The following is a 72089-nucleotide window of genomic DNA, read 5'->3' on the forward strand; positions in this document are numbered from 1 at the left end:
TCAGTGATGCAATTGTCAAATTCCAGTTCAGACAAAAACCTCGATTTTATTGCAGCTTGTATGCAAGACCGAATGTGCACAATGCCCACAATCTGCATTGACTGATTCCACACAGCCAGCCAGAGTAGTGCGGTAGGGTTAGAGGCGGGGGGAGCAAATGATTGCAGAGAGTTCCCATCCAATATGCATTGTACCACCCTATCTGTAACACTACTGAAACCTAACACTGTTTTTAACACGTAGGCTTTACGCTCCAACGCCAGTGGACTGAAGTAGTCACTTATTGGCACGTGTTTACACGACAAACCTTACTGGCTGTGTTAGGTGGTGCCTGTGTAAAGAAGATCCTCAGGTTCCATTTTCTAGACGATTTATTTAACAGTAACGTATTCACGAGGCGAGAGTACGACTAACACGTTCACAAGGCTATGAATATCTGCAGCCCTGGGGTGGTTCCCACTATATGAATCTCTAACAATCCTCCTTGATGGTTCCCACCATGTAGGTCTCAAACAGTAGAGCCCCGATGTCGTCCACCTGCAGCCGTACTTCAATGATCACGTTGAATTTGATGATGCAGTGAACAGAGATGATGGCAGCAATGATTAACGGTAAAGATCCACCGAACTCAATCCACCAAACCGAGCGCCACCAACCAACTTGTGCCAATGAAGTGCGCACACTACCCCCCCAGGTGCCTATTAAATGTTGAGTCCCACTCGGGGAAGATCTGAACGGGTGCTAATGACGTTTTGAGTGGCTGAGGACTTTGCCCTTCACGTGTATCAGTGACATGTGGGGAGCGGCGGTGTACCGGTTAGCGGCGCTACGAACCCGGTGAACCCAGGGTTCGATTCCCGCTCGCGGCCACCGACGGCGGTGACGGTTATCTGAACGGAACCTGGTCCTCCCCCTGGGTGGACTCGGCCTAAAATGAGTGCGATGCGTAAACGTCACAGAGCCTCGCTCCCCCTTACTGTATATACCCGCGCCCTGGTAACTTCCAGCGCTTTCCCCCGGTAGATTCTTCCAGCACTTTCCCCCGGTAGACTCTTCCAGCACTCTCCTCTGGTAGATTCTTCCAGCACTTTCACCCGGTAGACTCTTCCAGCACTTTCCCCTGGTAGACTCTTCCAGCACTTTCCCCCGGTAGACTCTTCCAGCACTTTCCCCTGGTAGATTCTTCCAGCACTTTCACCCGGTAGACTCTTCCAGCACTTTCCCCTGGTAGATTCTTCCAGCACTTTCCCCTGGTAGATTCTTCCAGCACTTTCACCCGGTAGACTCTTCCAGCACTTTCCCCTGGTAGACTCTTCCAGCACTTTCCCCCGGTAGACTCTTCCAGCACTTTCCCCTGGTAGATTCTTCCAGCACTTTCACCCGGTAGCACTTTCCCCTGTAGATTCTTCCAGCACTTTCACCCGGTGAGACTCTTCCAGCACTTCCCCTGGTAGATTCTTCCAGCACTTTCCCCCGGGAGATTCTTCCAGCACTTTCCCCTGGTAGATTCTTCCAGCACTTTCCCCCGGGCAGATTCTCCAGCACTTTCCCTCCCGGTAGATTCTCCCAACACTTTCCCCCTGGTAGAGTCTTCCGCACTCTCCTCTGGTAGATTCTTCCCAGCACTTCCCCCGGTAGATTCTTCCAGCACTTTCCCCCGGTAGATTCTTCCAGCACTTTCCCTCGTAGACCTCTCCAGCCACTTTCCCCTGGTAGGAATTCCTCCAGCATTTACCCCCGGTAGATATCTTCCAACACTTTCCCCTGGTAGATTCTTCCATCACTCTCCTCTGGTAGATTCTTCCAGCACTTTCCCCCCGGTAGATTCTTCCAGCACTTTCCCACCGGTAGATTCTTCCAGCACTTTCCCCCGGTAGATTCTTCCAAACATTTCCCCCGGTAGATTCTTCCAGCACTTTCCCCGTTAGATTCTTCACAGCACTTTTCCCCGGTAGATTCTTCCAGCACTTTCCCCGGTAGATTCTTCCAACACTTTCCCCCGGTAGATTCTTCCAGCACTTTCCCCCGGTAGATTCTTCCAACACTCTCCTCCGGTAGATTCTTCCAGCACTCTCCTCCGGTAGATTCTTCCAGCACTTTCCCCCGGTAGATTCTTCCAACACTCTCCTCCGGTAGATTCTTCCAGCACTCTCCTCCGGTAGATTCTTCCAGCACTTTCCCCCGGTAGATTCTTCCAGCACTTTCCCCCGGTAGATTCTTCCAGCACTCTCCTCCGGTAGATTCTTCCAGCACTCTCCCCCGGTAGATTCTTCCAGCACTTTCCCCCGGTAGATTCTTCCAGCACTCTCCTCCGGTAGATTCTTCCAGCACTCTCCCCCGGTAGATTCTTCCAGCACTTTCCCCCAGTAGATTCTTCCAGCACTCTCCCCCGGTAGATTCTTCCAGCACTCTCCTCCGGTAGATTCTTCCAGCACTTTCCCCGGTAGATTCTTCCAAGACTCTCCCCCGGTAGATTCTTCCAGCACTTTCCCCCGGTAGATTCTTCCAACACTTTCCCCCGGTAGATTCTTCCAGCACTCTCCCCCGGTAGATTCTTCCAGCACTTTCCCCCGGTAGATTCTTCCAACACTTTCCCCCGGTAGATTCTTCCAGCACTTTCCCCCGGTAGATTCTTCCAGCACTTTCCCCCGGTAGATTCTTCCAGCACTCTCCTCCGGTAGATTCTTCCAACACTTTCCCCCGGTAGATTCTTCCAGCACTCTCCCCCGGTAGATTCTTCCAGCACTTTCCCCCGGTAGATTCTTCCAGCACTTTCCCCCGGTAGATTCTTCCAGCACTTTCCCCCGGTAGATTCTTCCAGCACTTTCCCCCGGTAGATTCTTCCAGCACTTTCCCCCGGTAGATTCTTCCAGCACTCTCCCCCGGTAGATTCTTCCAGCACTTTCCCCCGGTAGATTCTTCCAGCACTTTCCCCCGGTAGATTCTTCCAACACTTTCCCCCGGTAGATTCTTCCAGCACTCTCCTCCGGTAGATTCTTCCAGCACTTTCACCCGGTAGTTTCTTCCAGCACTTTCCCCGGTAGATTCTTCCATCACTTTCCCCTGGTAGATTCTTCCAGCACTTTCCCCGGTAGATTCTTCCAGCTGGTAGCATCTACCAGTCATCTCAAAAGTCAGCCAACCCATGGCACCACCTGCTATTGAATATAGTGTTGCACACTCAAATGAAGGACGTGGGCAGGTACTCCAAATCGAGGGCAAGCACATTTATTTATTGTACTTAATATTCATCTTGTGAAGAACCGCACCGTCACTCTGTAAAATGCAACAACGCGCGTTACACGCAGCAATTCGTCCGAGACGCCATTAACCATGTCGCTGGTTTACCCGTGCGGTTATTCATTAACCCTACCTCTTAAACCCAATTCTACTACTTATAAACCATCCTTGTCTTTGACAATCACATTTGCACATCACTATTCGACTATTACTTTAATCCTAAGCTGTATGTCTATCTATACCATCCACTTATATCGGTATATTACACCCATTATATGTACTGTATGTGTACTGTATGTGTACAGTATACGTACTGTATCTCACCCGTGTACAGCTTACTACTTTACATGTGTTCTATTCTCAATAGCATTGCAAGTAGTCATACTCTGGGTACATGGGCATGATTATAGACTAAACAGTATTAGAATTAGAGAATTACAATCACAGTAACTAATTACAGTGCGTCATCCCTTTACAATGCACAGTGCTAAAACGCCTCTAATTGCATATATTACAAACGAACAATTCAAAGCCAAGCTTAAAGTCTAGAACAAGTCTAGAACATGTATATAGCGATCAAAAACAACCTTTGGGTCTTTTACCTGTAAAATGCAACAACGCGCGTTACACGCAGCAATTCTTCCGAGTCGCCATTAACCATGTGGCTGGTTTACACGTGCGGTTATTCATTAACCCGGCCAGCCACCTATAGGCCCAACTCAGTCATTACATGCTGCTGTACACACATGCATTGATGCACTGCACAGCACATCAGGACCTTCACAGAACCACACTTTACTCCCTTGCTGCACAAGGACATACTTAAAAGAGTGATCCATTCCTAATGTGCCACAATAGGAATTGTATATGTTGTGGATTCACTCTTCAACACACTGGTGGGCTGAAGTAGGAAATATTTGGCGTTTTGTTTACATGACAAATCCCTTGCTGATTGGCCGTGTCGGGTGGTGGAGGGTTTTGACACAGTTCTACTAACGCGATCTAACCTAAAAACATCTTTTGCCAGTCCCACGTCGGCAAACCGCTCTACTCAAGGTTCACTCGCAAGCTCACCAAGTTCTCACAGATAGTCGAGGCCAGGTGTCCTGGGTTCTCTGCGATTCCTAGTTCAAAATGCCGTGCCTCTCCCCTCTCCTGCCCCCTCTGCCCCATGGGAGGGTTAAATTGGCGGTCAATTCGGATCCGGCAACCGCTACATTCACGCATACAAGCAAAAATCCCCCATGTAGCCTTGAGACAGACTGTTGGGGCATGTGGACCTATGCAGGTCGGCACGTCGTCCTCATTTTAGGCCGAGTCGACCCAGGGGGAGGCCCAGGCCTCGTTCAGATAACCGTCACCGCCGCCGGTGGCCGCGAACAGGGATCGAACCCTGGGTTCACCGGGTTCGTAGCGCCGCTAACCGGTACACCGCCGCTCCCCACATGTCACTGATACACGTGAAGGGCAAAGTCCTCAGCCACTCCAAACGTCATTAGCACCCGTTCAGATCTTCCCCGAGTGGGACTCAACATTTAATAGGCGCCTTGGGGGTGGTGTACGCACGTCATCGGCACAAGGTGGTTGGTGGCATCGGTTTGGTAGATTGAGTTTGGTGGATCTTCACGGTTAATCATTGCTGTCATCATCTGTTCACTGCATCATCAAATTCAACGTTATCATTTATTTTCATCATCAGCAGCAGCAACATCCGTTTGTAAGGCAGTACCTAGCCCCATCTTTGGCTGAGTGCTACAATATCATGCCTCGGTGGAGGGCTGGGTAACACATGAGCTTGGGAGGGCAGGGTAACACACGTGCGTTCACGGGTGAGATGGACGGCACCTGATTGCAATTCCGTTAACACTGCCCGATTCCCCCTTGGCACTCCTCCAGCTCTCGATTGGATACTGGATTGTGCGTGGAATTTGGCATCACACCCATTCTGTGCATCAAATCTAACCAAAACAACTATTGGACATAAATTTGGCATGTTCGCGTTTTTGGAATTGAACTTCCACATATTTAATATAGGAATGAAACATAGCACATGGATTTCTTTTTTGCAGCCAATATTCTTTTCACGATTGATATCTGTAATTATCAGGCCATATTTCTGTCATAAGACGCTCCAAACCCGACAGAACCAAACAAATGAAATTTCACGTGTCATAATAAAAGGCAGGACTTTATTTGGATTGCATTGCTTTTCCGAAAGATGCTTGATGTAGTTTGAAGGTATACACCGTATATTGTTGCTAAATTTAGTTGTGAGACTAAAATAATAATTGGAGTGTTAAAAGCTTGTATACTAGATTGCTTACATTTGTTTGGCTATGTCGGGTGATGAAGGACCTTTAACATAAAAAAATTGTGATCGATCAGTTACATGACCTAACCCAAATATAATTTATAAGTCATAAATAGAACTGGTGAAAACGTGTATTGTTGGTCTTTTGAACATTGTGCATTGAGATTCAACACTGATTCAACCCCATCACATTAGTATGCAAAGCATTAGGCGGCATTTCAGATATGTGTCATGTAAAAAAGTTTGTGTTCTAAATTGGAGATATTTAGGCTATTAAAAAAATGTCACTAGAAAGAACTTTGATTTTGTTCTTTCTCTTAACATCTTGCTCTGAGACACGCAGATGAATCGTGCCTGACAAAGACGTCAGTGGTAAAGGAGGGCACACAGGACAAGGTGGAAAAAGTCGACAGGCGAAATTTCCCCCTTTGAATACCCAATGCTGCTGGAAAGATTGCTTTGACAAGTAGTGCTTATTTTGCAAAAGTGCCACATGTGGAAGTTTAAAACTACAATCTTGATTTGAAGCTTTCGTGACTGCAGGAATTCATACTCTTTGGTTCTTTCGGTAAAGTCACGTAGGTATGAAATAAAATAAATCACGACGTTTTGGGCGCAACACAAGCGTCCGTCATCAGGTGGTAAAATTTAGAATTATAATTAAAATTGTATTAAAAATACATATATATATTTCTACATAGCAATTTGTATGTTTCAAATGAGCGGTGACAAATGTGTAATCTATCACTCATCTGGCATGCACTTTCATACGTATTCACACATTGCTCTGGCTTTAAGTACTGTAATCATATTCGCTGAATAGTTTAATGTGTGGATTCAGTAGTATTTATATTACATTTCTAAAGCATATCTACGACTGTGAGCCAACGTGCGATTATTCATAATGTGTGATTATTCATAATGTGTGATTATACACAGTGCTAGATTATATTAGCTGGGCACTGGGCCGAACCTGTGGCGGATGCATGCCGTGCACACTTGCACTGTGTGTGTATGTGAAAGTTCACGTACATGTGAGAAATGGTGACAAAGTGGTTCGCACGGACTTCTTTGAACTCGGCGACCTGAGATCTATTTCTGACCATGGCTAACGTGAGCGAGGAGTGATATCTGAACCTGTCGTTGGCCACTCCTCGGTGAGTGGCGGCAAAGGTGGCCCAACGTGGATGGTACTGGCCACGCCATCTCTTCGTGTACTATGCCACCCTGAGTAGGTGCTCGCTAAAGAGCACGTGCCCATACGTCTATAAGGCTAAAAGGGGAATATTAATGTTTGCTATGCATGCGTTTAGTTTAGTGTATACGGTATGTTTCTGGTGCACAGAATATATTGTATAGAAAGTGATTTGCAAGCTCAATATTATGACTTTCGCAGGTACATTATTGAACATTTGGGCCAGTAAAAATGAGTGCAATACTGTCCAACATATATCTTTATTCACCTACCTCTATACATGAAGGATAACATGCATATAATCAATGGCTACGGAAAGCTGAGGGTCACAAGCATAATAATTGCGTTGGTTTTGACGAATTTGGCAAGTGGGCAAAGGTCAACTGAAAAGGTCAGAGAGAGGGAAAATTTTAATTCTGTGGATGCACCATGAAAATGGGTCATCTCATAAGAACACAGCCCTTGCATGGATATGTAAATCTATGACGATGAAAAGTGTGAGCAGAGGCGAGGCATGATGAGCACGCCAGAGATGTATGCACAGTCTGGAAGGTGCTAGAGGACCGAGTAGTCAATGCTATCAAAGGCAGCCGTGAGGTCTGTGAGAATAACGAGGTGGATAACGTCGCGATCAAAGGAGAAAAGGAGGTCAGTTTCAGTGGAATCACCAGGGCTAAAACAATTTGACCCGATCATGTAGGCCTCGGGAGAGGTGAGAGAAAATGACCCTTTCAGGGATAGTTTTTTTTTCTTCCAATGAAAGGAAGGTTTAACATGGGGTTGAAATCATTTGGTCCGCTGACGGATTTTCTTTGTGCTGAGATAACTGCAGTGGCAATTTTGAGGGCAAAAAAAAACAAAATCACAAGCTATGGAGGCATTGACCGCGGGTGTGATGTGGGAGACGAGATTTGGCGGGCAATGTTCATGGAACGATTCTTCCCGCTCTGGAGTCGATGAATAAAAAAATGTATGGTCGTGCTTTTATTCAAGAACCGATATATTAATGTTTGCATTGTTTTAAATGTAATGACTCTATAGTGGTTACAGGGATTACGTGAATCAATTGCATCCAACATATGTGAATTGGTTTTAACTATAAAACAAGATGTCAAAGTGGTCTTACCAAAGGACTACTGGACTGCACGTGGCGGGAGAGGTGGGACTGCGGTTTGCGCATTGCTCTACGAACCCAGTGACCCGATTTTGCTTGCTTGCTACGGCTGACATGAGTAGCGCGTGATATCTGAGATGGTCCAAGAACCACCCCACACACACACTGACTAGGGTGGTGAAGTATGGTCAATAAAGTGCTGGGAGGCCTTCACCGAGCAGTGTATTTACAAAGGGCTGAATGATGATTATTATGCGTACCGCACATAATCTTTATTCACCATGAGGGAAGGCGTAACATGTTTTGTTTTTGGGGTCATGCGAGCTTTTGGTCAGCCATGTTCATCAGACGTGGCTTGCACGTGGTGCACGAAGCAGTCAACACGGATGTCAATGGATGATGATTACTGTAGAATACCTGGGTATCTGCTGGTGAGCGCACCAACTTTCTTAGATCACGCAGTTTGGCACCTAGCGCCAACGACTGCAATTAAGCACAACTGCTGAATTTTAATTCTTCTGGACGGGAAAGAAATCGAGGAATGAACTACATGTTTGCTCTAATTAGCAACACAAGTGTGCAACAATGGAGATCGACGAGTGGCTCAGGGGAGGATGTTAATGGCTCGGTGAGAACACAAAGACCCTGGATTCAAATCTGGGGTTCAGCCCCCGGCAGTGGATCAATAGAACAGTGCTGGCAAGTGTCGTGAGTTGGTGGTCTCTGTCCATTGAAATGTGGCTACACAATAAGCCATGATGAAAGAAAATAATATCACTTTGTGATGCTGCACATGTCAATAACACCATGGCCTTAAAAAGTATGTAATCGATAACATTTCAGGCAATGGCTCTTCTTCATATTACGCAGAGAACCCAGACTGCAGATAAGAGTCAGAGACTGCACTTTACACTTCAGGATATAAATGAAATTACATTTTTTAAACGGTTTCCTGATAAACGCTTTTTGAACAGATATGTGAATAGTTACCTATTAGTAGCTGTTACATTTTGCGTTATTAAACATACTGTTATGACTTTTTTTAAATCAATATAGTATTACTCTTTGGTTCTTTCGGTAAAGTCACGTAAAAATAAAATAAATTAAATAATAGAATACGACGTTTAGATTGCAACACAAGCAGTGGTCATCAGGTAGAACTAAATTTGAGAGAGAGAACACGGAGACACACAGACAAACACACAAGCAGAGAGAGACAACACAGACACACAACATAGACACACACACACTAAAATTGACCAGACTTGCTGGGTCTTTCTCTCCCCCTGCCGCCGCGGGGTGGAGCAGACCCACCTCTCTCTCTGCCCCCTCTGTCTCTCTATTTAAGGCCACGACACGAGACATTGTGTCTCTGTGTGTCTGTCGTGTCTTTCTCTGTGTGTCTCTGTGTTGTCTCTCTGCTTGTATGTCTGTCTGTGTGTCTCCGTGTCTGTTTTGTCTCTCTCTCAAACTTGGTTATACCTGATGACGACTGCTTGTGTTGCAATCGAAACGTCGTATTCTATTATTTAATTTATTTTCTTTATACGTGACTTTACCCAAAGAACCAAAGAGTAATCCTCTACTTACGAACATTCGACTTTCAGAGATATGAACAAATCTGTCCGTATGTTCAGTTGCATGTCCGAACCGAGAGTCGTAAGTTCACCCGCGGAACAATTGATTGTGGTGGTGGCATCTACATCTGCACAACACGAATAACCAGTGGCATCTACATCTACAGAAGATTATACAACTTTTAAAGCCATTCCCCGTGTTGAGTTCACGCCGTGCAACATGTTTGAAATCGACAGGAGTAAAGTTGGACTTACGAATAAATCGACTTACGAACAGACCTCTCTAACCTAAATCGTAGAGGAGTCCCTGTAGTGCTGTGATATGTTCCTGGGGTCAATGCGATGATGTAAATTACTGCAAAGGTTCCAGATGTACATTTCTTAATCTGATTAATCTTTTAAGAAATTATTATATTATTACGTGGCATCGCTGTGGTCAGCACGGGGCCGTTGCAGCTAAACAGTACCACGAGGAACTCCTCGTCGTACTGCGCATTGCAGGCGAAGTGCCGTCATCTCGAGCTGCTCGAGAAGACCGCTTCACTCATTCACATCCACAACGGTCACAGCTGTCTTTTTTCCCATCGCCCCCCCACCAGCCCGTTCAGTGGCCTGACTCGGTCACGGGATGGGGGGCAAGCTGGCTCGACGTGTGGTGTGGCGGCCACGGCGGGGGATGTCTGTGTTAGTGGGTTCCATAGCCGGTGCAAATGTAGTGGATAGGGACGCTTCTGCAACTGCTATGTCCACCCAGGCGCGATATATAGCGGCGAATGTGAGCAGCAATTGGTGTTTTAATGTTTTACCTACGTGACTTTACCGAAAAAACCTAAGAATATGAATCCTTGCAGTCACGAAAGCTTCAAATCTAGAAATATTGGAGCAGGTTAATATCGTTGTGTGTATTGGGGAAATATCTATAGTAGTGTCCATCGTGGTTTTTGGTGCCCCGACATTGAATGATGAGTAAATTGCTGCAATTAAACTTTTTCCAACATCACGATTGTAATGTAATTGTAACTCAAAAGAGTGTACAAACAATACTGAATGATTTAACACGGCTGCAAGATCAATACGGTGCAGGAATGTACGACATGATTGTGAAATACAAACAAGCTGTGCAAACCAATCCACTAATGAATCCTTTGTTGTCACGTTGCGTGTCGAACGGATTAGCTTTGTGCATAAATGCGTGCACAGGTCCATGACCAAGGGGAAGACCTAAATCCAGACGGTGCTAATGGGAATTTAAGAGCAGTCCTTGTTTCAGGTAAAATGTCATGATCTGTTAAAAATAAGGACGCTGTGGTTCGGTGTCGTGGTATCAGTGGCATTGGCTGCGATGATCTTTTGATCCTGATCAGGGTCTAACAAAAGGTACAACTCCTTTGAGAGAATCATTTCCTGTACATAAAAAAAAATCACGATGAAATAAATTGCCAATTATCTGCTTTGTCTTTTGTTTCAGTACGAGGGTGAAAATGGTCAGGAATAATAATTCTACTGCAGTCCTTGGAAAAATTAGACATCAATAGCCTTTGAAATTAAGTAGCAAAGGGAACGAACACAATTACGTATATATGTCTATATACACAGATGATTTGAGATATAAACTTATAGCTAGCTGATTGCAAGCACCTCTGAAAACTGGCAATGAACGTGGATATATCATAGTCAGCATCACAGATTCCTAGCCACCGTTGTCTCCTCCTGCCGATCTTCATACACCACACCAGGTACACATTTTAGGCTGTGTTGACCTATGAGAGGCCAATACTTCATTCAGATACCACTTGCCACTGGTGATTTGCATAGCCAGTAACATAACCCAGGTCACCCAGATCATAATCTAGTGAGAAAACCAAGATGACGCCAGCTCCATTGCACGCAACACACTATAAAAACAACAAAAACAAATGCTGAGAATAGGTTTTCCCCTAAAAGGCGTCCTCCGGTCTTTGGTGTCTTTGATGTTAGACCAGAGGACGCCAAATGTACTGGCTGAAGCTACTGCAACGAGGACACATGGGAGGTCTGCATGAAGGGATTACCACGGTCGATATGCATCGATATAAAGACACGGGTCAATGATTTGAGGTCGCGAACAGGAAAGGGAGCAAACCAGAAAGTTGTCGGAAATAAAGCAAGATAGGTTTGACCACAGCCACCACCTGCGCACACATGTTCGGGTCGCGGTGAAATAAAACACCCAGGTCATAGACTTTGACACAAGGTGCATAGCCAGAGCCCGCTTGTAAGCAAAATGTTTACGTCACCCTGTGGTCCAACCTGGATCTAGCATCAGAAGCCATGATCATTACCTCCGTCTTGTCAGGATTTAGCTTTAGCCAATGTTGCTTCAGATATACGGCTGACACCTCGGACAAATCGTCAGACAGTGCAAATTCATGCTCAGGTGTGCCGGTAAATGAGACGGAGATCGATGTTATGAACATACTGTAGTTATGGCAGGACAGACCATGCTTCCGGATGATGCTCCCCAGTGGCCAAACATACTCGCTGACAAGCAGTGGTGACAAAACAGATCCCTGCGGGACTCCAAACAGGACAGGCCCCTCAGGTGACAGGGGGGGAGCCGATGGACACTCTGAGGGACCTACCTGACAAATAAGGTGATCAACTTTTAGATGGTTCTGCCAATCACTGCTAGGGCATGGTTTCCAAAATGCAGGTGGTCCAATTTATCCCGGGAGCAAGTTTTGTGAGGATTGGGGTGAGACACCTGGGGCAAGCCTCTCCAAGAAGAGAGGAGCCTCTGTAGTGAAATTGACCATGGGACAAACTGTAAGGCAGATTGCCTTCTGGGCGAGATATATAGTGTTGGTGAAAAACGATGGGAAATCTCTTGCTTCAGGATGTAGCAGACTGTCAACCATCTAGGAAGAGCCGAGCAGGGAAGTTTTTTGCTGAACCAATCTTCCTGGCGACAAAAAAATGTTTTGTCAGAAAGGCCGCCTCGAGGTACTCGGCATTGGCAGACTACAAGGACTATCCGGTCAGTATCACGGTGAGCTATACGCCAACGTACAATATATCCTGTGCCTATGGGATAATACAGCCCTGGGGGGGGGGGGGGGAAGGGGGGAGAAAGCTAAGTTCCCCAACTGTTATGCCCTGAGAAAAGATTCGGTCAAATATATGGCCATGATCATGAGTTGCACTACAGACAGACTGGGTAAAGCCCATGGACCCCATTGTGTCCAATATATCTGTGGTAAGTTCATCCATGGAATCACCAACCCAAGATTTGAAATCCCACAGCACAATAGGGTGTGGGAATTCCAAAATCAGCACAGAGAACACCTCTGATAAATTATGCACAAAATTGCACCTGTAACCAGCCTGTATATTATACCAAGAGACCAGCATGTGGTTTAGCAGTCGGGGATAATCCCTTAACTGCATCTGAGTATGAATGAAGCTTCCATTTTACTGGTAGGAACCTCCTGGTTACACCAGCCCACAGGGGATTATTGTGTCCGTCCGTCGTGCATCCAAAAATGGGAGGGGTGGGGCTGGGTGGAGAGGGGAGGGTGGGGAGGGAGGGAGGGAGGGAGGCGGACACGGCACACACGAGGGGGGGTGAGTGGCCACCAACCACGTCCGGTCATCTTCACGACATTTTTCTCTCCACGTGGAGAATCAACAACATGCGTTTGGAGTATGCGGCTGCTCTCAATCTCGACATTATAAGCCGCCAATTCGTTGAGCCATCACTCGAGGCAAGGTCACTTCGGAATCGTATACAGCTCAGTGGGCCCTGCCCGGTAAAAATAAAACATTTAGTTGAGCACCGTACACATTTCTGCACATTGGGAGCTACTGCTATACGAGGTGCGGTTCCTGTTTTGAAAAAACCCACACCATTCATCCTGGGTCGATAAAATAGGTACCGCTTTGTGGGGAAGCCAACTGCGCTTGTCTGTGTACACCTATGTTAACCACACTCTGTGTGTACACCTATGTTAACCATAGTGGGTGTGCACACCTATGTTAACCACAGTGTGTGTGTACATCTATGTTAACCACACTGTGTATGTACATCTATGTTAACCAAATGCCAACGTTGGCTCAACGTTGCATGTGTACTGGGTTTGAATGAAAATGTTGTTTTCTCGATGGAGTAATTTTTGCCCTTTTATATTTTTCAACGGTTTTACTTCACTTGATGTGAACACCTATGTTAACCACACTGTGTATGTATACCTATGTTAACCACGCTGTGTGTCTGTGTACACCTATGTTACTGGTAGGAACCTCCTGGTTACACCAGCCCACAGGGGATTATTGTGTCCGTCCGTCCGTCGTGCAGGGAGGGGCTGGGTTGGGTGGGGAGGGTGGGGAGGGGCTGGGTGGGGAGGGTGGGGTTGGGTGGGGGGTGGGAGGGGTGGGGCTGGGTAGAGAGGTGCTGGTCACCCCGTGGTGCCCTTATAAAACTCAATGTTTAACCTACTCACGTTGGCTTGTGCCCGCCCTCACAGTCGGCCATATTTGCGGAATACACCACGCCGCCATTGACCCTGGCCATTGACCGAGCAACCCAACGTTCCTACCAGCTCCCTCCGCAGGAATGTGTTATTAGGTATCAATACCAGATGGAAATTCAACTTACACAGGTTTGGAAGCTTTTAAAAGAACGTTGTCAAAAATAATGTTAAATAGAGCAAAAGCCAGAGGACATCGCTATCTCACCCCAAGGTGAACAGGCCCTCTCTCATGAAGGTCCTTACTGATCATGAGCAGAGGGTCAGAGATGCTGAAAGCATGAAAAAACACTTTTATAGACCTTAACTAGGTAATCAGTGCAGTCCTTCTTATATTGGAGGACCACGAGGGCATCCTTACTATCCTTTCGAGACTCATCCTGTGGTCCATGTATTTGTAAGGCAACCGTGCACACAATTGCCACCTTCCACCAGAAATTTGTTTGCTAACCACTGCGCCACCACTCCCTACACCACAAACACCCACATACACACACAAACACTCGGTAATACAAACCACATTAGTTGTAATGGACATTTCTTTACGATGTGCATCAACGATTCCATAATTTGACCTTGGTGTCTGTAAAGCAGGACGAATGGAAGAACGTTTACTTATTGACTTTTATTAAATTAAGTGTTCATTTGTATGCATGGTAACAGTTTTAATGGACTATCATTTAGTAATTACAATCGTGCTGCTACAGCTGATATTAGCTATACCTAAATTGCTACTGAATTATTAGTGTTTGATGAACATGAACATTAAATAATAAGCATCGACTTTACCGATGAAATGGAACGGTTTTGTCTCCTGAAATAATTATCCCGCTCGAATCTCACACCCATCAGACAAGGCCACCGCAGACCAACCAGGACATCAACCATGGTATAAACACTTCTAAGTGTTTTACGAATTTTGATATTTCAATTCACAATGTAATCAAACCCACGTGAACCTAATTTCAGCCAATCAGCGTCGATGTATCGATTGGCAGGTGAATTAATAAACTGAGCTTTTTTTGTGTGATTTGTATATATATTGTTTTTTTAAGTTGCTTCAAGCAGTGGCACGCTTGGTGATAACAAGTGTTATCATCAGCACGGTATTATATGCTTTATTATTATTATATTTTTAAGCATATCGATGAGCTCGCACAGGTGTTAAATACGAGTTCAGATCATGCTCAAGGGTCAACTAAGCCCATTATCGCTCCGTGGTCAATAAAACCAGCACTGCTTTGTAAAAAGTCAACAGGTGGTTTCGTTTTACGAACAGTCGCATCGTCCCGACGCAGCCAATTAGTAATGTTTTGTTGAGTAAACAAAACATACCAATTCGTTACTAGTTCAGCACACCGGTGTGTTGGAGAGCAAACCCACAACATTCACAATTAGAATACGACGCTTCGCCCCTAATTACAACCAGCCTCATCAGGCGACAGCCAGAGTTGTGGAGAAATCATCCTCCTGTTTCCGTTTGAAATAGGTCTGATTGTCCTCGCCGGAATGTGGAATTTCCACCGCCCACTCAGTGAGGCCGCTGATGTACAGAGGTTCTACCTCTCAGCGGGCGGGGGGTAAACGTACGACGTCTGACTGTCAGTACGAACAAGCTGATAACGGTACTGATATACAAGTCATTTTGTGGCATTTTAATACATTTAGACCCATTGGGTCAATGTGCGTCGAGGGGCGCGCCTGCCTCGGTCCCTGGCCCAGACGTGCAGATGCAGCAGTGTGGGTGGTGCCGTTCGCGAGACCTGGGAGCGACAAGAGGCTGTATGGTGGGGGAGCTGTTGTCGGGCATGGATTGAGAAGCGTGGATGCACACGCACGCCCCGGGTATTTAAGTGGCTGCTTGGGAAGCTTTAGATCCAGTGGAACTGGGAAAAGCATGAAGAGAGAGAGAGAGCGTTCATCCTCTAAGCCACATTCAATCCCCCAAGAAGTCACAATCACCCCCACCAGAGGAGAGAATCACGCAGGAGCACCAGCAATAATGCACTGCCCGTAGGAGGAGGAAAGAAGGTAAAGCTGCTGTGTATACTTTATAAGGAGATGTAATGTAGACTTGCCTTGTATCGTTTGCTTGCTATGTCAGACATAAACATCGTGTTATATGCAACGTGTGTTATTAATATTGAATCTATTCTGCTACAGGGCGCTGTACATATAGGTTATATACTGTGTTTATATACAGCCGAATGAATAATGAATTAAATGATGAGATTAATGTTTTTTTTTTATGTATATCAATATTGGTTATTCTATGTGTGAACTGGCTCATGTCATATGAATGTGGAATTTCCATGGTGATTTAGCCTTGGGGTTTAGACGCATACGTGTAACATGTTTAAACACATATTCTTGGTTCCTTTGGTAAAGTCACATAGAAGGGAAATAATAAAATAATAAAAATGAAACAATTAAATTCTCACGACGTTTCGATCGCAACACAAGCAATCATCATCAGGTGTGAAACCCACAGCAAGAAAATACGACGTTAAGTAAAAAAATCGCCACTTTTTTCAAAATTTCTTGCTGTGGTTTTCACACCTGATGATGATTGCTTGTGTTGCGATCGAAACGTCGTGAGCATTTTATTGTAAAATTTTATTATTTTATTATTTCCCTTCTACGTGACTTTACCGAAAGAACCAAGAATATGAATCCCTGCAGCCACGGAAGCTTTAAATCGAAATGTTTAAACACAACTGTTAGCAGCTAACCGATAAATGAAACTATTGCAAATCTTAAATTCTGTTGTGAATAATGGGATAGATAAAATGTACAGTCAATTCGTTTTCAAATGCCTCTAGGTTTTAAATAAACACTAATCGATGTTTCAATAATTGTAAAAACGTTAACACAAAAGTGGGTTACAATAAGATTTGTTATCTATGTATTTTTATTGGTTGTGCGTATGCTTAGGATTAGCATGGCAGGACTGTGTGGAATGACCTTCACTCAGCAGTATGTAGATCATGGCCAGTAATGATATGGTGATGCCTGTATTCAAATGGCCAGTGATTTCGCCTATAATTTGGACACCAAAATATATCAGCCACATGTATTTTCAAGGGGTAACATGCAGCATTACCTACATGTAAGCAAATTCTGAGAAATACGACAAAATATGTAATACTAACTTTAGGGTAAAACCATTTGTTGGAGCCTTACATTTTAACTGCAATGTTATTTTATAAATAACGTACAAAATATTAATCGGTACTAATGTAAAAAAAGATGTGGTCTTATAAAGTGGAGATTTCCAATGAGAACCTCAAAAAAAATAACTGTCCAGAAACACAGTAATCATAAAATAAACTACGACACAGGGTGAACACCGTTTTGTATTACGAGTGAAATATTCAATTGTTTAGATAGTGGAGAATGCTCTACCAACATAGTGGATCTAACCAAGTTGTGGGAAATCTACATTACTATGGCAGGGACCACCAGTCTCTGCATAAGACGACACAGTGCTGGCTTCTTCATTAAGCAGTGCAACTTCAGTCGGTTATACTAATTTTATCACAGGCGGAGGGATAATAAAAACAATAACAGAGGTTGTTGGGTTAGATCGTGTGAATATAAATGTCCTTAAACCTGCCGCCACCCGACACAGCCAATTAGTAAGGGTTGTCACGTAAACGAAACATGCCAATTAGTTACTAGTTCAGCATACTGGTGTGTTGGAGAGTAAACCCACAACATTCGTTATATATTTATATAGCAAGCACAGGCACAGTGTATAATATTGGTCGCGAAAGCATACGTGTTAAACATAATGAGAACGGGCCAAATTCAAAATGTAACGAATAATCCTGCTTGTTCATTACACAGTGCCGAGTATATGCTCTACATATTTACTCCTCAGAGTTATGTTGAATTATATATTGTTTAGAGTATACGCATGTTTTCTTTATATCTATGCATGAGAGTCTGTTTTTTAAAATTCGTATTTCACTTGAAAGCCATGGTGGGAGAGGTGTAATTTCAGGAATTTGGATTTAGTTTGATTGCAAGGCATGGCTAATTCAGGCTTGTGATATTGCATACGTCTGAGTCATTCCACAGTACAAAGTCATTGACTCTAAATGGCCAGTGCCAATACACTAAGAATAGGTTTTACGCTTTATATCAATAAAACAGGTGTTAAGATGTTCAAACACCAAATAGAAACCTTTTGCAAGGACTCAAGTCTGCCACACACACATTACTTGTGGTGAACATGCAAACATCTCAACAACAGTGTTATTGCCAGAAAGGATTAATCCTATTCTTATTTGTTCATACTTTGATAGTGGCAAAAATGTCCCATTTTGCCAATACACTATTATGCCTGCGTCAAGTAGACTTGAATGCATTCTTAAAGATTATATTCGTTTTCACACGATGTGAATTCACAACAATACAAATGTGTTATTTCACCAACACCACTATCAGCCATGATCTATCCACTACTGAATGGAGGCCCTCACCAAGTTTCAATATCTCATGGTTTTGCAATGCAACAAGCCACACACCTGCACACGAGCCGATGTTATCGCTCTATCGCCGTGGTAGAAATCCTCTTGGGGACATTGCCTCCTTTGGCTGACAGTAATTATTCACTCCTACTGGCCATCATTTCTTCTCATGATGTGTCATACCCAAGCTCACTTTTCTTTTTCTTCACCATCATCATTTTTTTCCATTTATGACTGTGATTCTGAACCACGTGTCATAGCAGGTAATGGTATTTAACTTTCCGTGATCGAGTTCAGATTTCCCAAAATACAACGCAAATAACATGCTCTCGTCTGCCTCTTTATTAAATAGTTTTAAGGCGCTCTTTCTTCCACCTCCAACGCAGCTTATATATAAGCTCCTAGCTTGGCATTGTCTCATTCTTCACCTGAAGACGGCTGCTTGCGTTGTAGCCGAAACGTCGTGAGAATTATTTTATTTTATTATGTTTTATTTTTATTATTTTATTACTTCCCTTCTACGTGACTTTACCGAAAGAACCAAGAAGATAAATAGTTTTAATTTTGGTCTCTCTGCAAGTGCTGCCCTGGGTACACACACACTCTCTCAACAGATATCTCCCACTCGTGTACCAAATGTCATACGTGGCTTTTAGTTGCCCATATTTATCCTGAGCCCTGGACTTTGCAGCCTACTTTTTAAAGTATTTTCTAACAATGCCTTCAGTTCATTCCGATTGCACGTTCTGATTTATGTTTTGAGCAGATCGTTGCTTTCACCACCCTCATAGAAGCTGGTTTCCAGCGTTAACAGAAAACTGACCAAAGCAACGATTGATCTCGCTGCAGCCTATGACAGTTTGGCGCCATGGCCTGCCACTGAAAGTTGGCCAAAATCATCAGATGTCGTTCTACTGTACACCTAATTGATGCGATGCTCGGCAACCAGTGCCAGATTATCCTAGTAGCAAAAGTAGCATATGATCCTTATGACGGTACCCTGGGGTACCAAATAATACAAAATGGCCGCGGCAAATAAATATTTTATTTCTGGAACACAATTTTTTCCAGGGGTTTATTTAACTCCGCTACTGGTGTACTAATCAATCCGAAATCAGTGCTACTCTACGATGTCGAAACGCCAAACATGAGCATAAAAAATCCGTGATCGAAAATTTATATTTCGAAGAGTGCATCGTGTACAGCTCGTCGAGATGAGTCGATTGCCGCATTGCAGACCATCAACAGACTAAAAATGACTGCATCACGGAAATTATGCGAGAGCCGAGGAACTATGGTACCTCGGGGTACCGCCACAAGATTCATATGCTACGGGTCCCGCACTTTCAAGGGCCCCACGCTAAATACTTTCAAGCTATCAATTCCGGTTCAGTGATTCTGCACTTGCTCTAATACTATAGTACTATACTGTCTTCAACTTTTATGAACGACTGGGTGTTTAAGGTTAGCGATTTGTCACATTATCTGGCTGTATATAAAATGAAAAAATACAATTACTTTACTACTCAGGTTAAAATGTGTGTTAATATTTATGTTTTTTTAGGACCCCTTTATAACTTATGCTACAGGCCCTGCACTAGCTTAATCCGGCACTGTCAGCAACCATACTTCCTCGCTGGTAAACACAGCCACAATATAACTATGAACAAGGCTCGGTATGAGCAGTCACGATTTAACATACTGTAGTTTATAAGTCACATGCCATGTACATCATCTTGCAAGGTTCATATATGCTGACGACACAGCCCTTGCTACACAGGGCAACCCCTCGAGAACATTACCAATACTCTAAGAGCTAAGCTAACGTTTTGGGAAGCATATTTCTGTTGCTTGAGACTCTGAAAACATCGTTCCAAAACCACCACAAGCACTTTCCACCTGAACAATCACGCAGAAGATGCCACCATTGATGTGTCCTTCTGTGATAGCCCAGTGCATTATGACCCCTCTGCAAGATCTCTAGGGGTGTCCATGAACAGAAGCCTGGCCTTCAAGCCCCACGTAAAATAGTTCGGTGAAAAGACAAAAATAAATAATCGCCCTTCTACAGAACTTGCATGGACGACCTGGGATGTGGAAGAGTCACTGTGCACGAGCCTGGTCCGGGAGCTTGTCCACAAAACTGGGAGATGCACAATTAAAACTATGCACATCATAACCAGAACACTGAAACGGATACCAATCCCCTGGTCTCCCTGTCAAGGCAAGATTATAATATAATTGGTTGGTGTTGGCATATCTGAGACTGTTAAAGTTTTATTCATTAAGGTTCATTCTAATGTCACTGTGCCATGTGTGTATGTCACCTTTTGTTTTTTTTAAAGCTTGCATTGCATACATTTCTACAGAGTCAAATGCTTCTTCAGCCAACAAGAGGCTGGGGACAATGCTAATTTAAATGCATTTAGACTTTTCCAGAATTTGATGTAAGAGTGCGTATGTGGGCGATGGTGAATAAAATCCCATTACTCCCATTGTTGGTTGGCTTCTGTTTCATTCATCTGTTCCCAATGATCTTCATGAACCATGTTTAAATATGTGATATGTGTTCTTAGGTGTTTTCGGTAAAGTCACGTAGGTAAAACATCAAAATTAATAAAAATAATAAAATAAAATAAAGATCACGACGTTTCGGGTGCGCACAATAGCTTCCACGCCGTCGCTCACCCTTTTTTTGGCCCCTCTCTCCCGATACTTTCCATTCATTGGCTACCACATTCTGATGAGCCCCCCCCTTCTCCTCCCCCCTCAACTCGCTTTTAAGGGACTACATCTTGAATCATTGCCTCACTTGATGCAGCTGATCTGGCTGTGACTGTCCCACCTGATGACGGAGACTTGTGTTGCCTCCGAAACGTCGTGATCTTTATTTTATTTTATTATTTTTATTAATTTTGATGTTTTACCTACGTGACTTTACCGAAAACACCTAAGAATATGATTCCTTGCAGTCACGAAAGCTTCAAGTCTAGAATTAATGTGATATGTGGCTAATGGGTCCGTAGTTCTTCAAGTCATCATCGAGTATTCGTGAATTGTGCGAAAATGCTAATGTTAAATTGCTATTGTTGTTGGAACAGTTGATCCTGATGATTTTATTTCATCCAAATATAACATTTAAAAAATTTAGAACATCCAAATGTTGGCAATTTTAGACAGCAGCATTTCAAAACAAACCAGATTCAAACGCCTGGAGGAGCAAACTAATAAAATGCATGGCACTACCTTAACGGTGGCGCACGCCACCAATCCAGCACTGCGGAAGGCAGTGAGAGTTGGTTGATCGCCACACAAATGCTGTGAAACTCCCTTCCCGTGGGCGTTGAGGTTCCATACGCCGCCTCGCCAGGTGAAGGCGCTACAGTAAATGTGAACTACACCTGTTCCAACTGCATGGGACAGCGTGTGTCCCCCTCACACGCATGGGTTTCCTCTGGGTCTAGATTTGAAGCTTTCGTGACTGCAAGGATTCATATTCTTAGGTGTTTTCGGTAAAGTCACGTACGTAAAACATTAAAATTAATAAAAGTAAAATAAAATAAAAATCACGACGTTTCGGAGGCAACACAAGTCTCCGCCATCAGGTGGGACCGTCACAGCCAGATTTGCTGCATCAAGTGAGGCAATGATTCAAGATGTAATCCCTTAAAAGCAAGTTGAGGGGGGAGGAGAGGGGGGGGGGCTCATCAGAATGTGGTAGCCAATGAATGGAACTTATTAATTGGACAATTACACCTCAATATGTAGGGGACCAGAGCTTGGGTGGGCGGGGGGGGGGACGGTTTGTTGCTGACGCTGCGGCTGTGGTTCCTTGCACCTCCATGAGACATTCTCACGGTTCGAGAGTGTTCGCATTATACGTTTAAATTGTTACTAGCTGTACTACCCGGCTTCGCCCGGGACTTGTATCTACCACGGCCGGCCGCCTTTGTCTCCCCAGTGGCGATGTTAATACGCTACAGTAGTTAAGTTACTCGTTTGAGGCAGAGTCGACCTAGGGGAGGTTCAAATAATCGTCACCGGTGGTGGCCGTGAGCGGGAATCGAACTGGGTTTGCCGGGTTGGTAGCGCAGCGTAGCGTTAAGCACTACACCCACCGCTCCTCACACACCACACACGCACAGACACACACACAGACACACACACAGACACACGCAGACACACACAGACAGAAACACACACACAGACAGCACGCTAACCACTACACTACCGCTCCCCACACACCACACACGCACACACACAGACACACACACAGACACACACACAGACACACACACACAGACACACACACACAGGCAGCACGCTAAGCACTACACTACCGTTCCCCCTACACAACACACGCGCGCGCGTCCATAGGTACACATACACGCGCTTGCTGCAGACACACAGGACTTTCAGGGTGCATACGGCAGTAAACGACTGAAATAATAAAGCGGCAATGCTGTGTAAGGAACGCCTTAGACCCGCATTATACATTTGTGTAATGCGAGCGTAAACACACAAACACACACAAACACATACACAATACACACACACATACATGCAGACACACAGACAGACACATAACACACATACATACACACACATACAAACACAGAAACACATACACACACATACATAGACACACACATACATACACACGAACACATCCACAGACGTACATACACACATACATACAGGCACGCAGACATACACATAAACACATACAAAAAAACCCACATACATACACACACACATACATACACACAAACACATGCACACACATACATACACACATGCATACAGACACACAGACATACACATAAACACATACACACATACACATGACCCGGCTTCGCCCGGGACTTGGATCCACCACGGCGGCAAAACCGACATACATACACACACAGACATACACACAAACACATACACACACATACATACACACATGCATACAGACACACAGACATACACATAAACACATACACATGACCCGGCTTCGCCCGGGACTTGGATCCACCACGGCGGCAAAACCGACATACATACACACACAGACATACACACAAACACATACACACACATACAAACACACATGCATACAGACACACAGACATACACATAAACACATACACATGACCCGGCTTCGCCCGGGACTTGGATCTACCACGCCCAGCCGCCTTTGTCTCCCAAGTGCCGATGTTAATACGCCACACCAGTTACTCGTTTGAGGCTGAGTGGACCTAGGGGAGGTTCCAATAATCGTCACCGGTGGTGGCCGTGAGCGGGAATGGAACTGGGTTCGCCGGGTTGGTAGCGCAGCGTAGCGTTAAGCACTACACCCACCGCTCCTCACACACCACACACGCACAGACACACACACAGACACACGCAGACACACACAGACAGACACAGACAGACACACACACACACAGACAGCACGCTAAGCACTACACTACCGCTCCCCACACACCACACACGCACACACACAGACACACACACAGACACACGCAGACACACACAGACAGACACAGACAGACACACACACACACAGACAGCACGCTAAGCACTACACTACCGTTCCCCCTACACAACACACGCGCGCGCGTCCATAGGTACACATACACGCGCTTGCTGCAGACACACACGACTTTCAGGGTGCGTAAGGCAGTAAACGACTGAAATAATAAAGCGGCAATGCTGTGCGAGGAACGCCTTAGACCAGCAACACATTTGTGTAATGCGAGCGTAAACACACAAACACATACAAACACATACACACACATACATACACACACATACACACAAACACATACACACAGACATACACATACACACAAACACACACATACATGCACACAAACACATACACAATACACACACACATACATGCAGACACAGACAGACACATAACACACATACATTAACACACTTACACACACATACATAGACACACACATACATAGACACACACATACATACACACAAACACATGCACACACGTACATACACACATACATAGAGACACGCAGACATACACATAAAGACATAAAAAAAACCCACATACATACACACACACATACACATACATACACATACATACACATACATACACACATACATAGAGACACACAGACATACACATAAACACAAACACACATACACATGACCCGGCTTCGCCCGGGACTTGGATCCACGATGCCCCGCCGCCTTTGTCTCCCCAGTGACGATGTTCACACACGACAGCAGTTACGCTTTTGAGGCTGAGTGGACCTAGGGGAGGGCCAGGTCCGTTTCAAATAATCGTCAGCGGTGGTGGGCGTGAGTTGGAATCGAACTGGGGTCGCTCAAGCAGCTTAATGACTGTTTGTACAAAGAACATATAAAGAATCGATTATAATAACCAGGCAAGAGTCCACATTATAGACTGCCAGTACACGCACTCAGCTTCATAAGCAGGCTAGAGTGTACATGATAGAGTTGCAGTACGCTCACCGAGCTTAATAAGCAGGCTACAGTGTACATGATAGACTGGCAGTACGCTCACCCAGCTTAATGAGTATTTGTACAGTGAACATTAAAGTAATCGATTGTTGGCGCGTTGGGTTTAAAAGTAATATTAATAGCACACATTGTGGTGGGGGTGTAGTGAAGAGTAGGAAAAACGTTGATGAATTTACCTCAGAGTGGCGTGGTGGGTGTCGAGGCCTAGTAGCGTGCAAAGCCTGCGGCCTCGCCTAAAATTGTCGGCTTGGAAGAGGCAGGGTACGGGTGGCGTTCCTTCCCCCCCCCTAGCGCTCCAACAATACTGTGTAATGGCTATTATTTAATTAAATACGGAGCTTATGAAAGTGGCGAAGGCGTGGCTAGCCGTTAGCAGGGGCAACCGCTGTCCAATGAAACTGCAGCCCTTGGCGAAGGCGTGGCTAGCCGTTGCCAGGTCCAATGAAAGCGGCGAAGGCGTGGCTAGCCGTTGCCAGGGGCAACCGCCGTCCAATGAAAGTGCGTATGGGCCAAAGTCCACACACACACACAGACAGACAGACATGAACGATTTTATATATATAGATTAACGAGCATAGCAATGCATGGTGCATTGAATATGGAAGGAAAGCCCATAAAACCGATGCTGAACTACAAATTTCGTTAAACAATTCAGAGACAAAGGAGAAAATATTTCGGACAAAACACCACAAAATATAATTAAGACACCATAGCAAGAAATAGGGGCATAAAAATAGAAAAGAGTACCTTGATAATTGCCAAGTCATAAATTTAATTTCTTAGGGATAACTATGGAAACCATATGACATGATTCAGATAGTCTTCAAATCAGTGCAGGAATTGTATGCAGATTTCAATAGCAAAAACATTCATATATCCCTGGAATTTTTAAAAAATTCTGATGTAGAGGTGGAACATTATTGTGTTAAAACAGGTGATAAAAATGGGACTTGAAAATGTAGGCCCATTAGCCCCTCAACAAGTATACATATACATTTTTGATGAACAGAATAACATAAAATAGAGGCCAAACCAACCACAACGAACAACATATTATACGTGGCTAAATGAGAGATTTGTCATGCGTGTATAAAATTTACCTCTTATTTTCAAACCATGCAGAGTATCTAGAAAAACTGAAGTTATAATTGCCAATATTGTCCTCTTGGGTGACGAATATCCATATATCACCTGGTGATGCTGCATCACTAAGTTCGAATTCGACAGTGGTTATTTAACCCATTCAGTGCAATGCAGACTTGTATATAACATTTATAAAAGGTAGTGGCGCATGCCTCTAATTCAGCAATGGAGGCTCGGATTCGTGGAGTGCACAAAACTCCCCTTCTGTGGACCCCGTGGTGTCGTTCGCTGGCTCGCCAGGAGGATGCGGTACAAACACAACCATGTTTTCTTCATCTGTTCCATCTGCATGGGTTTTCTCCCAACACTCATTAACGTGGCTGATATCACTTTGATACGTAGAGGGCCGCAGAGCTTGGACAATTGTTGGCGCCGACTCACCGCGTGGCTGCTTTCCTGCTTGTCTGTGGTTTCTCGCGCCTCTGAGATGTTCTCTCTCTACGAGTGAATACTGTGCAGCGCGTTACAAGTTAAAATTATTATGAAATGCGACTACAACTCGAAACATACAAAAACAATGGGCATTTTACGAGAGTAATGCTTGTGTGACAGAAAAACAGATATTTTAATCTTCAAAACTGGACTTTAGCCACATGAAGTGCAAAACTAAATTTCATGTGATGTTAGGCAGAGTGAAAAATAAGTATAACCCGTAAAAACAAAGTTTTTCACTATAAATCCTTTATATGCGTGGCAGCGAACTTAATATAAAGGATTTAAAATATATTCGCCTGTGGAGGACGCGGGGATCGATCCCGCGACATTTGGCATGGGAAGCGAGGGCGCTACCAACTGCGCTACTCCGCCACGGCCTGTGGAGGGGTTACGCTCTGGGCTCTTATACTCTGACGTTCAGCCAAAGCCATGAATTAGTTATATTTGAATATATGTAAAATAAATTTTTTTGCCTAAAAAGTGTACAATTTTGGGAATATTTTTTCACGAACAATAATTGTCTGGCACAACGAGTCTGTGTGGAAAATGTCAGCTCGATTGGATCACGGGAAGTGGGTTAAAAAACGACCGAAAGATTTGCACGGTCCTAAACAAGCAAGCAAGCAAGCACGCGAACTTAATATAAAGGATTTAATAAAAGGCAGGTCCTGATTTATTATTTTACTGACGAGTGGCACAGTCGGCGGCACGGAAGACTGAGGGGTTGGGGGTTTCAAACTGAGTGGGCAGCAAAGGAGAATGAACGACATCCCACTGAGCGCAAAAGGTTAAGTGGGTGCTGTGATAGAAAGCTTTGGTTCCTGGAGCGGAAATAAAGATGGGAGGGTAGAGGTGCAGGGTCAGATGAGTTGGGAGAGGCAGGCAGGTGTGAGACCAAACATTATTTCACATTAAATAGACTTTTGTACGTAATGGCCCTTGCCATAAAAATGTAGACTTGACGGAAGTTCGTCTGGACCACTAAATGGAGATAAGTCTTCCTTAATCCCCCGGCTGCTGATGAGACTTAGAAAATCAAATCCATTCCATTTGCCTGCTTAAACGAATGCTGCTTTTGAACATTGGTCTGTAAGGTCAACAGGATATTGGACTCATATTCTTGGTTCTTTCGGTAAAGTCACGTAGAAGGGAAATAATAAAATAATAAATATATAAAACAATGTTATTGCTTTATATTTTTATTATTGTAAAACAATTTGATTGTTTTATATTTTTATTATTTTATTATTTCCCTTATACGTGACTTTATCGAAAGAACCAAGAATATGAATCCCTGCAGTCACGAAAGCTTTAAATCAGGATATTGGACTGTTTGTGTATTAAACGACACCCACTTGCTTTTGGTGTGTACATCTTGTGTGTGTGTCACCTCACTTAAGCCATAACACCCGGGGTCTTTCCCATGACCTCTTGCCAGCGAGCTTTAAACACTTAACGTGACCTTAAAGTGCATCCAAGCCTTGTACAAGCACTTTGGCGATGTCACCTCCACTTATTTGCGAATGGCGGTTAGTTGTTGCTGTCGATGTGCTTGAAACACTGACCCCCATTTTTTTCGTTCGTTCAATAGTGCAAATCGCAGCTCGCAGTCCCCACCGTCGTCATCCTCAACCCCGCGCCACCGACACTGCTGCCGCCACGCTCGGTGCCTCCCGCGGCACACAGCGATGGATCTCGCGCCGTGGAGGAACGCCAGCCGGACGCCCCGCCACGACAACATTTCCCACGCGGCTCCCAATGACACCGATCGCCACGAGGGCACGGCGGCGGCGGCGGCGGCACGCGACGAGCGTCTCGCCGCGGCGGAGATCGCCCTGCTCGCCGCCATCGTCGCCGTCGCAATCGCCGGCAACGGTTCGGTGCTGCTGGCGCTGAGCCGCACGCGCTGCAAGGCGTCGCGCATGAACCTCTTCGTCAAGCACCTGAGCGTCGCCGACCTGGCCGTGGCCGCCTTCCAGGTTCTGCCGCAGCTCTCGTGGGACGTGACCTTCCGCTTCCACGGGCCCGACGCGCTCTGCCGCCTCGTCAAGTACCTGCAGGTGGTGGGCATGTTCGCGTCCACCTACGTGCTCATCGCGATGACCGTCGACCGTTACCTCGCCATCTGCCACCCGCTGAGCACGTTGCGCCGACGGGGCGAGCCGAGGAAGCAGGCGCACGTCATGGTGGCCTGCGCGTGGGTGCTGAGCGCCCTGCTCAGCACGCCGCAGGTCGTCATCTTCTCGCTGCAGGAGGTGGAGGAGGGCGTCTTCGACTGCTGGGCCGACTTCGGGCAGCCGTGGGGCATGCGGGCGTACGTGACGTGGATCACGGTGTCCGTGTACGTGGCGCCCGTGCTCATCCTGGCGGCGTGCTACGGGGCCATTCTGCTCGAGATATGCAGGTTTGGTGCGCGACGTTGGGCATCGATGTCTCGGACATCTGCTGCCTTGAACCCCTTATCTGTGCCCCCGTCCGGCAACTTTGATCCAGCAAAGGGGCCATCCATAAATGACGTGACGCACCTGGGGGAGGGGGGGGGGGTCAGACATTTGTGACGATGTGTGACGAGGGGGGGGGGGGGTCAGAGATGTGATGTCACATCAAAATGCGTAACTTTAAATAAATATAAACACGTTCTACTTCATTAAATAGACTTTTTAATACATGTCTTCTTCGACAACATCAGAGTGCAGTGCCACATTAAATACGCACTACAATGACAATAGTTTTAAGCGATTTGAAGCATGTTTTTTGGCAGAGGGGGGGGGGGGGGCAGAGCTTTGTGACGTCATATTTGAGGGGGGCTCTGACTTTTTATGACGCCGTGTGACGAAGGGGGGGAGGGGTCTAAAATCGTCCAAAATCGCGTGACGTCATTTATTGATGGTCCCACGGGAGGCCAAACGTTAACCGATGTCACTATTAACCAGTTTCTGTGGCACTCGCTGGATCTCAGTGTCTCTGACATGGCCATGACTTACTCCTCTTCGCTCCCTGTGGAGCACAAGGCCACAACAAGCCCACGCCATGCCGGGCGGTTTTTAGCAGCTTTCTCTGCTTCACCCCAAGACAGGGCCCTGGTCTTTAGTTGGTTTATGACCATTACAAGCCACTATTTACACCAGCTACTTCGACACCAAGATTTGTTTTGTTTAATTAACGATTTTTGTAAAAAAAAAATATATACGTAAAATTGTATCCCAGTTGTCCTCTCCGCATCGTGTCCATTTGGGCCGCTCACCGAACGGGGCATCCCTCTGAGAGGTCTACATTGATCTCGCACGCTTAGGGGGGCAGGCAGCGCTTTCTCACCTGCTCTGCATATGGGAGCAATGTTTCTCGCATAACAGACAAAAGATAACAGATATTTGTATTAGCAGAACTGGACTTCAGCCACATTAAGTGCAACACCAAATTTAATGCGACGGTTATTTTATTCTGTGCGGTCGTTGGTGAACCCGACCGAGACAACTAAATTCCTTACAATTCAGAACCTGGTTTCATCATACACCGCTGCCTGGATTCCAACCCAGGATCTCAGCGGTTCCAGTTCAGGCCTCTCAACCTCTGAATCACGTGGCCACCTCGATGCAGTAAACCCTCTCTGGCCGCGAGGGTTACATTCTTCAAAACGCTCGGGAATTCAGAATTTGTGAATGCATAAACCTTGTTCCAATGGGAAACATGGGGTGACGTTCCTGGTACGAGTAAACATACGGGGGAAATGGTAAATGTTTAAAAACAATGACTACAATAAATACGTTATGAAAAGCATTGCGTTTTTAATTACCTTGGAGGTGGTGGTGGTGATGGTGAGGAATTCAGGAGGATGACTCTTCAGGGGATGCGGGTGTTTCATAACGTTGCACAGTTATCATTTTAGCATTCTAGGGAGTACTCGCCGAAACACTTTCCCTGATTGCATTCGCGTTCTCTTTCTCTTTAATGGACCTCATAGCCGACTCATTTATACCAAAATGTATTAACGAGTCGAGTATAAGTACGGATAAAGTAAAAAAATGCACAATCGCGAGTTCAGAGCGCAATTAATGCGAGGCTTGAGGACCAAGCAGACAGCTGAAGGGCTGTGCCTGATCTTCTCAGTTTTAAAAGTAAAATTTCTGCACGCAGCTCCTCGGTGTGGATGCTCCGTACACTCGCGAATACCGGAGTCCGGTGGGTCGCGAATAGGGAATCAGTAGACATTTAGTAACTCGCGATTAGTGCACAACTCGCGAATTCAGAACTCGCGCATAGGGAGGATTTACTGCACTGAGAAATCGTTTTAAGACTGTCACGCATTGCCCGCAGGAACCTGCGCCTCAAGACGCGTGGCCGATACCCCAAGGACCCCCGGGGCTCGCAGTCTCAATCGCCCGTGTGCTCGCGCGTGAGCAGCGTGCGCTGCATCTCCCGAGCCAAGGTGCGCACCATCAAGATGACGCTCGTCATCATCGTGGTCTACGTCGTCTGCTGGACTCCCTTCTTCGTCATCCAGATGTGGGCAGCCTGGGACGAGACCGCACCAGACGACGGTGATTGCCATCGCATCGCCTGTCGCCTGTCAGGTCTCACAGTTGGCACACCGTCGTTCCTCCATCCAATTCCGCAAATTATCAGGCGAAGTAATGAGTGGCAATCGCCTGAAAGTGGTGCTATAGAGAAGGCTCCAGTCCAGCGTTGTGGGACAGGTAATGTCGTGCAGCTACGGACGAGCCACCAGCAGGAACAAGGCCGCCCATAATTGAGCAGTGTGGATCCTTGCGTCATCACAGCCAGTGGCAGAGGAGTCTCCAAATAGATGAATGACATCGACAAGCGATTGGATAGCAGTAGCTGTCAATACTGTTGCTTATTGTCATTAAGGGTGGGGGGTGTACTAATGCCCGGCTGCCTGTTAACTACCTTGCCCAGTACACAGGAGGTTGTGGGTTCAATCCCGATCCTGACGCCTGTATATTCGGAGTTTGCATGTTCCCCCTGTGGTCATGTGGATTTTTCTCCGGGTCCTCCGGTTTTTCCCTCCTTAGAAACATGCATTTTGAGTATTAGGCTGCTGTAAATTTCCACATGATAAGCCACTTTGTTGAGCTATCATTTGTGAAAAAGAGCTATATAGCTTAGTGATCCCTACCTGGGAAAATACAAATGGTTTAGTTTAGTTTACACACTGAAATAGGTATTGATTAAAGGCTGAGTCCTTCACTCCCTACAATTGGATATATAGCTTCCTCTCTTGAATCTTTAAAACACAAATCCCAAACGTAGTCAATGACATGAGAATCAAGCTGGGATTCCTGTAGGGATACGTTCCGTTTCTCCAAATCAACTTACAAACATCGATCCATCATCCACATTTCTATCCGTTATTGATTGTGGTAATGTAATCTCTCAAGGGCAATACATTAAAATGTTTCCCTTCACATTCCTCATATTTACAATGTGGCCACGATGTACTTTTGTGTCGTTCAGCATTTCAGTGGGAAATTTCATTTTCAATTTTCTGTACGAAACATTTTGCCCCGAGCCTTTGCTGCTGTCACATCTGAATTATTGCAGCCTAGGACCGTTACAAAGTTCTGCTGCAAGCATTCATCACGATTTTGGTCAATTATCATTCTCATATGTCAAACCACTCTCGGATGAAATTTGCATTCCAATTTGTGCCTTGAAGTCATTCTCTCAAACACCGATTATTTGGTTGGAAATTATCGATGCTAAAAGCAACAGTTTTTTACATGTTCAATGTCTGCCATTGTTGTTTTAATTTAATATCAATTACATAATCAGTTCAGATTTTTACATCGTTTGAAATTAATGTGCAATTTCACCTTAATGTTAAGATTTGTTGTCCATATTTGTGCTTGTACCGCACAAGTTGAAATCAAACATGTGATTTAATTCAGGATACCTCTTGTGAGTAATAAGACTGTGCCTCATATTGCCTGAATGTAATGATTTCCATCTCTTGGAAAAATAAAAGACCACGACTGCTACTGCTTTTACTAGTAAATTAAGGAAGCCTCAGGCTAGGTTTAAAATGAATTACCAATGCAAGTGCATGGCTGGGAATTGAATGCTATTCAACGGGTTTGTAGTGTATTGCATGAACTATGAAGGTAACGATTCAGTTATTTAGATTGATAGACCTATGACAGAGACAAGTGATGCTAGCAATTACCTGCCAAGGCCTGAAAGGCGAATGAGGAAGTGCTCTGGCCAGCAATGTGCCCGGATAACTTTGGTCCAACTGTACTGCTGCCCACCAATTGTTATAGAAGACACAAATACTAAGAAAACATTTTCATCCAACCCCTTTTGCACAGGCCGACGGGGGCCACACACTTTAGGTAGCAACGGTCCGTCGCTGTTGTCGATCATCGTATCCAATGTGTTACTGCTGTTTCCACGTCATTCCTCTCTGATCAAGTAGCTCTTCCACTCGGTCTGTCCATCTCTCTTTGTCTTGAATGGAAGCCAATCAACATCGGGGTCACATCCTAATCAGCTGATTGGGTGCTTTAAAAACAACATGATTATGATTAAATGAAAAAAAGGTTACAGGAATCACAGTTTAATTTACTAATTGTTCTTCTTAGTTATCTATTATATCAGATTTGAAAGTAGATGCCCGGGTCATAATTGTATTCATGAATCAATGTTTCCCCATTGTTGAACATAGGAATCAATAGATGCTGCCGGAGAAACAATTCAATCCTTATAATGTATTTTGGAGTTGTGTTGCATGCTTTGTGATACTATGCTTTGGAGGCCAGGGTTGGTGAATCGTGTGCAGATTTGTGAATTTCCAACATTTTCTAGGCATCCACATGTGGATTTGTGAATCCATCTTTGCAGAGCATTGCGTGCTACCTTCTTAAATGCAGTGCGTTTTCCTCTGGATACTCTGGTTTCCTCCCATGAAAGACACATTTGTTTTAAAAAAAAAAAGAGTAGGCCAAACATCCCAGTGCAGTATCACCTCCAGAAAAAAAACAAGAGCCTCGAGACTCAAGTGAGTTTTTTTGAAAAACAAATAGCTTTTTTTACTTGACAATAATAAAAACGCCTTTAAAAAGGTGTTTTAAAAACGACGATTTAATTAACAACTTCGTTTAACTCACAGTCGAGAAGTATGTCAATGATGCGGTGCCTGCTCCCACATAAATGCTTACTTGAATTAATAGATTACTTCCATAACTCGTTCACACGGTTGGGCGAGGCGCTTGGAGCGTTGAGGTACCGCGGCGTTTTTTACCTACACAAATATATATAATAAGGCGTCCATACAAAATGTACATTGCTTTAAAGTAGCGAATTCATGAATTAATTGATGCCACTTTTGATACAGGCATGCATTGTCACCGGATCTGAGTACGTGTGCAAAATTTTAAATTGATTGGACAACAGGAAGTAGACTAAATGTTGATTACAAGATTTGACCATGACACAGGAATCAAGTTAAGTAAAACCGTTGAAAAAAACCCCGTGGCTTCACACACTTCTCTCTTGCTATTAAAGATCCTGAATGATCAGGATCACGTCGAAGGATTGATCCAGATTTAATGCAAAGAAACGTTGATGATTTGATCGGATGGAATTTCCTAATCGAATCGTGTCATTGGGGCGGATCGAACCCGGGCTGTGTACTTCTGCTAATGGTATCCACACTTCATGGCAGCAAATGTTATTATTATTATTAATCACTAGCAGTAGCCTCATAAAATGTTCTGAAATGAAAACTATTAACATAAAAAACAACGAGAACGTTTAGCCTGTTGATAGTTATCATGCCGCTTTATTCATCACCATAAACAGTTCATTACACTATGTACAGTGAGGAAAAAAAGTATTAGATCCCCTGCTGATTTTGTACGTTTGCCCACTGACAAAGAAATGATCAGTCTATAATTTTAATGATAGGTTTATTTGAACAGTGAGAGACAGAATAACAACAACAATCCAGAAAAAACGCATGTCAAAATTTGTATAAATTGATTTGCTTTTTAATGAGGGCAATAAGTATTTGACCCCTCTGCAAAACATGACTTAGTACTTGGTGGCAAAACCCTTGTTGCCAATCACAGAGGTCAGACGTTTCTTGTAGTTGGCCACCAGGTTTGCACACATCTCAGGAGGGATTTTGTCCCACTCCTCTTTGCAGATCTTCTCCAAGTCATTAAGGTTTCGAGGCTGACGTTTGGCAACTCGAACCTTCAGCTCCCTCCACAGATTTTCTATGGGATTGAGGTCTGGAGACTGGCTAGGCCACTCCAGGACCTTAATGTGCTTTTTTTGAGCCACTCCTTTGTTGCCTTGGCCGTGTGTTTTGGATCATTGTCATGCTGGAATACCCATCCACGACCCATTTTCAATGCCCTGGCTGAGGGAAGGAGGTTCTCACCCAAGATTTGACGGTACATGGCCCCGTCCATCGTCCCTTTGATGCGGTGAAGTTGTCCTGTCCCCTTAGCAGAAAACACCCCCAGAGCATAATGTTTCCACCTCCATGTTTGATGGTGGGGATGGTGTTCTTGGGGTCATAGGCAGCATTCCTCCTCCTCCAAACACGGCGAGTTGAGTTGATGACAAAGAGCTCCATTTTGGTCTCATCTGACCACAACACTTTCACCCAGTTGTCCTCTGAATCATTCAGATGTTCATTGGCAAACTTCAGACGGGCATGTATATGTGCTTTCTTGAGCAGGGGGACCTTGCGGGCGCTGCAGGATTTCAGTCCTTCACGGCGTAGTGTGTTACCAACTGTTTTCTTGGTGACTATGGTCCCAGCTGCCTTGAGATCATTGACAAGATCCTCCCGTGTAGTTCTGGGCTGATTCCTCACCGTTCTCATGATCATTGCAACTCCACGAGGTGAGATCATGCATGGAGCCCTAGGCCGAGGGAGATTGACAGTTCTTTTGTGTTTCTTCCATTTGCGAATAATCGCACCAACTGTTGTCACCTTCTCACCAAGCTGTTTGGCGATGGTCTTGTAGCCCATTCCAGCCTTGTGTAGGTCTACAATCTTGTCCCTGACATCCTTGGAGAGCTCTTTGGTCTTGGCCATGGTGGAGAGTTTGGAATCTGATTGATTGATTGCTTCTGTGAACAGGTGTCTTTTATACAGGTAACAAGCTGAGATTAGGAGCACTCGCTGAGAATAGGAGCACTCTTTCTGATTGAAAGGGGGTCAAATACTTATGTCCCTCATTAAAATGCAAATCAATTTATAACATTTTTGACATTCGTTTTTCTGGATTTTTTGTTGTTATTCTGGCTCTCACTGTTCAAATAAACCTACCATTAAAATTATAGACTGATCATTTCTTTGTCAGTGGGCAAACGTACAAAACCAGCAGGGGATCAAATACTTTTTTCCCTCACTGTAACACATTTTTGTTCCTGGGTAGTAATTGTTATTTCCTAATTGCTTATGCCTAAAAAGTATAGATAATATATACTCTTTGGTTCTTTCGGTAAAGTCACATAGGTATAAAATAAAATAAATCACGACGTTTCGATCACAACACAAGCGGTCGTCCTCAGGCAGAAAAAATATAATCCAGCAGAGGAACTGCTGAACTAGCGAGAGAGTAGCTACAACAAGGCTATATATGTGGCGATGGGCAAGCAAGCGGGGTCTGAGCTGGAAAGAAATTCCATCACCGAACGCAAGCACCTCAGTTGTGTTAATGGGGGATTAGGGAGAGAGGAAATAGGGAGAGAGGGATTAGGGAGGGAGATCAGCATGAATGAGCTTCCATCACCGCATAAGAGTATCATGCCCGCATATGCACACAACAGCAGTGTTAATGAGAGATTAGCACCATGAGAGTGCAATTGCAAAGAAAGAAACAGAGAGAGTCGGAAATAACAGCTGACATAGGCAGGTTGGATGGAAACATCACAGTGAGTTAAGACTTTACCTGGTTAATAATGTCCTTCCAATGATTGCTCAGTTTGTACCCATCTTCTCGGTTAAAGTTGTGTCCGTTTATATATCTGGATGGCTTCATGAACAAATCTCTGAAGGTAGCCGGTAGGTTTGCAGAGTACCTCCGTCTTGGAAAAATCAATTTCGTGTGAGCCCACAGCGTTAAAACAATGATCAGCAACGGCAGAGGTATTGATCCTACCGTGTTTCAAATCCGCCTTGTGTTCACGAACGCGGTCTGAGACATGTCGTTTCGTTTCCCCAATATAACAGCTGCCACAACCACAACTTAGTTTGTAGACACCAGGACCAACCCCGGTATCCCCCCCCCCCCCCCCCCCCCCGGGGCTCGGCTTTTTTCCTTACTGCGTGGCCAGGCCCCGCCCTCGGCCACGCCTCTTTTCCCGATCCTTCGTGAGGGTTCAGGACCCACCTCACGTGTTCCTCAACCCTGGTCCCCCGCCGTCCGCACCACATCCGGTAACGTGCCCCTTCCTGTTTACCCAGCCTCCCCTGGTATGCCCATCCGGTGTCCGCGGAGAGGCTCCGCCCCTACAGTAGCACCCACATGGTACTGTCTCTACACAACGGTACTCATACCAACGACACTACTATTTATATTACTGGAAAGTTCTAGAATGTTCTAGAAGTTACTCCAAGTTTACTCAGCACTGAATCTATCTGGAATGTTCTGGAAAATAGGTAAATTTCAAAATATCACTCTCCTGATCACAAAAGCAAAGTTTGTGGGCAATAATAGCCATTTTGTACTTTTGAGGCATAAGCAATTAGGAAATAACACTTACTACCAAGGAACAAAAAAAAACTTATACAGTGAATTATATTATTGAAGGCGATGAAGGATCTGGATGACAAAGAGAATGCAAGTCAAGAGTGGGAGTACTCGTCGAGGCGGTATGCAACAGCATTCACCCTCCAGCGCCAACCCCTAAGGCCTTTTTCTAGGGGTCCCTCCTGACAAAGCCCCCAAGACAGCCCCCTTCCTAGGGTCCCTCCTGGCAATGCCCTCAAGACAGCCCCCTTCCTAGGGGTCCCTCCCGACAAAGCCCTCAAGGCACCCCCTTCCTAGGGTCCCTCCTGGCAATGCCCCCAAGACAGCCCCCTTTTTAGAGGTCCTTCCTAGCAAAGCCCCCGAAACAGCTCCCTTCCTAGGGGTCCTTCCTGGCAAAGCCCCCAAGACAGCCCCTTTCCTAGGGGTCCTTCCTGGCAATGCCCTCAAGAAAGCCCCCTTCTTAGGGGGCCCTCCTGTGGCCCCCTAACCCCCAAGCGAGCTCCTCCCCTTCTCCGAGTCTCGGCAGCAGTGGCCGAGCCTGTGCAGCCACGAGGCTGTGGCCACCTCCCTCGCCCTCCTCCCCCTCAACCCACGAGGTTCTCTCGCTCAGAGGACCTGGTGGTCAGGGTCAACCAGGTGGACAGGGTCAACCAGGTGGGCAGGGTCAACCAGGTGGACAGAGTCAACCAGGGGAATTGAACCATGTGCCTAAAGTTCCATCGTTGGCGTGCCTGCATTAATAATAAGAAGAATTACAGCTTATATAGCACCTTACATCTGTAGTGACTAACTCGGAGACGATAAGACTTGGAGGCACTTCTTTATTAACAAGCACCATCGGGGTTAACACACTCAATAATGAGTCCATCTATTGTCGGTGACGCTACTCATCCAGGACAGTTGGTCGGCTGCCTGACTGGTGACACCCCGAGATGGTGAAGACGGAGAAGACGACGAGAAGAACGGTGACGAAGACTTCAGCAGCACGACGGGAATCCCACTGCAACAACAGCCCCGAGGTCCCCTACAGGGGCGCATCTTATACTGTCAGCATGGCCTCAGTCCACCCCCGGCCACGCCCCCTTTCTAGAACCTACTAGCCGGTTCCTTGTGTGCCCCTTCTTTGACCTTTCCCAAAGATTCCCCTCTCGTATATATCTTGGTGTGCCCATTCTTTGACCTTTCCCCAAGATCCCCCTCTCGTATATATCCTGGCCTGCTGACGTCAGGGCTGCCGTACGCCGCAGATCCCCTTTCTTGCCAGCAGCCAGTGCTATGCCACTACACATCGATGACAGTGGAGGAGGGGTTGGGTAACCAGTCAACGTTCTGTCAATTAAATAAAAATGACTTTGACAATGTAATTAACGTGTGCCTCGAAAGCTAACAAACACATCAACCAAGGGTTGACTTTTACAACTGAGTGATATTATCCAATGAAAGATAGTTGGTTGAGCAAAACAGGTACTGTAGGAATTGATCTGATAAATACGTTTGAGTAATGTCCTTTATGTTACAAAATTTGAAGGAAAGATGATCGGGGGTAAAACCAAATAAAAACACAAAAAATACCCATAGGCCAGGATCCACTACTGATAAATTGGTATCCAAGATGCCACTGGCAGAAACCAGGTCATGAGTGTAACTGCGAGAATGTTTGAGAACGTGTTGTGAAATGCCAAAGTATCAAGACTTGCCATGACATCTTTAGAAAATGGACAGCTGGAATCATCTCCATCAATTTTAAAGTCACCACGGAGGAGTTGCCTACTGGTGCTTGTGTGCAGCATGACGAGCATCTCAGAGAGATCTTGAAAAAACTGAGGAGAGGTGTTGGGAGGGTGGTAGTTCAATGCTATCATAATATAATGGATACATCGTTGGGGGAATTAATCAAATCCTTTGTTATCAGGTCTCTTGGCAGAATAGAATTGAGCAAGTTTGAACCATGGCACTGGTACACAATGGCCTACTCTTTTCAAATTACATCACAAATCCTTAGCGTAAACTCTGAAGCAAACGGCTCACATTGTGAAGGTCAATGCACCTGTCGTATTACGCAGGATGACCTTGCGGATGCGAACCGTGGATCCTATACAAGCGGCGAATGTACTTCAACTGCACCATACCACCACCCCACGAGATGGCAGAGGAGCATCCAACAATGGCACCACACTGCAAACACAGGGCGAGTTTCTTGATCCAATCAGAGAATGGCCTGGACCGTACAGCTGCCCGGATAGGAGGGCACCAACGTGTATAGTGTTGCCAACTGAAACAAAGCAGAACAGCACCTGTTCTTACAGCAAGTCGAGGAGTTGCCCTATTTGCACCTGGCGAGATGTTAACACCCTCGGCTGGTATGCAGGAGGGCGGGGGTTCGATCCGGACCTTGATGCCTGCTGTATATTAGGAGTTTGTGAGCTCTCGCTGTGGTCGCGTAGATTTTCTCCGGGTCCTCAGCTTCGTCCCCTCCACATTTAGAATCAACGCGCGTTTAGAGTATTTTTATTGCTATAAATTTGCACACGATAAGCCACTTCGTTGAGCTTTCATTTGTGGCCAGGTCTCGTCTAAAAAAGAGCTGTATAGATCAGTGGGCCTTACCTGGTGAAATAAAACATTAGTTTAGTTTGCGTGTCAAAATCGAGATTTTGCGGTCAGACTCGCAACTGGTCCCTGTAAAACTCTACACACCGACACCTAGAACTATAGCATTCCTCCCCGTGGGGGAAACCTCTTAGCACAGCCTCAGTGGCCTATTGTGGGCCTGGGGAAAAGTAGTAAAACGTGTCTCTCTCATTTCGTAGCAATAACAAATGCAAAAAATGCGCATATATTTTTGTGCGCACATGTAGCAACCAGATGCTGAATACACACGTAATTATATAAACCACCGACATAATTAAAAGCTAATTCATTCGCCGGAGACTGTCAATATGCACCTTGATAAAGACAGATTATGTGCACCTGTTGCGGGAGATTGTACTGCTGCCAATGGCTGCAACAACAACAACAACAACCTCTTGGGCCCTTCATTGAGTGGCGCAGTTGTGGGCGCCGCGGTGGCGAGACGTTAATTGCCTGGCCTAGTCTACAGGAATACGTAGGTTCGAATCCCGACCCTGGCGCCTGTATATTTAGCATTGCGTGTTTCTCTCACCGTAGTAGCGTGGAATTTTCTCCGGGTCCTCTGGTTGTTCCCCCGCATTTAGCATCAACGTGCGTTTAAGAGTATTTGGCTGCTCTAAATGTCCACACGATAAGCCGCCACTTCGTTGAGCGATCAATTGTGGTCAGGTTGCTTCTCAAAAAGAGCTCTATAGCTCAATGGGCCTCACCTGGTAAAATCAAATAACGACGTCACAGTCGGTGCACGCGTCACAGTTATCACAATCCCACGCTGTCTCCCCCCCTCCACCTCCCCCGACGCCGCAGACTCATCCGACCCCACCTACACCATCGTGATGCTCCTTTCGAGCCTCAACAGCTGCACCAACCCGTGGATCTACATGTCGTTCAGCGGGCACCTCCTCGAGGAGGTTCTGGCGTGCTGCCGCCAGGTGCGGTGCCCTGCCACGTGCCGCCAGCAGCGGCGGCGGTGCCGAACGCCGACGAGGCGCGGGGCGGGCTCGCCCAACACGGAGCACGTGGTCTACGCGCTGTCGCCGGCACCTACGCAGTGCCGCAGCTCACCCGCCGCTGTCGCCACCGCCACCCCCGAGACGCGAAGATCCGCAGCGCCGCTGTAGTCGCCAGCGTTACCGTAGCGCCATCGCACCTCCGATTACGGCGGCGAAAGAAGTTCAACGTACGTACGTTCGTGCTACGGTGTTACTGCACATTCCCAAAAAAAAAGTTTTGCTGGCGTGCGGGAAAGCGAGCCTGCGCAGCGGTAACATCAGAGCGCACGTTCTTGCGGACTATCATCACGCATCCCATGCCACCCACACTCCATCTGCCCTGGGCTTTGGATCCCGTGCGAACGCATTGGCAGTGATTGTTTTAAGAAAAGCAAATCAAAGACTCGCCATAGTCAAGATTAATCGGTAGGTACACTCGGCCCAAAACAGAAAACACACAGACGGCTGGTGTTTCAGGAAGATGAATGTGACATTACTACTATAATGAGCCAAGAATGTATGTTTGTGTGTAACGCGCGTGACGTCACACCACATGCTGCACCCCCCCCCCCCCCCGTCATTAATATTAATGAGCGGGTGGATTGCTACACTCACGCAAAAGAAGGTCGAGCGTAAATAATATTTTTCGCAAATTCGCTTTCAGTTTGACGTTTCTTTATTGAAAGTGAAGCTAATATATAATTCTACGCAGCAACAAAGTGGATTTGGTGTCTTTATTTATTTCTTCAGCACTTGAGCCAAATGGTGTCTAATTTATGCTTCTACATTATGGTAAAATATTTATTGATGATTTTCCAGATATTGTATCGAATTCCAATTTATTTCAACCCCAGCGACCAAAAGCAGAAGAGAATAAAGTATCAGAGCAGTGAATTTGAATAAATTGAAGGTCAGTTATATACAGTGCTACAGTGAACTGCAGTGAAGTGTTTTATGACTTTGTTTTGTGCCAGATTTACTGCCATTAATACAGTGCTACAGTGAAATGCAGTGAAGTGTTTGATGACTTTGTTTTGTGCCAGATTCACTGCCATTAAATTTACACAAGATACAATTATACTCTGCTCAAGTTTTTCGTAAATATTACAGCTTCCGTCCTTAGACGGGCAAACAAGGTAGTTTAATATCTTGAGTTTATTATTACACGGCATGGCAATGTCAGCTAAAACTATTGATGCTTGTTTACCAATAAAAGCCTGAGTCTCAGGACTGAGTTTTAGGGGGGTCCTGCCAAGTTGTGCGCAAGTGTCTAATTGTTATGTACATTCCAATGGAGTAATTTGGCAGGGATTTTTTCATGAGGCGGTTTGTAAAAAAAAAGTATGTATTTAATTGTTTTGTGGTGGTGTATTGTTAATAAATGTGCCGGCTGGAACCTTTAATTGAAATATCTTCATTTCTCAGAGCTTTTCATCTTCACGGTGGTTAATTTACCTTTGTCACCATCCTTCACGAAGATTCTTAAATCCACCCACCTCTGTCCACGCAGCTGTAAAATGGGCGCATCGCGGTCGATCTGCAGGTTACTTGTGGTGGAATAAAGCAAGAGTAACTCAACATCTTCAAACACGTCTGGCCAGGATTGAAGAGTAAGACATACACCCTCTTCAGGGGCCCTCTAGAGCTTCCTCTAATGCAGTGCTTCTGAAAGTGTGGTCCCTGGACTACCAGTGGCCTGAATCGGTCCTCCAGGTGGTCGGTGGGCTGATGCAAATGCAGGTTGATCCGGAAATAACGACGTGTCGGACATGAATTAATATTTTACTTATATTTCATTTAAAAATTAAGTTAGGCAAACTATCCAGATTAAACTACCATAACCCTAACATCTAAATGCCCCCCACCACTCCTAAAAAAAACCTTAAAAAGCTGCATGAAAAAAGTTACGTGCCGGTAATATGAATGATTTTGTATTACTGGTATTTCCAGAGAGAAGTGAATGCGTTTTGTCACCGGTGGTGGGGGGCTGGGTAGTCAGTGGAAGAGTTTGAAAAACAGTGCTCTAGTGGGGGGGGGGGGGGGGGGGGTTCTGCGAGCAATGGCGTGAGCGAGCAATGTTATGGCTGCACCTTCCTTGGCTGCCACTCCATGGTTCTTGACCATCAGCCATCATCTCTTCGAGGGACACGTTCTGCCCAAACACACTGGGAATGCTCGGCTCAAAATTATGGGAGTTTAACAAAAATAAGTCGTATCTTTGTTGATGAATGGCTCATCATCTCCTTGGGGGTCATTCCTGTGTGGTCAAGCCACTATAATGACAAAATCCATCTTCTTGGTTCTTTCGGTAAAGTCACGTAGAAGGAAAGTAAAAAAATAATAAAAATAAAACATAATAAAATAATTCTCACGACGTTTCGGCCACAACGCAAGCAGCCGTCCTCAGGTGAAAACCAGGTCTGTTGAGGCGACAGCGTCTGAATGAAATAGCACCATGCTTGGAGCATGATGCTATTTAGTGATTTGCTAGAAGGCCCTCCTCGAGAGGGAGCTCTAGAGAGTCACTCCAGAGGGTATATGGCCTTCTCTTTCAAGCTGGCCAGATCAGAATCATAATCTGTATTTATCCTGGAGGAATCTGATTGAGCTTTAAATCTCTTTTTCACAGATGTCCAGTAGGGGCGGGTCAGAAAGGTACAACAACAAATAATACAAAAAACACGATCGGAGTGCAGAGTATAGGAAAGGTTAGCAAATCACTAAAAAAATATATTTTATAACGTAAAGCTGTTAGCTTCATATTCAAAAGCGACCTTTCCACAAATAATAGTTCTATGAAGTGGCTTATCGTGTGGAAATTTATACGACTGGGTGGAAAGGGTGTGGGAAAATGTGCCTATTGTTCAATTCTCAATCCGGGAGATAGAATGGGCTTCCTCTGGATCGCAAGTTCAGTGTACTGACGATAACACCATGGTGGCATTCCTGTTTGTTACTAATGGTGCTCATAAAGTATTTATTTTTATCTCAATGTGAATAACGAGTGTGCCAGTTAAAATATATACTTTAAACCATCTATATAAATATTAATACAAATACCCTAACTGACAATAGGTGTAGGGCCAGATGACACCAGAAGGCGTACAACTCAAAAACAGTGCAATATCAGAGTATTGAGAGTTCGGGGTAAACATTTACACTATGAGATCTCTTTTACCAGTGGCAAAAAATATAATGGTAGGTTTTTACCCTTTTAACTGGTACAAAACTGACACCTTTATTCAAGGCATCATGTTTGCAATGACCACAACACAAGTAGTCAATAAAGCAAACAAAAAGAAGCAACTCTGATAAGGATAATAATATGCACTGTCCTTGAAGTTGATTGGCCCACACCCGAGACGGCTTTCTTTAGAGCCTAGTCCCCATTGGTGTAGGGCCAGATGACACCAGAAGGCGTACAACTCAAAAACAGTGCAATATCAGAGTATTGAGAGTTCGGGGTAAACATTTACACTATGAGATCTCTTTTACCAGTGGCAAAAAATATAATGGTAGGTTTTTACCCTTTTAACTGGTACAAAACTGACACCTTTATTCAAGGCATCATGTTTGCAATGACCACAACACAAGTAGTCAATAAAGCAAACAAAAAGAAGCAACTCTGATAAGGATAATAATATGCACTGTCCTTGAAGTTGATTGGCCCACACCCGAGACGGCTTTCTTTAGAGCCTAGTCCCCATTGGTGTAGGGCCAGATGACACCAGAAGGCGTACAACTCAAAAACAGTGCAATATCAGAGTATTGAGAGTTCGGGGTAAACATTTACACTATGAGATCTCTTTTACCAGTGGCAAAAAATATAATGGTAGGTTTTTACCCTTTTAACTGGTACAAAACTGACACCTTTATTCAAGGCATCATGTTTGCAATGACCACAACACAAGTAGTCAATAAAGCAAACAAAAAGAAGCAACTTCTTGTTGTACGCCTTCTGGTGTCATCTGGCCCTACACCAATGGGGACTAGGCTCTAAAGAAAGCCGTCTCGGGTGTGGGCCAATCAACTTCAAGGACAGTGCATATTATTATCCTTATCAGAGTTGCTTCTTTTTACAGGACACGTCATTATATACATTCAAATGCTCCCATATTTAACTTTTCAAAGAAAGGGTCCCCTTTGTCATGTGAAGTTATCCCGGCTGCTGAGATATTGCTGTGAAGAGCACCCAACAAAGACTGAGCTTCCCAGGCACTTTGCAGTTTTTGTGATGCAACTTTTTCAGCGGTTTGCAACAAGCAAAATAAATCCTCGAATAAAGATGATGAAGTCGAAGCGCCTCCATGGGTGGCATATAAATGAGAGGTCCAATTATTTTATTCATAAAAAAACTGCCACTTAAAAGCAATTTTAAATAGTGGGCAATTTACAGATGTACAAATAAATACCACTTACTGTGTAAACTGCTCCAAAGCTCATTAGAAAAATGATCAAACATCTAAAACAAAACGAACCCCTACCACGCAAATAACACAAACTAATGTTTTATCTCTTTCTGTTCATCTGTATGGTTATCTGGTTGTCTGTCTCCTCTATGCTATAATTGCGTCTTCACGTCTGTCCATCTGTGTATTGTAAGTCTGTGGGGAGTCGTAGTGTTGTATTTAGCGCACTGCGTTACAAAACCGGCCCCCAAGTTCGATTCCCCCTCATGGCCAACACCAGTGACGATTATCTGAACAGGTCCTGGGCCTCCCTTAGGTCGAATCGCCACTGGGGATACAAAGGCGGTCGGGCGTGGTGCTAGCCACTCATCCCGTCGTGTACCATGCCGGCCTTCAAAGGTGCTCGTTAACAGTACTTCCTCCCCAAATAGTCTGTTAACGTCATACGGGGATATTTGTCTTTTGTAAGTCTGTGTTGCACACTCGAAATGAAGGACGTAGGCAGGTGCTCCAAATCGGGGGCAAGCACATTTAGTCTGTTAAGGATATACGGGGATATTTGTCTTTTGTAAGTCTGTTGCACACTCGAAATGAAGGACGTAGGCAGGTGCTCCAAATCGGGGGCAAGCACATTTAGTCTGTTAAGGATATACGGGGATATTTGTCTTTTGTAAGTCTGTTGCACACTCGAAATGAAGGACGTGGACAGGTGCTCCAAATCGGGGGCAAGCACATTTAGTCTGTTAAGGATATACGGGGATATTTGTCTTTTGTAAGTCTGTTGCACACTCGAAATGAAGGACGTAGGCAGGTGCTCCAAATCGGGGGCAAGCACATTTAGTCTGTTAAGGTCATACGGGGATATTTGTCTTTTGTAAGTCTGTGTTGCACACTCGAAATGAAGGACGTAGGCAGGTGCTCCAAATCGGGGGCAAGCACATTTATTGTGGTTAATAGCAATCTTGTGAAGAACAACAGCACCGTCACTCTGTAAAATGCAACAGCACGTGTCACAAACAGCAATTATTCCGAGTCGCCATTAACCATCTTTGTCTTTGACAATCACATTTGCACATCACTATTCGAATATTCCTTTAATCCTAAGCTGTTTGTCTATCTATACCATCCACTTATATCGGTATCTTACACCCATTATATGTACTGTATGTGTACAGTATACGTACTGTATATCACAATTGTACAGCTTACTACTTTACATGTGTTCTATTCTCAATAGCATTGCAAGTATTCATACTCTGGGTACATGGGCATGGTTATAGACTAAACAGTATTAGAGTTAGATAATTACAATGACAGTAAGTAATTACAGTGCATCATCCCTTTACAATGCATAGTGCTAAAACGCCTCTAATTGCATATATCACAAACGAACAATTCAAAGCCAAGCTTAAGGTCTAGAACAAGTCTAGAACATTTATATAACGATCAAAAACAACCTTTGGATCATTTACCTGTAAAATGCACCAGCACGTGTCACACACAGCAATTTTTCCGAGTCGCCATTAACCATGTGGCTGGTGTATCCGCGCGGTCATTCAATAACCCTGCCAGCCACCTACAGGCCCAACTCAGTCAGCACATGCTGCTGTACACACATGCATTGATGCACTGCATAGCACATCAGGACTTTCACAGAACCACACTTTACTCCCTTGCTGCACAAGGACATAATTAAAAGAGTGATCCATTCCTAATGTGCCACATCTGGCCCTCTGTTTGCATCTCTCGAACCATGATGAGAGCCGTAAAACCGTACCAAAAAAAATGTGGAATTTACTAATGCTAATTGCCAGTGAATATACGCATGCGCGAAGCAAAATAACCCTCATGCCCAACACACCTAAGCTAAGCCAGTGTGCGCTCGTTTCACATCAATTTCAACGAGGAACACATGCGCAGTTGCTAAAAATTATTCAGAAAATAACGAATGCGACCTAAAAAAAACAATGGGCAGAATATAGTACGACTTAACCACCATGTTTATCGTGATGTAAATCTTATCGCTCTTGTCAGCTTTTACTTATCTCACTGAACTGAGCATGATTGCGTACGTTTACAGCCCTTTGTAGTGTGGGGACCGACGCCCGCCTCCCTGCTCCCTTTGAGTGGGCGGGGTGCGATGTCCACCCCCTCCACTCCCCCCTCGTCGGCAGCCTCTCGCCGGGCCCCCGCCGATCGGGTGATCGCCCCCCCCCCTACGCCAGCGGACCCTCTCTGAGGGACGTGGCTCACCACCGCCAGGGGTTATCTCGCACACGCCCACGTACACCACCACAAAAGCGAACGCGGTGGCGTGCACGCGCGTGCCCCTGCAGGCGCGTATTTTCTACACATGCGCGCCCCTGCAGGTGCTTAATTCGCACAAAGGCTAGCGCTAAAAACGGCAGTATGAATATGCGCGCGCACCTCCGGGTGGTTAAATCCCTAATCCGCTTGCACACAAAGGCTAGCGCTAAAGGGCTGCGCGAATTTGCGCGCATGCCTCGCCGTTCATGCTATTGCTGCTGTGTGAACACACGCTAGCGTCGGCGAGCGGGCTTAACGCACCCCATCCCCCCACCCTAATACTCGCGCGGCACAGCTGCACAGATGCGCAAGCGTCGGCGGCCGTGTATGTTTTAATACACGCGCACCTCACACACACACACAAATTACCAACACCATGCCGACGCTGCAGCCCTGCGCTCGCTCTCTCCTTCGCACACCGTCTCCACGCGCAGTCGCACCACACACAAATCGCAGACACCACGCCGAAGTTCTACCCAACACACACAGAAATCACACTGCACCGATACTCTGTACTAAAGTTTATTAATGGCGGAAATACACTCTAACTGGAGGGGGAATATTCTGCCTACGAACCCAGTGACTCAAGCGTCCTACCACGGACCTCGTAGCTGTACTCACGGCGTCGCACGGACGCTGTGAGAGTCGGAGGGAGAAGGACGAGCGAAAGCTTCACCTATCACTGCCTCGTAGCAGCACTCGCTGGCATCACATGGATGCTGCGAGGGGCTCGAGGAGGCAGGACGGCAGGAAGTGGGTCTTGACGGTCCAGAGGTTGAAGACAACTGACTCAAATCGTCCCGGACTACTTTTTTTATTTCCTTAACTTCAAAGGACCGGGGTGCCATTGTACCGCGCGGCCAATCATGCGCTTACCCGCGTCGCCGTCCCTCTCCCTGTGACCAGTGGGCGGCGGCGGCCACCCACTGTCCCTTTGTCTCTTGTGTCCTTCTTGCTAAATGTTCCATACCCTGCTCTCCCCTCCGAGTTGTACCTCATTGCGTTTGGCCCAGGGAACCTTTTCTTTCTGCGCCCATACAATTTTAAGCCAATTTAGGGGCACCGCAATGTAACCTGTGCTGTGAGGGTTGGCCAATCTCCTGGCACTGGGAAATCGTGGGACTCTCCCTCTAGGGGCCTTTCGGATTAAAACCCGATGTGCCAGGCAATCCCCTGCCAGGACACTGCGTGGGTGCGCTGCATGTGGGTGTGTGTTTAGTGCCGGGGCTGGGAGGGAATCGAGGCGCTTCCGGAGTTGCTCCGTGGTCGTGGCACCACAGTAGCACTGTCAGATGAATGCCCTCCGCACCACGCCATTTCGGTCCTGACTGCCGTTTGGTCTATAACTTCACAACGCTGGTCAGTGTGAATTGGTGAAGGCGATGGGTTATGGAATGCAAAGAATGGTTTCCATGTTACTTGCCACCGATGTTAACCGAGGCCAGAGACCGAACTCCGTCTGCCAGGTTAATAGTGTGGTGGTGTGAAACATTACCTCGACCTGTATCGAACAGAGGTATTGACTATGATATTTAGTTTAACACTGGCATTAAACATTTTAAATGTGTATTCTTTAAGTTCATATTTTATAACAAAAAAACAATCCTTCTCCCTATGGGGTTACCTCAAATCATTCGTTAACAAAACTCGACTGTCTTGCCTCACGGCAGATGTGGAGCGTACGTTCACAGGAAGTTCCTGTTTTTTATGCTAATTTTGGTCACGTGACCAGGAAGTCACGATGTTAGATTTTCAGTGAACCACGCGGGCATCGGCCATCTTACTCATAATTCAAGATGGCGGCACGCATCGCATCTCAGTGAGACCACATCTGCACTGTACAGTTTAGTGTTATGTGTAATGCTGTACATTTGGGGTGCAGTGGGATGAATACACGATGTGCCTGTATGCAACGCACCGGCTTGTGCTCTTGTCTAGCTGTTCAGTGGTAATGTAGGGGCCTGGTCCGTCCAGGATCTATTGTTATCTAAGACAATGTTCTGATGCTGTGGTGTTCATTGTGTTGGTGTTTCCGGATTATAACAGATGCTGTATCTGTGTTTTCTCACCAGTTTAACCTTGTTACAATCAATAAATGACGATTGGAGTTGGATGTTCATCCTGGCTCCGAGGGTTTATTGAACGCAAGGTTATCTACTCGACTAGCGGTGCAACGCAGCGCACAGCGAGGCTGAGATACTCGACCAAAAATTCTGAATTTATTGAGATAAAGGAGAATGTATGAATGTTCAAATATTACAGCTGTGATCCCTTTAAAAAGTCCTTAAATTAATTTCCCAAAAGAAATTCGTGCACGCATTAATGTTAATGGAATTCAGTTTGAACGTTTGATAAAAATATATGAAAGAATGTTACGTGATTTATTTAAACAAATATAATAACCCTATGTGTGCTCACTTTTGGATCACGCTGTATATTAAACCTAGAACTGAGAAAAAAATGAAAGAATCAAATGAAAGTGGCTATAATATCGAGTACGTTATTACTTTTATTTAAATTCAGACCAGTATGAATGTAATCATCCATACAGTAGGCATATATACCTACACTGTATTTAAATCAGCCCAGAGCCATTGAGAGATTTTTTTTACGACGTCAGAACATCTACGGGCTGATGCGCACATCTCCTTCACGATTGGAAAATTACAGTCGTGCGACCGTGGCCATGCAACCTAAACTATGTCTGCACTCTTTCAACGGAGGAAAAGCAAAGCTCTCTCCCGAAACCCTCGTGGCTAGCGCACCTTGACATCGGCATTTTTTTTAGCTACGGAACATATTGCCATTCGCTGCAATGGGACTTTTCGAGAAGTACTAGAATACAAAGCAATGCACTAAACATGCAAATAGAGGACCAAAGCATTACACTAGTCAACAAAAAACAAATTCTGGCCTGGACTTTTGCAGCTGTTTTAGACTAATTTCAGGGTGCTGATTCCAAATCTGATCTCAGATTTGCTCTATCACATCTCATTTTTATGCTATCGGCATACCCCATTTTCATTGATTTTACCCGAAATTAACTCTGTCACTTATTATTGCTTCAGTCTTAAAATATGGTGCTGTATTTTTAGGATAGTGTTTTATAATATCATTTTATGTAGATATACACATTTATTTAATATTTTTCTTCTGCAGTTTTTATTGAAAATGCAATATTTGATATCTCAAAAACCTGATGTGATAGACAAAAACTGATGCCAGATTTGGAATCAGCACCCCAAAATTACATTAAAACCGTTGGAATACCTTATGCCAGAAAAAGTGTGTTGACCAGTGTTATTGATCAAATGTTGTTAATTGGCGTGAGTTGATTGCTTTGATTTGCGTTTATTCGGATCACTCAGTAGTTAATTGGTAGACTTCAAATGTCCACTATATTCATCATGCATCTGGACCGCTTAAACCACGGATGTCCAATCTCTTTACGTTGAGAGTTCGATAGACTATCCCTTAAAGTCACGAGCCACTCCACAGCTGAACGAAGCCTAGTTGAAGCTGTTGACCAAAAAAGGGCTTTAAATGTATTATTTCTATTCACGAGTAAAAACCTATATTAAGAAGAGATTGAGAAAAATAACTCGTGAGACAAGAGAAGAAGAAGTAGACTCAAGTTGTAAGTTTATTTTGTTCAACCGTTGGAGGAACTCCCGAGGCCACCAAGAGTCTCATTTGCAAGAGCGACCAGGGGCCATTAGTCTGCCAGCAGTGGGTTATGCTTGCTACGCATCATTTAAATTGAGTAATTTGCAGGTAAATATAGAATCTGTCCAGAGACGGTAATGTCGTCAGATGAAACTAAGAGACATGGACAGCATGTCAATATGTATTTGGATAAGAGAATATATGTAGGCAAAATATAGTGATTGAGTAAGATGCCACATATAGAGATTCGGTGTCAGAAGATTGGGAGAGCATGTGAATAACGCATGCATTTATTGATCAGAGAGAATAGAGAGATAATGTTACCGATATGTATTCAGATTGCCTATAAGACATGAAAGCAATGCATTCAGAAAATATAGAAAAGATGGATGTACTCATGTGAATAGATAATATATACATTCGTAAGGAATGGGAGTGAAATAGGCGCATCGAGGCAAAATAGACACCTTCACGTGGGATGTAAGAGATGATAGGAGATAGATGCGCTGTATTGATAAGAGATATAAATGGAATATATAGAAGTGCCGCATTATATTCATGAAAGATATATAGAAGAGATTTAAGGTGTAGAAATATCTTCAGATGAGATGATAGGAAGATATACCATAAAATAATATTACCATATTCATAAGATATAGAAAGACATGATGTGTTGAGAGGAGAGAACATGGAGGATAAGGCATTCAGAAGCGATAGGTGAGGGATATGAAGGACACAGTCTTAATTAGCACAGCGCTGTAAGAGATTGATACCGGAAAACGATGTGTCAAGGGAGATGTGACAGAAATAAGAGAGATCTGAGACAGATGTACAAATATAAAAAGCCGGTGGTTACAGCACTTACTCCCTGAAGCCAATATTATCATTACTTCAGCCCGTACCCCATGAACCCCACTGCCTGCTAATCACACAAAGCCTGTATGCTGACCAATAACACTTAATTATACGTTTGCGCAAAATACAGAGACGAACTTTATTCATTTAATGCCAGAGCCGTTTGGCGTGCTGTGGTTTCTTGAAGTAAGTTTAATCGAGGCCGCCGGCCAGAGTAAATGAGCTTGCACGCCGGATTTGAGCTGCTAGACATTTTGGACACCAATGACTCAGCTTGCCAGTTGTGATTACGGTGAGGTGGTCAGGTTGTATTATCCATTGTGATCGCAGTACAACGTGTTAAAAAACAGTATTGCCCTACCGCAAGAATAGAATGTGTTGGACATTAAGAACCCTTTTGTCAATCCGCTTCTCGATGGGGGGGGCCTTGCCACGCCATGCGGGTTATTTGTATTAGTCCCTCGGTTAACGTTTTTAATCTGTAATAGAGGTTTTTGGGTTAGATCGCGTAAATATATAAATGTGTCGTTAAAACCCACCACCACCCGACACAGCTAACTAGTAAGGGTTGTCACGTAAACAGAACGTGGCCAATTCGTCACAAGTACAGCACTAGTGTGTAGTAGTGTAGTGTGTAGTGTAGTGTATAGTGTAGTGTATCGTGTAGTGTATAGTGTAGTGTATAGTGTAGTATATAGTGTAGTGTATAGTGTAGTGTACTAGTACAGCACACCGGTGTGTTGGAGCGCCAAGCCACAACATTTATGATCTGAGTACCGTGACGTCTCGCCAGTAATTACAACCAGCTTCATCAGGCGACAGACATATTTGTGGAGAAGTCTTACTGTTTCGTTCCTTACATAGAGGAGTAGATGTGTTGACCACCCTTCTGCGCTCTTGCACAATGATGGGGGTGGAGGGGATTACTGAGGCAATGTACATTATGTATGTGCATTATGCGAGCCCTTTAAACTTGTCCTTCCTGTCTATTGTGTTTATTAAAATAGCCCTACCAACGGTAAACCCTATTGAACACATTTATATATTTACGCAATCTAACCCAAAAACTTCTATTATGGATGATATTGGTCGCGAATGCCTAGGTGTTAAATTGTTTTTAATCCGTTCCCTGAAAACAAATGTCACCGAAATAACGGTGAATTGATTTCACTAATAAGTAAAAAAAAAGTAAAAATTACTGAGTCTGCAAAAGAGCTGTTTCTACTGCCAAAACGGAAAACGCAATGCAAACAAGCCCAGTCGAGGTCTAAAAGCTCACAAATGGGCGTCGTTGATTGGCCAAGGGCATTGCTCGGCCCCACTTGCGAGGGCTCGGATTGGCCGAAATTAGCGCCCGCGTGCATAACACAAACACGTGACCAATAGACAACAATTTTAACGTTAATCGAATCCATGGGGTCTCATGGGAGGCGAAACATTAACCGAAAAAAACACATTAACCGATGTCAACGTTAACCGAGAGACTACTGTACTTCACCGTTCTGATCGGTGCGGGTTGAAGTTGGCGGGGGACATAAATGTGCGATCATAGAAGCAGGGTAGAGCAATAGATTTTGCTACACTGCTCTCTGATACCCACAATGTAGCACTGCGGCCTACACCACCTGTTATGCGCCATTCAGGCTCAGATCTGCTTAGCTTCCAAGATCCGATGGGAACGGGCAAATTCTGGGCAATTTTTGTCTTTAGGTGTCAAGACAATACATTGCCTTTTTACATGAGAATTACAATCAACACAATGGACCCACCCGATCGGTGTTTTCAGCACCACGCTGACTTGAGTGGTGACACTATACATTTCTGATTGATACGAACGCATTCAATAATGGAACAAAGTGAAAACCAGCGTGGTTGTGTTTTTTGTCAGCTTACATGATTGAGGTGAAGATTCGACATTCTTATTGTGGGTGACCACTTTTTAACCCAGCACAAAGAAATCAAGTAATACAATAGGTAGGTTGGAAAATGCATTTCACGTATGCAGTGGCTGAACTAGCCCATTGGAGGCCCTCAGCAAATATATATATATTTGGAGCCCTCACACTGAATTCTTTGTCTTCTTATAGCATATGGCAAATATTTGTAAAGTATACATCCAGGTGTATGTTTGTGAGCCATGTGATAGCTTTTGGAGTAGCACGACAGATACTGCCCAGTCCGCTGGAGAGTGGGCGTAGAATGCAGTTACTCATAATGTGCTCCACAGTTTGCTTCGGGTGGCCGCAGTCACACTGTGGGGTCATCTTTAATGTTCCACTTGTGGAAGAGGTGTGCGCAGCAGCAACCCGTTGATGGAGCTACTACAGTTTTCCCGGCAGAACCAAGCCGTGCGGAGCAGCGGTGGGCCCCCTCAATGGACCTTTTAACCTCGACAGAACTCCGCAATCAGTTTGGCACATAGGCTTTCACGACAAATATCGCGTAAATATAAATGTATCGTTAAACCCGCCACCACCCGACACAGCCAATTAGTAAGGTTTGTTACGTAAACAGAACATGCCAATTCATTATTAGTACAGCACACCGGTGTGTTAGAGAGCAAATCCACAACATTTACAATCTGAGTACCACGTTTCGCCAGTAATTACAACTAGCTTTATCAGGCGACAGCCAGATTTACCACCCATCATGAAAATTAGAGAAACTCCGAATCAGGCGGATGGAGCTGTTGTCTTCGCTGGCGTTCCTCAAAAAATGCATAGATTTAAAGGTAATTCCACACATAGTATGCATTCATTAACCCCCCCCCCCCGCCTTCACACAAGAAGGGATCACAATTGACGTCATCACATCTATCCCTATACAGTATTTAAGGAATGAAACAGGATTTCTCCATAAATCTGGCTGTCGCCTGATGAAGCTAGTTGTAATTACTGGCGAAATGTCATAAAGATGTTTGTTCTGCCTCACGGCAGGTGTTTTGCTCCACGACAGGAGTGGGGGTATGTGTAAACAGGAATTTCCTGTTTTGACGTTGAGTTTGGTCATGTGACCAGGAAGTTAAGATTTCACAGCCTCTCAGCCACGCGGCAGAGTTTCAGCCATTACACAGAGTACAAAATGAAGGCACAGATAACGTCTCAGCGACGGCAGCTGCATCTGTTCATTGTGGGCAGCATTGTCTTTAAGTTCGTTTATGTTCTTATACTATTGGGAATGCTGTTATAATGTTGGAATTACCGTTTTAATGTTGTAAATGCCTTTATAATGCTGTTAAGTTGTTATGATAAATATGAGGCCTAGTTAACAACGAAGCCTGCAACTTGCCTTATTGTGAATGTTACTTATAATTGAATAAGTCGAGTCAGACTTGTACCCAAGTAACTATATTGCAATCTGGAGAGCAAGGATGACGAAATGTCTCATCCACAGTTCAGTGTTATATGTAGTGCTGTACATTTGGGCTGCAGTGTGATGATTACACGATATGCCTTTATTTAACACATTAGATTATTCTCTTGTATAGCTGTTCAGTGCTAATGTAGGGGCCTGGTCCATCCAGGATCTATTGTTGAGTTACAGGTTATCTAAGACAATGTTATGATGCTGTAGTGTTCATTCATTGTATTGATATTTCCAAGTATTAACATATTATGTATTTGTGCTGTGTTTTTCCATCAGTTTTACCTCGTTCAATTCATTAAATACGTTTGGAGTCGAATGTTCACCCTGGCTCTGAAGGTTTATTGAATGCGAGGTTATCTACTCAGATAGTGGTGCAACGCAGTGCACAGCGAGGCCGAGACAATGTTAAACAGCATCGGAGCCATAGGGATGGTAAGCTGTCATTTACGTTTTTGATACAGCTTGTGTTTCCTGGCAAGGTGTACCCGGAAGTTTTGGTTGCAGAGCATCGAGTTCAGCAGATTCAGTGTTGAGCGGCACTTGATGATGCGCATGCTACCTTGAGAAGGAGTCCATGCCTCCAGACAGTGTCACTGGCGGACGAGAGAGGTCTACCACGAAGCAGGTCCCACTCTTCTTTCGCTGGTATTTTAGCTCTTGAAAGGACCGTTTTTCGGACATTATTGACACGCACTTTAAATCGAATATGTTAACAAAATGTACATCTATAAACGATTTAGAAAAATACTGAAAGTGATGGCATTAGTTGTGCGATTAGAAACATTTTTTTATTATAACATATTTTATTCCACATCCTCCCTCACATCATACGTTGCAACATCCTGACATTCTGGAGGGCATTACCAGTTGCATCAACGATATCAGGCACAGTGGAATCGTTAGAGGAGGGGGAGGGTTTTTCTTTGGGGGATTGGGGAGGATTGGCCAGGTCATTGTCCATTCTGGGCTCAGGTAATTAAGACTGTTCTAAGGTTTAGGAATGGACCCCATGTACGTGGTGTATTCTTCTTCCTTGTCTGTGAGCTTATAGCTGTGTGATTGGACACTTAACAGGTGGGCCGTTTGAAGGCAAACATCTCCCACCCCACACTGCATTTATGAACCCCTAGTGAGATAACACGAGTATAGGCAAGATATAAAGATGTCGTGAGATGAGAGAAATGTGGACAAAAATGGTGATACAGTAAGTTTAAAGTTGTAGGCAAAGGATATGGATATAGGAGGTTGAAAGAAGTATGGTTGTGTCATGACATAGAATCGGTCACATAACAACATCGCGCTGGCTGCTGGCAGGGAAAGGGATCTGCAGCTACAGCAGCCCTGACTGACAGCAGGTTACGTGATAGACCAGAGAGAGGGTGGGGAGGGGGGGTTTGGGTGGGGAGGGGCTGGTCACCCCGTGATGCCCTTATAAAACTCAACGTTTAACCTACTCACGCCAGCTTGTGCTCGCCCTCACAGTCGGGCATATTTGCGGAATACACCACGCCACTGTTGACCCTGGCCATTGACCGAGCAACCCAACGTTCCTACCAGCTCCCTCTGCAGGAATGTGTTTATAAGACAAGTGAGAGATGCATGCAGAAGATATAGAGGAGAGACAGGAGATAAATGTGTTCAGATGAAACAAAGATGTTTTTTTTTATTCATCCAGGAAGACACGTTGAGTCCAATGACTCTTTGTCAGGAGAGTTCCACATTATGATTTTATATTAAGACGTTTTTAGACAATTGACGAGCGTTTATGCTAGTGGGAGGACATCGGAGCACCCAGAGATGAACTTACACGTGCGAGAAGGCAACACTCGATTCCATACAGGTGGGACATGGAGTTTAGAACGCAGCATGGTTCTTCTGGCAAGCCAGGGTAATGGCACTTTGACGCCCAAAGGGAAGGGAGTTTCACAACATTTCTGTGATTCACCAACCCTCGCTGATGCTTCCACAAGTGCTTGATTACAAGCGTGTGCCACCACTGCCCGGCTAAAGACCATGAGAGATATATTTGAGGAACACAGGAGAGATGTTGTCAGGAGGGATTGAATAGCGACAGGAGAGAAATGTAAAAGTGTAATTGATGTGGACCCTGTTGGATGTTTTTTAAAAGTAGTTTTTAACAGTTGCTGAGGACAGCCGCAAAGGCCCAAAATTTTAAACGCCACAGCCCTTTCAAAGACTTAACAGATGAGCGTCAACACAATTCTTAAACTGACCAAAGTTCTAAGATTTGGAGAAGAGGTGATGGGAGGGAATTCCAAAGTTTAACAGTGCGACAGAAGAAGCGGGAAGAAAAGTGTTGTGACCTGCAGTGTGGTGGTTGGACACAACACAGATGAGACGAAAGAGCCCGGTAGACCCGAGTCCTTAGCATGGGTGGGGGCATTAAATGAGTGGGGTTCACGGAAACGGTAACCATGGTTATAGCGATAGAAGAGTGAGCAAGTGACTGGAGTGAATTAGTGATTAGGGCGCCACGGTGGCGAGATGTTAACTACCTCGCTGGGTATGCAGGAGGTTGTGGGTTCGATTCTGACACGGTGACGCCTGTATATTTGGAGTTTGCATGTTCTTCCCATGATCGCGTGATTTTTTTGTCCGGGTCCTTCGGGGTTTTCCTCCACATTTGGAAACACGCGTTTACAGTAGTTGGCTGCTATGAATGTCCACATGATAAGCCACTTTATTGGGCTACTATTTGTGGCCAGGTCACTTCTGAAAAAGAGCTATGTAGCTCAGTGGGTATTACCTGGGAAAAAAGTTTAGTTTAGTGAGTGCTGGATTATCAACTAACCTGATTTACATTGACAGTTACCAATTTCAGTGAGGTAGGAACTCGGTGCTCTACCCCATATTTTATAGCAATGTTCCAACTTAGGAAGGTGTCACTCATAACAAGGATTAAGCTCCAATCCTCAACGGCACTCATAACCAGTGCGTCTCAAATTCGTGTTAAATATACAAGTTAATAGAATAGATGAATTGAAATATTGATAGTTTCATTATACATAATTAGAATATATTGGTGCACATCTATATATTTTTTCGTGCATGTGTGCCCTCCTGAGCTACTCGGGGCCCTAATCTATTGCTTAGTTTGCTTATGCGTACCTGTCAACCCCGTATCAGTGCCTACCTTATTACAGACTAATTCAGAACTTATTGGTCACCCCGTGCCCTTATAAATCTCAACGTTCATCTTACAAAGTCCCATCACAAGGAAGAAACACAAACAAATAGAAAAAAAACTATTATTTGTTGCCCATATAGAAACGGCTATATGCCGTATGGACCTAAAAACCTAATTCCCCTATACAAGAATACGGGGTAAACCGTATGGGTTGACAGGTTTGCTTATGACTTACACCGCCACTGCAAATAAGTAAGCATCACGCTGCTCCGTCAGTTACCAAACAAGTGGGGTAGCCATACTATAAACAGAGGAAACATCCTAACCACAGAGAGACACACTTTAATGAGGGAATTTAAGAAACCAAACCTGGACCTATGACCTCTCGGCTGCCAAGGCACTCCATATGATGGGACATAAATGCCATAAATGCAAACGATAGATAAATATACTTACTTTGCACATACACGGCATGTGGCAGACTTGAATACTTCAGGATGGATGGTGTGTTAGGGAGCCTGTGTGGCAAGCCATGCTTATATAGTTGTGTAAGATTTTTTTTCACGAGGGTCCTACATTGGCACGGTTCTAAAAGTTTGACCAGATAGGACATGGAAACTGCTTGTTGCACTGCGTCTCACAGACACCTTGTTTTCCTGCAGGATGGGTGTCTTGTACGTGTTTCATTTCCTCACCATTCACCAACCCCATTGGCATGTCGCTAAATTGATACATGTGTGTGTCACGATATCTGGCTTGTATGTCAGTCAACATCTTTCCACTTGAAATTGCAACCCTGATCCATTAAAATGTTTTCCGAGAACATAATTGAATAAATGCACCTTTTGATAATATATGCGTGGGCATGAGAGTTCATTGTTGCCTCAGTGTTTGTAACCACATTTTCTAAATTATCTGAAATTGTATTTATTTTTATCACTAATGAGAGGTAATATCTCAGCTCTGAGCTGGAATCAACTTTAATGAGGACAAAATTGCAATATTCAGGCTGTAAATGCTCTGTAGGCCACACCATCTCACACTGGGTATATACTCGTGGACAATCGTGATGTTTCTGTCAAACGATATTTTAGTAGCGTTAACTCCGGCTTCCATAAGTGGTCACTAACACTAAACTATTACAATTTTACCAGGTAAGGACCACTAATATATACGGCTTTTTTTCACAAGCAACCTGGCCACAAATTCAACAAAGTGGCTTATCATGTGAACATTTATAGCAGACAAACACTCTAAATGCAGGTTTTTAACTCTGGAGGGAAAAACCGGAAGACTCGGAGAAAAATATACGCAACCACAGGGAAAACACGCAAATTCCAAATATACAGGCGTAAGGGTCGGGATCGAACCCACAACCTCCTGTATACCAGGCGAGGTAGCTAACATCTCGCCACCGTAACACACTCCAGAGATATACATTAGAACACAATTCCGGTGCCGAGCACTGGGAACTTAGCTAATTGGTTAATTATATTGTGTGTGTGTGTGTGCGCACGTGCGCCCGTGTGTGTGTGTTTGCAATTGTGTGGACTCATTGCACCCTTCTGCCAAGCAAGACAGCATCGGGACTCAAGGTAAGTTAAAATGAAACAGATGTTTTTCCGTTTGTTACTTTATTTTATGTTTGATTTACTATGCAACATTTATTACAGTATTACATGCAAATGTACAATATTTATTATTTATGAGTTTAACAATGCTTCCCTCTTTTGTTGAACCGTAACACATTTTATAATGCTAACCGTATGTGTATTTAAATACGGAACATTATTGTGTTCTAACTTACAAACCGTTCGACTTATGAACGGTTCTCAGGAACGGAACCCATACGTAAGTCGAGGACTGTCCGTACTAGTTGTCCACCCTTCCCCCCCACCTCTTTTTTTGAGAAAATTAATTTTTGACAGGATGGTTAGTGGGATCCCGGGTGTGCCAGAGACCGTTAACGAAAACCAGATTTAACATGAGTACTAAAATCGAGTTAATTCATAGTGGTCACCAACAGGCTCCAGACGAAGGCATTAGAACCTGTACAAGAGCCTAGTTGGAGTTAGGACAAATTACAATCTCCCCTCCCCAACTCAGTGGCTTTATTCAGCAGCCACAGCAGAAAGGACACCCAAAGTGTTCAAACAGTCGTGGCTGGTTAAAGTGACATATGAACTCCACACCGCCACCCTACAGATAACCTTCAGAGGAATTCTAGATTCGAAGCTTTCGTGACTGCAAGGATTCATATTCTTAGGTTTTTTCGGTAAATTCACGTAGGTAAAACATTAAAATTAATGAAAGTAAAATAAAATAAAAATAACGACGTTTCGGAGGCAACACAAGTCTCCGTCATCAGGTGGGACCGTCACAGCCAGATTTGCTGCATCAAGTGAGGCAACGATTCAAGATGTAATCTCTTAAAAGCAAGTTGAGGGGGGAGCTCATCAGAATGTGGTAGCCAATGAATGGAACGTATCGGGAGGGAGGGGGGCGGGGCTCAAAGACGGCACGAAGTGCCACGTTGAACGCATCGGGAGGGGGGCGGGGCCAAAAGAATGCACGACGTGGTACACGAGAGTCGGTGACGTGGACGTGGTTGTGCGCAAGCAACTACTGCTGCACACGCCAACGCATTGGACAGGGAGGGGAGGCCAAAAGAGAGTGTGGGGTGCAAGTGTACGTGGACATGTGTGTGTACAAGCACCTGTTGATACACATGATAGAAAAGAACGAAAATGCCCATGTTTATACCAGTGCTGGTTGAACAATGAAGAGAGTACTGTTAAACACTGGGGATGTTAACACTCGGTAAAGTAAAGTAAAATAGTGCCTGTCAGATAAGATGGTCCAAAAATGTGTAATTAAGTCTTTTTTGCGTGGTTGATAACATCTTTCCAATGATTACTAAGTTTGTACCCATCATCACGGTTGAAATTATGTCTGTGTTTGTATATTTGTACTAGCTGTACTACCCGGCTTCGCCCGGGACTTGTATCTACCACGGCCGGCCGCCTTTGTCTCCCCAGTGGCGATGTTAATACGCTACAGTAGTTAAGTTACTCGTTTGAGGCAGAGTCGACCTAGGGGAGGTTCAAATAATCGTCACCGGTGGTGGCCGTGAGCGGGAATCGAATAAACACATACACATGACCCGGCTTCGCCCGGGACTTGGATCCACCACGGCGGCAAAACCGACATACATACACACACAGACATACACACAAACACATACACACACATACATACACACATGCATACAGACACACAGACATACACATAAACACATACACATGACCCGGCTTCGCCCGGGATTTGGATCTACCACGCCCAGCCACCTTTGTCTCCCAAGTGCCGATGTTAATACGCCACACCAGTTACTCGTTTGAGGCTGAGTGGACCTAGGGGAGGTTCAAATAATCGTGACCGGTGGTGGCCGTGAGCGGGAATGGAACTGGGTTCGCCGGGTTGGTAGCGCAGCGTAGCGTTAAGCACTACACCCACCGCTCCTCACACACCACACACGCACAGACACACACACAGACACACGCAGACACACACAAACAGACACAGACAGACACACACACACACAGACACACAGACAGCACGCTAAGCACTACACTACCGCTCCCCACACACCACACACGCACACACACAGACACACACACAGACACACGCAGACACACACAGACAGACACACACACACACAGACACAGACAGCACGCTAAGCACTACACTACCGTTCCCCCTACACAACACACGCGCGCGCGTCCATAGGTACACATACACGCGCTTGCTGCAGACACACACGACTTTCAGGGTGCGTAAGGCAGTAAACGACTGAAATAATAAAGCGGCAATGCTGTGCGAGGAACGCCTTAGACCAGCAACACATTTGTGTAATGCGAGCGTAAACACACAAACACATACAAACACATACACACACATACATACACACACATACACACAAACACATACACACAAACACACACATACATGCACACAAACACATACACAATACACACACACATACATGCAGACACAGACAGACACATAACACACATACATACACACACATACACACACATACATAGACACACATACATAGACACACACATACATACACACAAACACATGCACACACGTACATACACACATACATAGAGACACGCAGACATACACATAAAGACATAAAAAAAACCCACATACATACACACACACATACACACAAACACATACATACACATACATACACACATACATAGAGACACACAGACATACACATAAACACAAACACACATACACATGACCCGGCTTCGCCCGGGACTTGGATCCACGATGCCCCGCCGCCTTTGTCTCCCCAGTGACGATGTTCACACACGACAGCAGTTACGCTTTTGAGGCTGAGTGGACCTAGGGGAGGGCCAGGTCCGTTTCAAATAATCGTCAGCGGTGGTGGGCGTGAGTTGGAATCGAACTGGGGTCGCTCAAGCAGCTTAATGACTGTTTGTACAAAGAACATATAAAGAATCGATTATAATAACCAGGCAAGAGTCCACATTATAGACTGCCAGTACACGCACTCAGCTTCATAAGCAGGCTAGAGTGTACGTGATAGAGTGGCAGTACGCTCACCGAGCTTAATAAGCAGGCTACAGTGTACATGATAGACTGGCAGTACGCTCACCCAGCTTAATGAGTATTTGTACAGTGAACATTAAAGTAATCGATTGTTGGCGCGTTGGGTTTAAAAGTAATATTAAAAGCACACATTGTGGTGGGGGTGTAGTGAAGAGTAGGAAAAACTTTGATGAATTTACCTCAGAGTGGCGTGGTGGGTGTCGAGGCCTAGTAGCGTGCAAAGCCTGCGGCCTCGCCTAAAATTGTCGGCTTGGAAGAGGCAGGGTACGGGTGGCGTTCCTTCCCCCCCCCCTAGCGCTCCAACAATACTGTGTAATGGATATTATTTAATTAAATACGGAGCTTATGAAAGTGGCGAAGGCGTGGCTAGCCGTTGGCAGGGGCAACCGCCGTCCAATGAAACTGCAGCCCTTGGCGAAGGCGTGGCTAGCCGTTGCCAGGTCCAATGAAAGCGGCGAAGGCGTGGCTAGCCGTTGCCAGGGGCAACCGCCGTCCAATGAAAGTGCGTATGGGCCAAAGTCCACACACACACACACAGACAGACAGACATGAACGATTTTATATATATAGATGGCTTCGTGTACATACCTTTGATGGTAGCCAGGAGTTTTGCAGAGAACCTTGGTCTCGGAAAAGACAATTTCATGAGAGCCCACCGAGTTGTAGCAATGAACGGCAACGGCCGAAGAATCAGTTCTGCCGTGTTTCAGATCTGACTTGTGCTCGCGGACACGATCAGAAACATGACGTTTCGTTTCTCCAATGTAGCAATCACCACAAATGCAACTCAATTTGTAGACTCCAGGATACTGTAAGTCAGGAACGACATCATTCACAGATGGAATCAGATCACGGATTTTATGCACTGTACTGAATCGGACTTGGATCTTATGTTTGTTTAGAATTTTGGAGATCTTTTTGGTCACGCCTGCTATGTATGGTAACGTGATAGTTTTGGACGCAGGGTGGATGTCTGGATGGCGTCTGATTCAAACTTTTCCATGAACATGTTGGCTATAACTGGTGACAAGGGGGAGCCCATAGGGGTACCCTCATTCTGTTTGTAGAAGGTGCCATTCCAGGTAAAATAGGTGTTGGTGAGGCAATGCCTAACCAGCGCAGGTACATCAGAATTCAATCCATGTTGGACTAAAACCTCAATTATTGTTAGGGTGTCCGGTACTGGGACTTTGGTATGATTCCAAAGAACACAGGATGAGATGTTACTATCCTTTGTGCAAGCACTTCCAAGAGTTCATGAACAGTGAGCCTGGTGAAATTTGGGGAGCGCATCGTCAGTAGTGACCTTTTGGTTCCTAGGGTGTTTCGGCCTTTCATACTATACACCCTCCCCAAAGGCGGCCAGTGACAGGGTGATCAATCCTACGCTTGCGTCCCATTCCCAATTAGTCATAGGAGTTGCCTTGTTGTTGGTAGCCAACATCCCATGGGACTATGCATGGCAGGGGCGTCCTCCTCCCTGAGTCAAGCATTGTTGACTGCATACCTCCTGGCCCTCTCACTTTGGGGCCCAGCTGGGGTCTTTCCTCTTCATCCAGAGCCACTGACTGCTGCCTTCTGCCGCCTCCGATACAGCTTTGATTGCCGAACGCTGGCTCTGGCCCTTAATTCCCAGGTCTCTAAGCAGTCTGGTTGTAGATGTTGCCACAAAACCTCTGCAGCCCACCTCCACTGGTCGGACTTCTGTGTTCCAGCCATGATGCCGTGCTTCGGCAGCTAGATCGGCATAGCGCAGATGTTTTCGCTCATAAGCCTAATCTAAATTTCGATTTAAAGCTTTCGTGACTGCAGGGATTCATCTTCTTGGTTCTTTCGGTAAAGTCACGTAGAAGGGAAGTAATAAAATAATAAAAATAAAACATAATAAAACAATTCTCACGACGTTTCGGCCACAACGCAAGCAGCCGTCCTCAGGTGAAAACCAGGTCCGTCGAGGCGACTCTGTCTCTGACTCTGTCGCCTCGACGGACCTGGTTTTCACCTGAGGACGGCTGCTTGCGTTGTGGCCGAAACGTCGTGAGAATTGTTTTATTATGTTTTATTTTTATTACTTTATTACTTCCCTTCTACGTGACTTTACCGAAAGAACCAAGAAGAAGCCTCATCTACTGAGTCCTCCCAGGGTACTGTGAGCTCAATGATGAAGACCTTCTTGAGCGAACGGGACCAGAGCACCACGTCAGGTCTTAGGGTGGTGGTTGCGATCTCCGGAGGAAACACAAGTTGCCGGCCAATGTCAGCTAGCATTTTCCAGTCGCGGGCCAAGCGCAGCTGGTCTCGCTCTATTGGTGTAGAGCCGCTCTTCGGTGGTTTAGCCCCTTCGCGGACAAAGGTCGTCCGTAAGGGGTGTGATGCTGCTGGGGGTGGTAGGGAGTTGGTGGCAGCTCGCTTGTCCTCCAGGGCGGACGCAAGGTTTTTAAGGACTTGGTTGTGACGCCAAGTGTAGCGTCCTTGGGTGAGGCTTGTTTTACACCCTGTGAGAATGTGCCTGAGGTTGGCTGGTATGGAACAGAGGGCACAGTCCGGATCTTCACCATACCATTGGTGAAGATTAACTGGTGTTGGAAGGATGTCATATGTTGCTCTGATGGAGAAGCTCAACCGCCTCGCTTCCGTGGCCCACAGATCCTTCCAGCTGATCTTCCTCTTCTCCACACTGTCCCATCGAGTCCACTGTCCTTGTTTGGCAAGAGAGACTGCCTTGGCCCACCTTGCAGCCTCCTCCTGATGGCGTACTTCCTGCACTACCATCTTCCGCCGCTCTGGTGCAGTGGCCTTACTCCAAGCAGCACGGCTAGTTAGCCCAAGGCCTCCTCTCCCTTGCTGAACATGACCCACAATGTCAGCATGTCTGAGGGCCGCTGTTGCCTCCTGGACTGCTTTTCCTGGCCTCCATTTGCGCCCAGTTGCCAAGGTCTGCGCGTTGTTGCTCACCACTGGGTCTCGAGATTCATTCAGTGTCATCTGGAGCCTGGTTTTTGCACACTTGAATTCCTCGGTTAGACTGGTGAGGGGCAGCTTGAGGACACCATCTCCATAGAGGCGTCACATCAAAGCTGACGAGGATATCATCAGGAGATAGTACCATGTCCTTAACCATAGAGACTAATTGGGTTGAGTTGAGTACTGCCGAAGAAGTCTTGCCTGTGAAGGGGAGCAGAGTATCTGATAGAAAACGGGCTAGTTTGTACGTAGGAGAGTTTATCGTCGACACGATGGGTCGTAGCGGGGTGCCTTCTTTATGGATTTTGGGAAGACCATAGTGTCTCGGAGGTCATGCCGCCGATGGTTTTAGAGAGGGACGTTTGCTTGGTTCGATTAGGGAAGTCGAACTCGTGATGATACTGTTGGTTTTTGTCGTTAGGCTTTTAGTGGGATCGTTTTTAATTTTGGAGTAACTCCTATCATTAAGAAGGTCCAGGATTTTGTTGTTGTATGAATCTTTATTCATGATGACTGTGGCATTGCCCTTGTCTGCCGAGAGGATGACTATATCATCTCTCTTTTTTAGGTCCGCGAGTTCAGAGCGTTCGTTTTTGCTGATGTTACTAGTGGGTTTCTTAGCATTCTTAAGAATAGTAGCTATTTCAGCTCTTGCTACATCCGCATGGATGTGTCCTATGCCTCTGAGGGCTACATCAATCTGAGAAATCATATTCTCTACTGGTATATATTGAGGGGTGACGGCGAAATTTAGTCCTTTGGCCAGTACCGTTTTTAGATTGTCAGAAATTGGGATGTTACTCTGATTAATCACGGTCTTGTTAACATCCAGCTTTGCGATGTGTGGCTCTGGTTTCTTCTTAGATAGGAGGTTGAATTTAGAAATCAGGTTAGCTTTGCATTTGGCTGACATTGAGTCAGCAGAAGCAGAAGTCATGTTATCAACGTGGTTCCAATCAGAAGGTGACATTTTTTGTGTTAACATTAAATGTGTTTGTAAGAGAGTCTTGTCTAAATTATCGAGTTCAGATCGGAGTAACCTTATTCTCTCCGAGATTAGTGATAGGCTAGCTTTAAATAAGATCTGTTTAGAGTTCGGTGAGGACACAGCAGCGGATGTGAGTGTGAAAGCGATGGGTATTACCTTGTTATTTCGGCATCTCTTGAGGAAGGCCAGCGTCTCGAAAAGCTGTGACTTCTAATAGCATATTACTATTATTATTTGGTTCTTTCGGCTAAGTCACGTCTAAAGATAAAATAATAAATTAAATAATAGCATATTACTATTATTATTTGGTTCTTTCGGTTAAGTCACGTCTAAAGATAAAATAATAAATTAAATAATTGTCATATGCTATTATTTATTTTATTATTTTATCTTTAGACGTGACTTAACCGAAAGAACCAAATAATAATTCTTAACACTGCCCTCCCCCATGAAATGAAAGTTAATGGAGGACCGGCCACCAAGGCTTGCAGCGTACTAACCCTCTTTGTATGTACGTATGTTGAACTTATTTCACACCTATGTAGCCAACCGTGCTAATCGGAGGTGTGGGGTCAGGACGACAAACTAAACACAAAAAGCAGTTCTAAAGAAATTAGTTTTCAATTTAGATTTTAAAATGCATAGCTCCAGTGGCTTCCTAATATTGAAAGAGCATTGCAGATGGCTGCAGAAGCGTATATGAAAGTGCACGATGCAGTGACCATCTTTGTTCGATGGTTAGCCAACAGCCGTTGCGAGGATGATGGGAGTTTGCCTGATGGCTTTTGCTGCTTAACGAGGTCAGCAAGTTAGTGTGGTTCATTTGCGAAAAGCATTTTGGGTGTAATAAGTGCGGCCTTGCTGAGGTAATGGCCACCAGGTAATTTGTTATAATATTTAGCAGCCTCTCTTAGCATACGGCTAATGGTTCACAGAGGACCCGTGCATTATACATTTAGTGCCATGTGAAGATTCTACGGGCCATGCCAAACACAGGGGGATGCTCCTGCTTCATTGCCCTCGGTAGCCAATAAATAAGTTTGCTAGAGACTATCGGGCTCCCCCTTCCCACATCGTGGGGTGCAGAAATATCTGAAGCCCTCAACTTTAGGGCCACCACTGACCAACCTGATTGGAGGGCCTCCACTAGGTACTTGACCATGGCCTGCACATCCCAGTGCACTGGGTCTAACTCCCCATCACCGCGCCATCTGCAAAAACTTTTTTGTTGCGAGTTGTAGACTCGCCATGCAGACTTATGTCTAGATTTCAACAAAACAGCACGTCCTGGACCTCCATGTCCAGCCCCTCAATATCAAGACCTAATCTGGCAAACCTTGCCCTTTCGACCGCCATGCCCTGATGTGCATCTCCAGCAGACCCTTATACCAGATCCCTCTCTGGCTGAGCAGGTTTGGTCTCATTGGGAGTTCCCAGGCTTCGCCCTGAAGCAGCATCAATAGGTCTGAGCACCACGACCTCCGGGGTCAGTTGGGGGCAATTAGCACCCCGTGCACCCTCTCTGCTGATCTTCTCCAGGATCTTTTAAATCAAGGTGATTGGGGGGGGGGGGAGATTAACCAAGGCCGTCAGCCCAATCATACGATAGGGCATCGGTTGCTAGTGCACCCTACTGCTAGTATCTAGACCCAAAGCTCTTCAGCTTGGTATTTACCCCATAGACAAAGTGCATCTCCCAGCCTGTCAAATCTCCAGGTCACCTGCTCAAACATCTGGGGTGCAGCCGCCCACTCGCTGAGATCAAGCCTCTCCCAGCTCAGCCAGTCTGCTGTCTGGTTTTTGATTACCGCCAAATGGCGTGCTAACAGCCTCACCTGGTCATTTTCTGCCCATGATAGCAGAGTGTATGATACCTGCATTATCCTGTCAAATCTTAGCGACCCCTCCCGGTTTACCACGAAGACCGCCGTGATGTTATCGCAGCAGATTATAACATCTTTCCCCAACACTAGGCACTAGGTAGAGGGGGCAAACCCTCCAGCAATGCAAAATGATAGGAGTTGTTAATAAGTAAGGACTTGCCCCTTGCTTTTTATTCGACGCGTGTTTGGCGATGGCGCAGCCATCGATCGAGGGTCGAATTCGAACCGTGTGTGATCGGCATTGCGCTCGCTGAAGGTATGCCTTCAGGGAAGTTGTGTACTGTATATGCAACTGCGCACAATTTTGTGAGTCACTTATAACTGCTTTGTCGTTACTTATTGACAATTATGGACTTAGACTATTGTCCTATCATCTCATAGAGTCCCTGGCACGTAATAATATGCTACACAGTGGCAGTGGGGGTCGCAAAATGCCGATTTATTACTAATAAATCCCAATGATCCGATCGAAATTAGGGATTTCGATCGGATCATTGGGGGGGCACGTGCCACCTGACACGTCAATCTGATGGCCCTGTCTTCTAGGAGGTTTATGCTTTCCCTTCTGCCAGGGTCACTGTCCATGTCAGGCTTGCCTCTAGCAGCACACTCCTCAGCTCCATCGGTTGGGCTCCATCTCCAGCACCATCTGTTCCCATAAGAATCCTAGGGGTTTCTCACTCCAGCTGGGTAAAATTCAACAACCACTCTCTTTCGGCCATTGAAAGATTTCCCCTGTAAAGGGGTCTAGGCACCACATGAAAGTTCCCGCATATATAACCTGGTCCACTGCACCAGCTAAACCGTCACAGCCATGTAGCCCAGACCTACTCGGTATCTCCTCACTTGATTCCAAAGAACACAGGATGAGATGTTCCTGATGCCAGCTTCTGAGGTGCCCTATTTTCTCCTCTGTCAAGAAAACCCGACGATGGGTTGTGTTGAGTATGGCACCGAGGTGTTTGAACCTTCATGATGGGGTGAGGCTGCCGTTCTGGCCGTTTAACACAAAGCTATACTCCTGGAGAAGGGGCTAAACTGATGAGCATGGGCTAGAGATGGGCTGATGTTGTACATCAGGATAGGGAGTAGAGTGGACTTGCTGATGATTAGGTACAGGAAGTGTCAAAATCGACTTCTGTAGAGGCTCGTGAAAGACACTACTGGGCAGTTGAAAGCAGTTGCCCTCCAATAACAATGGAGGGCAGATGAATAACGCTTAAAATGAGTGGAGAGCTGGGCGGCTAAAACACAAATGCAAGTTGACACATTATAGAGAACGCAGCTGGTGTATCTATTAGTCATCTTAAATCAGTCAACCCATAACATCTGGGTCTGTCCCGTGACCTCCTGACCGCCAGTCAGCAAGCCTTCAACACTTCACTTGTCTTCAAAGTGCACTAGCCTGCCACAGGCAGTGGTGATGTCACCGCCACTTAGTAGCGAATTGTGGCTATTGGAGGAGAGACATATAGAGAGGGATAGGTAGAAGAAAGCACAAAGAAAATCGAGATAAATTGGGATACATAGGCACAGAGAAGACAAGAGAAAGGTGGAGAGACATGGCTCTATATAAGATTTCAAATTTTGCAAGCAGGCTGGCTGGCTGTAAGAGACGGACAGATGGTCACGTCCAAAGGATGTTTGAGTCGCTAGTAAAGCTATCAATGGCGAAAATAATTACCATCAGCAAAATTGCTGATGACATCATCACTATAATAACTAAGGCGTATGAACTAGAGGAAATGAAAGACTAATGTAATAAGCACAGCTGCAAAGTATACCTCAGAAGAAATGTGAGCAACACATTTGTGATTAGGAATAACTGTACTGTAAATATGATTAAATAAAGGATGTGTAGTGTTGTGGTAAAACAATTAACTCACTTTCTTTGGGCCGCATGGCACTTCAATTCCTACTCCTTCTTCCTCATTCAAAGCACTAACTCCCCTAACTGGGACCGAGCTGAGTGGGGACTTCAACTGGGTTCTCAAATGGGCACCTCCCTTCACCGATATTAGCCCACTACACCTCAGGGGGGCTTGACGGCCGAACGAGCATCCTGGAACTACCTCCTCCATCTGCCACTCAACTCAGCCCTACCTCCCTACTGCTTGTTTGGCCGTGCCACCACTCGTTCCTCTTCAGCCGGGATCCAACGGGATGCCGCTTCTGCCTGCTTGCTGACGTCGGCCACCAACTTCTTCCTTTCCACCCCTTCGATGCTGAGCCGCCCCAGGGCTCTCCAGAGTGAGTATCCTGCGAAGCTCCTGCAGCCGACCTCAACTGGTAGATTCTAGGCTCTCCATCCATTGTGCTGGCTCTCAAGGATGAGGGACTGGTATTTCCTGAGCTTCCACTCATGTGCCTTCTTTATCCTCTCCTCCCAGGGCACTGTGAGCTCGATGAGGACCACCTGCTTGGTTCCTCTAGACCAGAGGATGATGTCCAGGCTGAGGCTTGTGCTGGCTATCGCCTCCGGGAATTGAAGCTGATTCCAAAGGCCTGCTAGAACCTCCCAGTCACCTCCCATTGCTCATTGTTCCCCTCGTTCCGCTGTCTCCTGATCTGAGGAAATGGATGAAACAGGGGCCCTTGGTTAGTTGTCTTGGCTTTCTCCTTGCTTGTTCTTGTCCCGTGGCCAGCTAAATCAGTATTTGGTCATGTCACCACCTGAACTTTCCATCTGCCAGACCTGCTTGGTAGGAGGAGAGCTGGCTGGCCTTCCACATAGCGAACAGCTGCGGTTCTCTACCAGCCCCCAGGTGTGGAGGTTTGTTGGTGTGGGTAATATCATATACAGAGCAGTGCAGAAACTTAATCCCCTGCCCTTCCATGTTCCAGATGTCTTGCCAGGTCAGTGACTTCTCTCATATGTTCTCCCAGTGTGTCCAGCTGCCCTGTTTTTTCCATGGCTACACCTCTGACATGCCACCTTTCTTCCTCAACCTTTCGGACCTCCCTCTGCACCCTGCCACGGCATTCTTTTGGGTCTGCTTTG

General features: G+C 45.3%; 1 protein-coding gene and 1 pseudogene across 1 annotated transcript; one reads left to right on the forward strand and one right to left on the reverse strand.

The window, feature by feature from the left end:
* The first annotated feature begins 15830 nt into the window (after positions 1 to 15830).
* Positions 15831 to 41386, forward strand: LOC133349526 (oxytocin receptor-like). Its single transcript, XM_061563060.1, has 4 exons — positions 15831 to 15973; positions 28088 to 28900; positions 30811 to 31034; positions 40668 to 41386. Exons 2-4 carry the CDS (start codon positions 28185 to 28187, stop codon positions 40979 to 40981), a joined length of 1254 nt encoding a protein of 417 aa, XP_061419044.1. The 5' UTR covers positions 15831 to 15973; positions 28088 to 28184; the 3' UTR covers positions 40982 to 41386.
* Positions 41387 to 71754: 30368 nt separating this feature from the next.
* LOC133349597 (uncharacterized) overlaps positions 71755 to 72089 on the reverse strand; it is a 5080-nt pseudogene continuing 4745 nt past the window's right edge.

This window comes from Lethenteron reissneri, chromosome 30 (genome assembly GCF_015708825.2).
Source record: "Lethenteron reissneri isolate LAM-NWPU_2019-01 chromosome 30, ASM1570882v1, whole genome shotgun sequence".
NCBI lineage: Eukaryota > Metazoa > Chordata > Hyperoartia > Petromyzontiformes > Petromyzontidae > Lethenteron > Lethenteron reissneri.

What these genes read in the sequence shown, in the direction of transcription:
- LOC133349526 (XM_061563060.1), top strand. Translation starts at nt 28,185, where the DNA reads ATGGATCTCGCGCCGTGGAGGAACGCCAGCCGGACGCCCCGCCACGAC. An exon ending in ATTCTGCTCGAGATATGCAG is followed by an intron (nt 28,901 to 30,810) that starts GTTTGGTGCGCG and finishes CATTGCCCGCAG; the next exon opens with GAACCTGCGCCTCAAGACGC. An exon ending in CGAGACCGCACCAGACGACG is followed by an intron (nt 31,035 to 40,667) that starts GTGATTGCCATC and finishes CCGACGCCGCAG; the next exon opens with ACTCATCCGACCCCACCTAC.